We start from the raw sequence: 72,089 nt of genomic DNA on the forward strand, positions 1-72,089 counted from the left end.
TAAACCACTGAGACATTGGCTGACTTGTTAGAGGAGAAAAGGTCCTGACCCCACCTCTTCAAAAGCATGTTAGGAGATCCTGACTGAAAAAACAAAGATACCCAGAAGAATAATAACGAAACTTGCAAGGAAGGAAGACCAGTCAATCAGAGGAGAAGTTAGGAGTTTCATTCGCAAGTCCACAGACTCAAGGCAAGCCTGATGCCTATGTCTGGCTATGTGCAGAGTTGTGTAGGACGAGGACACATGGTTCTAGGGCTCCTGGAAAGCAAATTCTCCTCTGCATGGGTGGCTGACTCAGAGTTCAAGCACAGAAATGTGCAACAGGATGCAGTTACAGTAAAAAAAAAAAAAAAAAAAAAAAAAGTCCAGATTAAGCCCAGGGAAGAGGGATTGTTTAAAAGTAACTCAGAGAACAAAGTTCCCAGTTTACCTGGCTGGAGCTTACGACGGAATTCAGATCCAGTGAGGGGGTGGAGTAAAATCTGAAATTCAAAGGGTGGCTTGACCAGGCCACATTGGCTGGAATGAGGAAGAGAGAGGTCAGGATGCTGCACATGGAGGTCCTCAGGGCTGTTAGCTTTGTGCACTGGCCTTGGGAAGGTGGTGGAGACCATGTCCAGACCTCACCATTCACATCCTTACCATGGAGCTCTTACTGGCCACAGACTGGGAAGAGCAGAGTGGACAAGTGTTGGACTTTGGAACCTCAAATGCCCAAGTCAAGCCAGGCGGGAACTGACATTTTCAAAGCACACAGGTGGAATTTTACCCATCAAACTATGAACTATCCACTGCTTTGCTATTGATGGACCTTATATTATTTGTGAGACACCAGTAAGTGAATCTTACAAAGATGGCTTGTCTTATAAGATGTATTTGAAAATACTCAAAACCATCACATAGTAAGGTCATACAGGGGGCCGTTCTGTTAATCACAGATTACAAGGTAATTATTTTTAGAACATTGGCAATAATTAGAGCAAAGGGAGAGAAACGGGTGATAAAGTGAAAGTCAGAGCCAAAGTAAAGGTTTGGAAACACAGTGTCAGGGCTGTTAAATGAAGCTGAGACAAAGGAGACTAACGATTAAACAAGCTTCCTGTTTGTTAGAAGTGAAGGGGCAACATAGGTAAGTCATATCCTCATGTGAGGGGGGAGGGAGACTGACACAACCCCTTCTGAATACCTATAAGTTTTCTCCTTAACATTACTGAACTGAGTGCTGTAACATGGTACATGCATCCCTAAATAGCCTTGTCTTCTGAAAAAAAATGATAACAGAACAATAGGGAAAATAGAATTTTGAACAAACTACTTAAAACCAAGACATCTTTATGAAAAATACAGTATGACACCAATACAATATCAACAGTAGCACAGTAAAAAAAAAATTAAACTGTACAAAATGAAAAAAAATGCTAGAAAATATCTTAAAATTTTCCATTAAAATAAAGGTTAATGCTCTCAATGCCAGAAGGGTGTAAACAAGTTTGAAGCTGCTAAACTATAGAGACAAGGATAAAACACACACAGATTAAGGAGAACTATGTGGAAAGAACTTGCAAGATGGGATAGGACTTGTGTCCAAACTGACCCATGACAAAAAAAAAAAAAAAAAAATGAGGTGAATAAACATCATGTACAATAATCTATTCCTCTATGGTTTGTGTTCAGCTGTCTTTGTGTATGTTGCATTTAGCTGCTCTAAATTGGAGCATAATAATATTAATGGAAAAAATTGTGAATAAATCAGCTTGACTTCTAGATTTTATTGGCGTCAATATTCTATATACTAATTGGATATGAGCCAATTTGCATTACGACACATGCATTGGAGCAGAAACAGACTTTAAGCCCATTAATAAATGCTTTCCTATTGCAAGTATCCAACTTTTTACAGTTTCAGATATTAGCCCACGTGTGTGCGCATGCATATACACACACGCACATGAAATGTTTTAATAAGTTGAAATCTACAAGATACAACTAGGTGTAAGACTAGTCGAGGCTTATGGAATAGCACATGTGATCACATGAGACCTGGGGCATAGTTGAGTCTACTGAGAGTGTAAATTACAACGAGGGATGTAACAGAATGTAAAATGAAAAGAATTAAGTCCAGAAGTAGTTGGTATAGGTGCATTCTATGGACAAAATCTTGGGAAATTTCTGCAGAATGAAGTATTGCGACGGTCCCAGTGACCTTGAAAGCCAATTCTGGTGGCAGAGTAGATCAAAGAACAGTCAGGTGGCTACTGCCATTGTTCAGAGATGAAGTCATGGTGAGTGTGAAGCAGACGAGTCTCAGTAGAGACTGAAACTCAATAACAGTCAGAAGAGATATTGTAGAAACTAGAAATTACAATTAGGTTGTAGTCCTTTGGGTTTTCCTGCTCTATTCATGATGACATACAAATTCTATGTTTACAAGCAGAAAGCTGGCTGGAGAAAGGAAGGAAAAACAGATCCACTGTGCTGATATGTTTAAACAGGAACAACAAGCTCCTAGGAAATGCTCTACATTCAGAGCTCAGGTGCAGGTTCCTCCATTATTAACACCATAAACCTAGAATGTAAACTATTGATATGCAGAAAGTTCTTAAGTTTCTCCGGAATGTTCTGGAAGTTAGCAGCCATTGACGATCATTGCCTAGATCCATTGTGGCGCACTGCAGGGTTGAAAACTGGTGATATGCTCTCGTCTATTCTTCACTATCAGCTGTAATACTTCCATAAATAAGAAATTTTCTGTAATCAATTATTCGGTTACCCTGCTGGCAAAGGCATTACTTATATTTTATACTTTTTAAAATAACAAGTTACTTGTCTATCATGCTTCTAGCATGCTTAAAAGGTGACCAACTTTTTTTTCTTTTTTATACTAAATATGGAATGATCTATATTAAAACACCATGTTTTCTATTTCATTTTGTTTGTTCCTCACTGCTTTTTTTTTTTTGGTTGGGGGTTGACAGGAAGTTTCTTTGAATTGGTCCTAAGTCCTTTTGACATGACCTTCCTACTCTGATAGCTTCTGGAATGATGGGACGTTGTAGGTTTATCCTGTCACAAACAGGGGTCCTGGTCCCATTAAGAGGGAAATGATATTTTAGAGTCTGAAATCTAAGCAATAGTAGACCAACTCCATTTAAAATATAAGTAATTGAAAACTTCATTCGAGTTGATATTCTAGCTCTGTTGCTGAGTTTCCTGACTAAGACACATTTATTTTCAGGATCTTTTTTTAAAAAATTTATTTATTTATTTTTGGCTGCACTGGGTCTTCGCTGCTGCGCGCAGGGTTTCTCTAGTTGTGCTGAGTGGCGGTTGCTCTTCGCTGTGCTGTGCAGGCTTCTCATTGCAGTGGCTTCTCTTGTTGCGGAGCATGGGTGCTAGGCTCACGGGCCCAGTAGTTGTGGCATGAGGACTCAGTAGTTGTGGCTTGGGGGCTCTAGAGCACAGGCTCAGTAGTTGTGGTGCACGTGCCCAGTTGCTCTGTGGCATGTGGGATCCTACCAGACCAGGGCTCCAACCCGTGTCTCCAACCCCTGCCTGCATTGGCAGGCAGATTCCCAACCACTGCGCCACCAGGGAAGTCCCTATTTTCAGGATCTTTTATTTGATCAAGATGCAAGAGTAATTTGTAAGACATTACTTCTTGGATGGAAAAGTGAATTGTGTTTTGGAAATATGCCTGAAAGAGAGAAAGACAAATCCTGTATGTTATCACTTATATGTGGAATCTTAAAAACAAACAAACAAAAAACAAAGATAACAGAACAGAAACAGAGTTACAGACACAAATAAAAAACAGTTGGTTGCCAGAGGGGAAGAGAGTAGGGGGAGGCAAGAAATAGGTGATGGAGATTAAGAGGTACAAACTCCCACCTGCAAAATAAGTTTGGTGAGTTATAAGTGTGAAATGTACAGTGTGAAGCACATAATCAATAACTATGTAATATCTTTGTACGATGACATATTGTAACTAGATTTATTGTGGTGTTCGTTTTTAAATGTATAGAAACATCAAATCACTATGTTGTGTACCAGGAACTAACATAATATTGTAGGTCAACTATACTTCAAAAACAAACAAACAAACAAACAAACATAGAAAAAGAGATCAGCAGCTCAGTGCTTTGTGACCACCTAGAGGGGTGGGATAGGGAGGGTGGGAGGGAGGTACAAGAGGGAGGGGATATGGGGATATGTGTATACGTATAGCTGATTCACTTTGTTATACAGCAGAAACTAACAAAACAATGTAAAGCAATTATACTTCAGTAAAGATATCAAAAAAGAAAAGAAAAAGAGGTCAGATTTGTGGTAACCAGAGGTGGAGGGTTGGGGAACTGAATGAAAGCAGTCAAAAGGTACAAACTCCCAGGTGTAAGATAAGTAAGTACAAAGGATATAATGGACAACATTATAAATATAATTAAAACTGCTGTATGTTATATTTGAAAGTTGTTAAGAAAGTAAATCCTAAGATTTCTCATCATAAAGAAAAATTTTTTTCTTTAATTTTGTATCTATATGAGTGTTCACTGTACTTAGTGTGATAATAATTTCATAATGTATGTAAGTCAAGTTATTATGCTATACACCTTAAACTTATACAGTACTGTATGTCGATTTTATCTCAATAAAGCTGGAAGAAAAATTCAATTTGGGTTTGGGGACTAATGTTGAATTTGGATTCTGGAAGATTTAGGTAATACTAAAATTGTCAGATTCTGAGAATAAAATACCTTAGATACAAAGAAAAAAAGGATTATTTAAAAGCTAAAAGACTTGTTGGTAGCACATTCAACTTGTAACTGGGTAGAAGTCTGGGGTAAAAGAATCTCTGGGGAAAAAGCATACACGTGCTGGGTCAGAATGTTGTAGAGTGGGCAGTATGGAGTCATTGTTTTTGAATTTGCTGTTAATGGTAAAACAGATGATAATAAAATACTGATATGCCTATAGTTCAAAATTCACTGAAGTAAGAAATCGTCAAGTTTCTTTTAAATTGTACAGATGCAATGCAGATAGATTTTTGTGAAATTACATGTGTGTTCTGTTATGAAACCAAATTATAGATATGGACATGTGAATACATAATTACGCTCTCTTGTTATGGAGAAGAGTACTTTAACATGGAACTGGTTATTCCTCCAGGTATTTTCAGAGTAATTTCCAGGTGATGAAACAGTATAATAATAAACAAAAGTGAAAATTAACCTCAAATAACGCCCTCCAGAAAAAGCAATTCAAGGTCTTTCCTAACTAAGGTGCACGGCCAGAGGTTAACATACACAAATAATGGACAGTAACTAATTAGATTTTTCCAAAGCAAGTATTTTTCTGAGCTGGCCTGGTAGATAGGCATGTTTTATGCTTGAGGCATGCATAGAATAGGCTGAAAATCAAGCTGATGGATTGTTACATTGAGACACTGCAGATGGCCGCAGGATATGAATGTGAAACTTTAAGATAAGGAAGAAAAATTGGGGAATGTTTAAAATTCAATTATCATGAACTCAGAATCTCACTGTTTACCCCTTTTCTAAAATGGCATAATACGACTTTTTAACATCACCAAATTTGCATGTAACTCAGCACTAAAAGGGAAAACCCACACAAGAGTGTCAGACCATCAATAATTCAAAGTGTGCTTTCTATTGGGTAGAAATTTTCATTTTATTGCAATCCCTAAACACATATTGAGAGAAGTGACTGTATTCTAGTTTTGCTCCTTGGAGCCTGACAGTGTTCTCAAAAAGAATTCAAGATTAAAATTGTCTAGTTACACTGGTCAAAAGACAAAATTCTTCCCCCAACCTAACTCACTCTAACATTCCTTTAAAATAAAATTGAAATGAATACGTTTCCCTTTCTCTTCCACTACCAGTTGTAAAGACTGTGCCATCAGAACAAAAGGCATTTTAGATGAGTGGGCAGAGAAGAGCTCAGATTCTGCTTTAACAGTGCACTGCCTTAACAGTCCTAGTGACTCACATCTTATTATGAGTAAACGGGCAGGAAGCAGGCATCCCTATGTAGAGTAATAGGTGCACAATGTGAAATCAGAACTGTAACATTTGATTTCCATCTTTGCTTCTTACTGGACAATACTTCCGAGAAACTTTCTTAACTTCTTTGGGCCGGTTTCCACATCTGTAAAAGTGTGCATCAAGGGACTTCCCTGGTGGCGCAGTGGTTGGGAGTCTGCCTGCCAATGCAGGGGGCACGGGTTCGAGCCCTGGTCCGGGAGGATCCCACATGCCGCGGAGCGGCTGAGCCTGTGCGCCACGGCTGCTGAGCCTGCGCTCTAGAGCCCGTGAGCCACAAGTAGAGAAAGGCTGCACACAGAAACAAAGACCCAACACAGCCAAATATAAATAAAATAAATAAATTTATAAAAAAAAATGTGCATCAAAATAACCACCACATAGAATTTTGATGGGTTTTGATATTGGGCTGAACCTAATGGCTAGCAATGTAATTTATAAAATTATTCCCTTAGCTCTTCTTTCTTCATCCTTCTAAGGATTCATAAGAAGCATACATCTCCTTTAAAAAAATTTCCCTGACCATTAATAACAATACTAATAGTAGTTATTATTCTTTGAGCACTTATTCTGTGACTGTTCTAAGGGTTTTGCATGGATCACCTCACTCTATGTGGAAGGTTCTTTTATTACCCTCACTTTTTTTTAATAGATTTATTATTTTATTTATTTAGTTTTTGCTGCGTTGGGTCTTCGTTGCTGTGCGCGGGCTTTCTCTAGTTGCGGTGAGCGGGGGCTGCTCTTCATTGCGGTGCGCGGGCTTCTCATTGCGGTGGCCTCTCTTGTTGCGGAGCACGGGCTCTAGGCATGTGGACTCAGTAGTTGTGGCTCGCGGGCTCTAGAGCTCGCGAGCCAGAGAAGTCTTTGGAAAGGATGTAGCAGTTGAGTTTGATCTTGAAGGATAGTTAAAGTTTGGACTGTAAAGAAAAAGTATCTTGGACACTGGAAGAAGACAGAGAACCATGAAATTAGATTAAGCATTTTGAGAATGGCAAGTTCTATGGAAGATGAACCGAGGAATTTGAACTATTCTCTAATCTCCAGGGTACCACCGAGGTGATTTAAGCAAGTGACTGCTGTAGACTAATTATGGAAAGAATGTGCTGATAGCCAATTAGAAGATACATTTAAAGGGAGAACCACTGGAAATGACTCCGTTGATATAAAGCAGAGGTTATGCATAGTCTAAGAAATACAGATATCAAAATATACTCAAGGTAAAGATAAGCATGGCAGGAGAACACCCACCAAACTTTAAAATTTTCTAGAGTTCTAGGTCCTTGATAAGCATTTGAATCAGAATCTATTTAAATGATGTATATTTCCCTGTAATTCTATATTATGTGATGCTCCCTGGTCCACCAATCAAAGAATGATTATTAAGTTCCTTTTCTTTGTCAGATGTTTGAAAATATGGCATACCCCAAGGGTTTGTTATCTAGATGGAAAGAAGATGCATGAACAAAACATAATCAAAGCTAAGAAGCAATATTTGGATAAGGGCTAAATCCTATTTTCTAGTGTTTTTTCAGAGACCCAAGAAAGCACTGTGAACTAGAGCTGTTGTGGTGGGCATCCTGAAGGAGAGGAGATCAAACAGAACCTTAAAAACTAAGTAGAATCCAGCAGAACAGAATTTGTAATCTAGTGTTATACTCTATGAGATTTTGTTTCTCTTTTTATAAAGAAGATAATATTTACCTTTCTTACGATACCTACTACATAGCATTCCTCCACAGCTAAAAATTAAATCTGCTAATTTATATACAAAGTGTTTTAAAAACATCTGCTTAAACAGGTGCTATTTCTTGGACATCTCTGATATGACAAGCAGATTTGAAAGGGGGCATTTGGGGGAATACAATAGATGGTGACTTAAGACAATTAAGTTAAAGTGTCTCCTTCCTAAATGTCTTTCTTCCTCTTCCCCTTTTCTCCGTTTTTTTCCTCTTATGCTCTCTCATCACTCTCCCTGTACATTCTTTCTTCTGTCCACATTCACTGTGTACTATTTCATGCCAGGCCCAGAATTAAATTGGTCCCCGCCTTTCAGGAAACCACGGAATATGTGCTAGAGAAGAAAACCAGGTGAACACATGCAAGCACTAGAAGAGAGTAGGTTGGAGGAGGATTTACTTTCCTAGGGAAACATGTTTGATATTTTCCATCTTCATCTTCAGTAACTCTCCCCACGGCCAAGCCACTTCTGCAGGTAAGTTTTTTTTTTTTTTAATTTTTTAAAAATTAATTAATTAATTTATGGCTGTGTTGGGTCTTCGTTTCTGTGCGAGGGCTTTCTCTAGTTGTGGCAAGCGGGGTCCACTCTTCATCACCGTGCGCGGGCCTCTCACTATCGCTGCCTCTCTTGTTCTCTGTGGAGCACAGGCTCCAGACGTGCAGGCTCAGTAACTGTGGCTCATGGGCCCAGTTGCTCCGCGGCATGTGGGATCTTCCCAGACCAGGGCTCGAACCCATGTCCCCTGCATTGGCAGGCAGATTCTCAACCACTGCGCCACTAGGGAAGCCCTGTTTTTTTTTTTTTAAAGGATGAAAACACAGATTACACTTTATTTTTAAAATTGAAATCAATTTTAATACAGAAAATAAAGACAGCATTTTGCAAATTTATCGTTCAGAGGGGTATCTCTATTTAAGGAAATCAGCCAGTTACACTTCGAGAGATGAAATATTACAGCTTGTACACCAAAATGAAAAAATGAAATTAAATTTAAAAATGAAATGGTTACCAAGGTAATGCATGTCAGGGGATCAGAGGTGAAGGGTCACACATTATGAAAAAGAAATCCAAAAGGACTGCTACATCATAATCTCTCATTAGTGTTCCAACGGTGCCTCTCTTTGGGTAAACTTGAACATTTCGGCAGACACTCAAGCAGCTTTTTCGGTGAAAAGATTTTTACATGACTATTGCTATTCCCATGATCATCTATAGGTGGCACGGTGTTGAGAACACTGCAGGTGCTAATTCCGCAGGATACACTTTGGGAAACGTTCTTCCGGCTTGTTTTCGGCAGCCATTTCCCCTCCGCGCATCACAACCTCCTCCTTCTCGTGACAGGGACCTGGGCGCGCGCTTCGTCCCGCCGACGCCACGCTGTAATTCTGCGGCTCTCTCAGTCAGCTTGGCATCTTGAGGATGGGCGAACTGGCAGAGGAGGGAGACGGTCCTGTTAGTGGAGGATGCCCTGATACTGATGTGGATTTAGCACAGAGTTATAAGGCTATGGATGCCATTTAGACTTTAAAATTGCATTATCCCCTCTTCCTACCTATTGTTCCTGAGGTCCAAATTCCCCAGGTATAACAACCCAGTTACAGTGCAGGGGCTTCATCCTCTGATCTGACCATAGAAGACATAGAAAAAATGGTAAATTTACTGTGATCTAGCCCACTTATGATAAGAGTCATGAGGTCACAGGTGATAAAAATCACATCTGTCACCCACTCCTCTCCTGGTCTACATCCCTTTTAGCCAAGCTGTCTAGTTAGCAAATGGCCTTACACAACCCTCTGCCTCATTTATACATTCAATTTTCATACAAGCTTGCAATAAAGATTTTAAAATATATTTTCTGTTTATATCTCGTGTATAAACTGGGAACTCTGGATGTTAATTAAGTCTTACAGAGCATATTTTTAGTACAAATTATTTTTAAATGTGTTATTGGTACAAACTCATCACACTTCTATCAGTGCCATCTGATTGAAACACTGGCAATCACTGCATCTTGAATGCAGGCAGGTTTTGTGTGGTAACACCTCTAAAATTAGCAGGAAGGAAAAAACAAGCAATATTCAGGAGGAATTTTCTCTTCACAAGACACTGTACATTTTTAGAGGTACACGTTTCCTCCTTAACACAAACCCGAGATTATGTTTCTTTATGATTCACACCACATTGTGAATGATTTAACTTGTTCTTAAAAGATAAAAGAACGTTCATATTTTTTTTTGGAGAAGAACACATTCATATTATCCTATTTTGGGTGCAGGAGAGGACAGGTCTAAGGATCCATTTCTAATGACAACAGTAAACCCACACACAGCTTTAACCTCTCAATGAGCAATTCACTCTCTCAATTTCTGACCTCCAGAGGATTTTTTTTTTTTTTGCGGTACGCGGGCCTCTCACTGTTGCGGCCTCTCCCGTTGCAGAGCACAGGCTCCGGACGCGCAGGCTCAGCGGCCATGGCTCACGGGCCCAGCCGCTCCGCGGCATGTGGGATCTTCCCGGACCGGGGCACGAACCCGTGTCCCCTGCATCGGCAGGCGGACTCTCAACCACTGCGCCACCAGGGAAGCCCTCCAGAGGCTTTTTTAATTTCTAGTTTTTGAATATAAGAATAATAAAATTTCAATGATAGCCTTTGAGAAAGGGAAGTAATCTTTGGAGTAGCATATTGAACCTCAGAAAACGAATGACAGCTTAAGGTCATACCATTGGTGCTTGAAATGAACATCACTCAATGCACAGACGTTCCTGTCAGATACCAGGGACAATTCTACAGTGTCTATCACAAAAGCTTTAAATAATAACTTGGAAGCATCAAGCCCCTAAATGTTTCATCATCCACAAACCAGGATATTCCTGTAGAGGTGTAGAGGTCACTAGGTCCAGGCCTTCACAGGTCACTGAGGCTCAAAGAGTGAGTGTGGAGTGACCTGCTTTATTTAAGTTCCTTATGCTGAATAATGATGCTTGAGGAGGGTCAGCATCAGCTACCTGGAAGAGCAGCATTGGTGCTGTCCGTACCTTTTCATTCATTTGCTCTTTTTACAGGACTAGACCTAGGTTTGTCTTAAGCCCAATTTGATTCAGGCAGATCACCATCCCTGGTGTGTATGTTATTTTTCAACAGCAGATTTAAGACCTCTAAATGATGGGGCAGTTCTTTGGAGTAAAGATTACAGCCTCCAGTAGTAAATAAATAATGAGTTTGGGACCTGAAGCTTGCAAGGATTTTCTCACCAAATCAAATTGTTTTCCATTCTGTGATTTTTATACTTTGCTGTATAGAAAACCCTAGATAACAATCCTCCAAGAAAAAGTAGTTAGTGATAGAGCACAAATTTACCCAGGTTCAAGTTCAGTTGGGAACATATTACTTTAAATAAATGAGAAAAACATTTAAAACCTTACCTAAATGCTTCCCCATTTGTATTTGTAGCTGCAGTGTCAAGCTCACAGATCCACACTGCATAAGCATTCAATGAAGCTTTGTAACATTTTCTGCTCTTGTTACTCATTTTTACATGTATGCATTCATTTATTTACCATATATTGAGTGTTTACTGTGTATCAGAGCCCTTGCTAATCTGAGGAACTGAGGAACAAAGAAACCCTTGCCTTTCTAGCACTCAGATATTGTGGAAAGAAATACATACTTACAGAGACACATCCCAGTATAATTTGTCAAATACCATTACTAGATTATCCACAGAATATTTTTAAAGTGCAAGCCTAGAAGATGCTATATCTTGGAGTCAAGGAAAACTTGAAAGAGGAGGTCATCTATATGAAGATCTTGAAGAATGAGAGAATTTATTTTATTAGAGTGTGGAGAATTGATTGAGGATAGCTATTCAGGCCAAATGCTATTCAAAGAGTGATGATAAAATAAGTACAAGAGGATAAAAGGCAAAATAAGAAGCTGAAAAGTAAGGTAGCTATATACTCGTGAAAGGATATCTGTGCTAAGCTAAGGAGTATGATTGTGTGTGTGCATGCACACATGTGTGTGTTTAATTTGCAGCAGTGCGTGAAAAATCAAATTTTTGATTAGAAAGGCAAACATGGTTTTTTGCTTTTTTTTTTTTTTTTACGGTACGCGGGCCTCTTACCACTGTGGCCTCTCCCATTGCAGAGCACAGGCTCCGGACGCGCAGGCTCAGCAGCCATGGCTCATGGGCCCAGCTGCTCTGCGGCATGTGGGATCTTCCCGGACCGGGGCACGAACCTGCGTCCCCTGCATCAGGCAGGTGGACTCTCAACCACTGAGCCACCGGGGAAGCCCCAAATATGGTATTATTTTGGAGCATATCTAGGAAGTGACAATACTGGTGGCAGGGAAGCCAGTCTGAAACTATCTTAAGATTCTAGGTGATATTGTGATAAGAGTGTGGGCCAGGCACCAGTGAATTTCAGTCTAACTAGTTCTTCTCATGTTTTTCCCTGTGTTCATGATCTTATGCTGTGAAGATGATGGGTGAGAGGACCAGAAGGAGCTAGAGAAAAGGATGTAGTGAAAAGCTGTGACCTTAAATAAGCAGTTTTAATTAAAAGATTAACAAAACTCATAAGATTACAGAAAACAGTCAATTAGATAATAATGATGATATACAGCATTTTCTGTGCACTTACTATGTGCCAGGTAACACAGATTCTCTCCTCAGTCAAACTCTAGCCAAGTTCCTCTGAGCCCTCTATTTGAGTAGACCTCAACCTTGGCCTATAAAAACTCCAGATGCTCAGCAAAAAAATGCTTTCACCTAGTCTCCCTTTTTTTATTCACATTAAAAGGCTTAAATGCTAACATGGGTTCTAACAGCTCAAGGCTGCATATCTAGGATGATGGCACTTCCCCTTAAAGTGCCTGCTTGAGGAAGCTCAAGGTTGCCAAAAGAATTTACTGTTTGTTTTAGCCAACCCTTGACCAGAGGCTACTAACCTTACTTTCTTAAAACATTTGCTGAAAAGGGCTTAAAATTGTGAATCTCTCCTCTGTCTCTTTGAGATGTATATGTATCTCCTATAACTCAAGAGTGACCTAAGAAGGCTTTCCTTTGAAATGTGATCATCAGGAAAGATAGGGCCTCTGTCTCAGTGTCCATGGGAGAAAAGAATCCTAGCTTCCATAATCTCCAGTGAACTGACACGTTTGTTCGAATAGCATTTACATTAGCTCTCTGTAAGTTTTCACTTAGTGAGCCCCCCAGCCCCCACTATTCCTTCATTCGTCTTTAAAAATGCCCAGTCACCTCATTGCACATCCCAACGCAACTCAATTCAATTCAATTCATACTGGACTCTTTTCCCTATTGCAACATTGTATTACTGATTAAAATCTGTCCTTAACACTTAGCTAGCTTTGTTCATCTTCAACACAGGCGTGGTGACAGGCTTGTACAATCGTTTTCACCTTAGCGCCTCATAGCCACACCCTACAAAACAGTTGTTGGCTTCATTTTCTACTACTATTACCTGCTGTATGTGAGCCCAGTTCTCTAGGCAATTAAAGTACATGGAAAACATTTTAAGCAGCAAAGAGCTAAAATATTTCAAGTCTCAACCCAATTTATTCTAGCAACTGGAAGAATATGTTTCTGTGAATTCCTTGTTCAAGACAGCAGTTCCCAAGTGTGAAAAAAGCAAAACAATGTAAATATATGACTTCATTACTTATAATCACCCAGCTTCAGTGAGAGGAAGAGCGTCAGCTGTGCAGAGAAGCTCTTGGGAACACAGCCTCAATTTAACTCTTTGGCACATGATTCAAATTATTTTATTTATAACCTGATCTTTTGTCTGTAACACAAATTGCTCCCAAATACCTTCTCAGATCTCACACCAGGAAAGAGATAATAAAAGTGCAATTCTTCCCCCAATTACTATTTTTACCTCTTCTGATGTTTTCTTTCTCATTATAATATTACTAGAATAGGGTTGGTGATTTTTGCCAAGCAACTAGGAGTGAGTGAGTGAAGTTCAGGTTCCGGTGGACCCTCTGCTCCACTTGGTTAGATCTCAACTCTACTCTTGGCTCAACTCACCTTTTTGATCATGAACCCCAAATCATAGTTTCACTCCATTATTTTATCTATTGCTCCATAATTTTTATGATCTATACAGTCTTCTCTAAATTTACTATTTGACTCAATTTAATTTCTACTTACTTTGTTCTTTAACTTTCCTTCTGTAACATATGAGTTTTCCATACTAATAAATACATCCTTTTATCCCTAAGCACTAGTATCAATTTATAGGTCAGAAAACCAAGGCTTGAAAATAAAAGAAGACAAAAGAGAAGGGAAAACAGAAATGAGAGGGCTTCTCTGGTGGCGCAGTGGTTGAGAGTCTGCCTGCCGATGCAGGGGACATGGGTTCGTGCCCCAGTCGGGGAAGATCCCACATGCCCCGGAGTGGCTGGGCCCGTGAACCATGGCCGCTGAGCCTGCGCGTCCGGAGCCTGTGCTCTGCAGCGGGAGAGGTCGCAACAGTGAGAGGCCCACGTACCGCAAAAAAAAAAAAATGAGAGAAAAAATGAAGGAAAGAAAAGAGAAGAAAAAAAATGAAAGAAAAAGAAAAAGAGAGAACATAGGCTTAGGTAGAGAGGCAACTTGTACTGGGGAACTAAGCTGGTTAATACTGGAGTTGAATCCATGAATTTGACTCTAAATCCTGTCTCCTTTTTTTTTTTTTTTTTTTTTTTTGCGGTATGCGGGCCTCTCACTGCTGTGGCCTCTCCCGTTGCGGAGCACAGGCTCCGGACGCACAGGCTCAGCGGCCATGGCTCACGGGCCCAGCCATTCCGTGGCATGTGGGATCCTCCCGGACCGGGGCATGAACCCGTGTCCCCTGCATCGGCAGGTGGGCTCTCACCACTGCACCACCAGGGAAGCCCTAAATCCTGTCTTCTTAATAACTCTGCAATATATTATTTGCACTGTATTATATATATGTACAGGACAATAAAATATTATTTTAATGAGTGGTACACCACATTTACTATTATGAGAAAATTATCTTTGATTGCAAAAATACTACTTGTGAAAGAAGAGATCTGAGGGACGTTTGATTAGCAATATCATCCACTATTTTACATAAGCAAAATAATAATAATAGTAATAATAATAAAATTTTAATCAGAAAGGATAAGTCATTTGTAAAAGATTGCATAATTTGTAAGTGCAGGAACTGGTAGTCAAACTAATACCTCACAGGCTCGCACTTCACTTGATTTTTACTCCATGCATTCTGTCCTAACTATAATGCACATACACATTCTTATCCAAGCGGTCTTCATGTCCATGATTTCTCAAGAGTTCTAAATTGAAGGTGCTTCATCCTCCTGATGTCACAAGTCTTCTTTGTGCAATTTAAAATAACTGCATAACTAAGTTTTCACTGTTGTACATCTCAGCTGTTTGCCAGGGCACTTTTTTCTGAATAAGTGCATTTCTTTCCAGTATGATCGTAATTTTTGCTAAGCCTGCAGTCTTCTCTTCTTCCTAATCACATCTGTAGTTCACCTGAGATAATGACTTGGCTTTTCAGAAATTAAAAACCTTCAGGGGCTAGGAATTGGCCTGATTAGATACCCCGCCATGCCAACTCCTGCTGCCAGGGCTGCCTAAGGCATACACTAAGTCAATGTCAGGTCCATTTTGTCCTTAGAAAGCCCTCTCAAGGTCAGCCATTCTCATTTGTTAACCGTGTCTTACCCCTTTCCTCTCAGTATTCTAGGAGAGGATCCAGGTGCTCCCATCAGGCATTAGGAGGAATCTGACAGAGACAACGGCCCTGAAGTCTGTGGGTGTGAGGAGAGGTCTCCTGATGGACCCCCTGCAGCTGGGGCTGCCCTGCAGCAGCCTGGCTATGCGAGCTCAGCCGAGCAACATGCCCTTTTATGCCCTCTATTTCCACATCCATTAATGGTCATGATAAATCTGTGAAAGACCCAACTTAGCATTGCTTTCACTCAGTTTTTATCATCAATAAAATAAAAACAATGTTTTCAGTGTTGTTGTGAAGTTCGGAGGTCCTACAATAAAAGTTTAAGCACAGCACATGGCATAGGACAGCCATCTTAATTAAAGGCTGATGAAGTTCAACACAAGCTGTCCCCAAATATGCCACTTTGACATATCGATGACTTTGAATTAAAGTTACTTAAGAAACAGCTAGTGCAAAAGAACACTCTGACCCCCTTTTTCCCCCCTGAAAGCAGGAAATAAATCTCCAATGTAAAAGATACCCTTTCTGTACCAGCAGGTAGAGAGACGCCCTTCATATCACAGACAGGGAATTGTATCTCCCTCCTCCAAATCCTTTGCCTTTGTGACTTCTCATCACCTCTCTCAGTTACACCATGCCCTCTTCCCCAGTTCTGGATATTTTTTCTGCCCTTAAATTCAGGAAACTGAATATAAATTAAAGATAGCAAAAAGAAAACCTTAAACTAGGTTATCAATTAAAATCTCTAGGGCGATTCTTTCAAAGAGGAATTTATCTAATGCCACGTGCTTATGCTCTCATGATTATTACTCTGACTTCCCCAGCGTCTCATCTTGGCACTGGTCCTCCTCCTGAAGTTATATTTTTGTCTTAATCTTAGGAACTGAAATGTGGGTCCCCAAACGCTTTCACCTTTTCTCCCAGTAGAGTTATAGGCCAAGAGGAGATCTGATGGCCTGCCAGATCGTCCTCAACTCTTAGCGTGAAAATGTATGTTAGTGTTCCCATGACATCGCTGTAACTTCCACTTGTGTAATCTCATTATCTTTTAATTTCCTGCCCTCTGCCCAGTACCTGGTGTCCCAGAATAGCCATCCTTCAGTAATACATGCCAACTTCCCAAACTTCTAACTATGTTTTTATGAGAACACATTTCCATATTGTACATTCAGAAAAAAAAAATTAATTTGTATTAGTCCGTCAGAAAAACGAAGCATTGAATTTCTTCTGTTAATGCTCTACTAGAAAGGGTGCCCTGAGAATGACAACTGACTGTTCCAGACGACTTAACAATGTCTTGCATTACAAAAACCTTTGGTCTGGGTGAATTCAAGTGGGAGCATGGTTAAAAATCATTTTAAGAGAATAAATTTCTTATTTCGATACGGCACTCATGTTTTAAAATGTTGGTGGTTTCATCCATGAACAGTTTTAAAAAATTCTCCAACTTTCATGAGAGAGACTAGAAGAGGAAGTTGATGATGTTTAATTTTCTTAACATTATTGATTTTGCTTTCATGGGCATGATTTATGAGAGATTCCTCAAAATTGCAAGTAAAAGAATCTAGGAAACACAGATATATAGAATACAATATAAAATTCGAGAAAATTGTATGCATTCCAAACATATAGTATTGCAGGAAAAATAAAATGTTACTTCAAGGACACATTTATTTATTTTCAGAAAATAAGAAGAGTATGAGAACTTCAGTCATATTATGTTAAACTTATGAAGACTATTATGTAGGTGTAGGTGGCATTCTGCTGGGTTAGATCTTACTTAATTCATATTCTTTGTAATCTCATCACACAGTATTGTAGACAATAAATTCTGAAATATGAAATTTATAAGAGATTCATCAAAATTGAATTGTATAGTATGATTATACATTTGAGGAAGGTATTTTGGTTACTAAGTACCCTGTTGATTTTTATCTAAATGTACGATTAAATATTATAAATTAGAAAATATTCTTAAAACTAAGAAACTAAGTCTAGGACGTAGATGTACACTAGAGAGAAATATGATGACGTTACTGCATCCAGAATACTTATAAAAGGATTGAAATTTGCAGTAAAAATGGCTTACATTTCAATATATTTAATATGAATGAAGCATACATATGCTATTTAACAGAAAATAAAGAAAACTATCCTTTTTTTAAAATAAGGCAGATATAGTAACCATGCAATGTCCCCTACTTGTATATATAAACAAGAGCCATGAATTAGATTACTTGAAATACAGAAAATACACATCCTCAAGGGCACTGGAGTAATTCAATACTGTATGGGATTAGCTTTTTAAGAATGTATTGCAAAGGCCCTAAGGGTCTCACACCTCACTAAATTCAAACTTTTAATGCTCTCATTTCAATTTTGTCAGACATAATAATAGACCCTAAGGTGGGAATATGCTATTTGGAGCAAAATAGAAAAGCGTATCAATGGGCTGTAAATTATAGATGCACTGTATGGGCAGAAAATATTTTAACCTTTAATATAGAATATAATTTAAAAGCAGTAATCCAAAGAGGAAGAATAAGTTACTTTATGGAAAGGAACAGAGTTGTTTCCTAAACAAAGGTCAAATATGACTTTATTCTTCTTTGGCTAGAAAATCAATATACACGTTACCCCCTTGCCTTTGAAAAGCAGTTCTATGTTTAGGTTAGTTTTAGGCATTTTCTTCTCATTTCCTCTTCTTAGCTGGCAGACTTTTCAAGAAAGAGAAATCAAAGCTTTGGAATGGATGTCCAACATTTTTTTTTACCAACAAATCCCTTTACCATGATTTCCTTTCACTCTGCTTCCCCCAATATATACCACATTTGGTAAGGTTTGCTATATAGTAACCATCTATGAAAAAATAATAATATGCTATTATGGAAGTAGTTTGGCTCTTGGAGTGTATTAGAACTGAATTTTTAAAAATCTATTGTTTTTTTATTGAAGTAGAGTTGATTTACAATGTCATGTTAGTTTCAAGTATACAGCATGGTGATTCAGATATACATAAGTGTGTGTGTATATATATCTGTATATATACATTTTCAGATTCTTTTTTCCTTACAGGTTCTTACAAAATATTGAGTATAGTTCCCATACTATAGAGTAGGTCCTTGTTGGTTATATATTTTACACATATTAGTGTGTATATGCTAATCCCATACTCCTAATTTACCGTTCCCGCCCCCTGAACTTGAATTCTAACTTGGCCCTTTGATGCCTTAGTAACTTTTGGCAAGTTAATTAACCTGATGGATCTTCAGCTCCATCCACTGATGGAGGTTTACAACTGTGGCTGTGAGAAATAAATATAGTATGGATAACGGTGGTCCCAGAATTAGATACAAGATGGCTGTTATTGTTTCTGCTAGCTTTTGTTATTTGTTTTTCATCTTTTAAATTCATACCTTTATTCAAAACTGAAATTCCAGTAATATTTTTCCAATAATATTCCAATAATATTTTTCATTCCTGAAACAGCAGAGAAATTGTATCTATTATTTACCTCTAGTGGTCTTCCCATAAAATCTTTCCTATTTCGGTTATTTATAAAATATTGTTTAAAATATTCCAAATCAATTTTTTATAACAGTGTTGGTATTAGCTCACAAATTCATATCACTACATAATGTTCACTCTCAGGGTGGGTCCAGAGTAAGCATTCAGGGAATGCATGGTCCTTTCACTGCCTCTTTCCAACAACTTGGTGAACTCCAAACTGGGGACCCATGTTCTAGACCAAAGACTTTTTTCCAGTGCATCACTGGAGTTTGAGAAGTATTTAGATGTGTTCCTCTGGAATCTCCTGCCCTGGTTTCCTGACCTAAGTATTTTCCACAAAGTGTAAGTATAAGAAGAGTTCTGACCACCTCCACTGTCACTCTGCTCTCTTGAGCAAAGAAGTAAAAGAAAAGAAAAAAGAAAAAAATTGTGACAATTCTCTTAATGAACACCAAGAAGCTCAGAAAGTAGAAGTATAAACAAAACTCATCCCAAAACTGAGAGTGTATGTTAAATACTGCTTTCAGTTCCAAAAGAGACATTCACACTGCTTTAAAACATGCTTATTTCACCCACAGGTATTGATGCAAAAGTTATAGCTGCAAAAATTATTAAAACTTACTGAATTCTGTATAAAATCCTACTAAATTATATTGTTATAATAATCAAAAATACAACAATGCCCACTGTAACTTAATATTCTTCCCTACATAATACCAAGGTATTCATATGATTCTATACTACTACAGAGTATAACATCTAGGTAAATGCATGAGCTATTCCTTAGTTTAAATTATTCAATATCATATTTGAAATAGAAGCCAACATTTATTTCATGCATTCAAAAACACATACTTAAGTAAAAACCTAATGCTATATGTATGTATATATATATATATATATATAGAATCCGTGTTCTGAAAACTACAAAACACTAATGGAAGAAATAAAAGAAGACTGAAGTAAATGAAGAGACATATGGTGCTCGTGGATTGGAAGGTTCAACACAGTAAAAGTGTAATTTCTCCCCAAATTGATCTATAGATATAATGCAAAAACAACCAATCAAGACTTTTTTGTAGATATAGGTGAACTGATTATAAAATGCATAAGTGTCGTAGGCTGAAAAATGGTATCCCCAAAATATCCACATTCTAATTTCTGGCACCTAAGAATGATACCTTATATGGTGGGGGGAGATCCTTGCAAATGTGATTAAGAATCTTGAGATGGAGAGGTTACCCTGGATTATCCAGGTGGTCGCAAATGTAATCACAAGTGTCCTTATAAGTGGAACAGATGGAGATTTGACACAGACACATAGAGGACAAGGCAGTGTGAAGACAGATCAGAGATATTCGGCGATGCTGGCCTTGAAGATGGAAATGATGGAGCCACAAGCAAAAGGAGCCAGTAGAAGCAGGAAGAGGCAAGGAATGGATTCTCCTCTAGAGCCTCTGCAGGGAGTACAGCTCTGTGAACACCTTGATTTTGGCCAGTGATACTGATTTCAGACTTCTGGCCTCCAGAACTGTAAGGGAATAAATTTCTGTTGTTTTAAGCCACCACATTCATGGTATATTGTTATGGCAGCTCCAGGAAACTAATAGAATAAGGAAATGAAAGAGAACTAGAAAAGACAACACAATTTGAAAAAGAAGAAACAAGGTTGCATATAGCTTCTCTTCTTCAAAAAACAGTGTGAAAAATAAGAAGAGCTATAGGAGCTCGAGGCTTTTCAGGGCATGAGCTGCCTTTCTTCTTGCATGGCCTTGCAATAAACCTTTTTCTGCTCCAAACTCCGACGTTTCAGTTTGGCCTCATTGTGCATCGGGCACATGGACTTGCATTAACAAAACGAAGACTCCTAAGATTTCAAGTCCAGGGCCAGGTTGAAAATAACACCTGCGCTGTGATAACAAAGAAGGGTGTTTTTTTTCTGAAAAGTGTCTCATTTAGAGTTACTGGATTTGTCAAGATGTAATTTCTTCATCCACATATGATGACCTATGAATTGATCACTGGGAAGCTTCCAGGAGAATGGTGTGTATGGATTGTAACTTAGATCTCTGCATGATGAGAAAGGCTCTGAGCCCCAGGTTTAGGTGTGTCATTTATATACTCAGGACTTAACAACCACTGTATATGGTTCCAACTATCTTCTCCCAAGTCTGCCCTGGTTTTCGCCTCAGTCCAATCCAATATTGAGAATGGTCAGAATATCACTTCAGGAAATTCTTTAATAAAGAATATTTACAGAAAGAAAAAAGAGAGAAAAGTTATAGACTGAAAAATACTTACAAAATATATTGTATTTGACAAAGCAGTTGTATACAAAAATACATGAATAACTGTCAAAACTAAATAATAATAAGATAACCCCCTAAAAATGGAAATATAGACAGGCAGATGACCAAATAAAGATACAGATTTTGTATAAGCACAGAAAAAGGTGTTTAAGATCATTAGTCGGGGAAAGGTAAATTTAATCATGGGTGATAGAAGACCACAGCTATAGAGTAGGTAGAATACTGACAATACTGTGGGCTGACAGGATGCAGAGCATCTGGAAATCTCATACATCAGTGCTTAGAATGCCAAGTAATACAACCATTTTGGAAACATGTTTGGATTTTCTTATAAAGTTAAATATATACCATGAAACGCAGTACTCCCACTCACTGATTTTTACCAAGAGAAATAAAATTATATGTTCATACAAAGATGTGTACTCAAATATGAGAGCAGCTTTAGTCATAAACACACATACACACACACATGGACAACCCCTATATCTATCATAGTTTGAATGGATTAACACATTGTGTCCATACTACTCAGTCATGAAAAGGGATTAACTACTGATCTATGCACAACATTGATTCTAAGAACGTATATGCTAAGTGAAATAATCCAGAAACAAAGGCAGATGAGCTATATGATTGAATGTTATGAAATTCTGGAAAAAGGCATAACTATTGGGACAAACCTGTTTAGTTATGCTCACAGGTTGGGGATTGATGGGACAGCTGACAAAAGTGACATAAGGAAAGTTTTGGGGGTAGTGGTGGAAATATTCTATTTCTTGTTTGTGGTGGTAGTTTCATAACAATATACATTTGTCACCGTTTAGAGGACTACATACAAAGGAATGGCTTTTTATTTACAAAATCTTACAAACCTGACAAAAATAACTACTTGAAATTCAAACAAATATTTACAGGACAAGTGGCAAGTATTAGGTTTTAAAGGATGTGTATATGTGCTTGTGTATGCGTGTGTCTATTTGACTGACAGTAATTAATTTTATTTGCAAACACAAACAAGGTGGAGAAAAAGTGCCTTTTTTAGGCAATATGCTAAGTTGGTATTTATTTGGTAGGAGTAGTACATAAAGTTGGCTTGCTTTTCCTGCGCATTTCAGAGCATCAATATTCAGTACATTGGCTGTTTCTGAGAGCTACTTCATGCCTAAATTATTTCATCACACATCTGACAGTACCTTTGTGTGAATAATTCACCCTATAAGAATCCCAGCTTATCTATGGATTCCAAATCACTAGGATTCACTGAGGTTTTTCAGAGAGCTTCAATTGTTGCTACAAGGAACCAAACTAAATTCTCTGCTGTCGAGGCTGAAGCTTTTATCATCATGTCAGGACTTCCCCTCACCTGTATTTTATGGTTTGCTGATGGATTTCTAGAATAGATTGTCAGATTTAGGATGACTGACACTGAAAATTCTCAGGGTTGTGACACAAGTAGTTTTAATTTATGTAAGTGCTGATTCCAATTTATGAGAATTTTTTTCATTGGTTTGTTTTGTACTGTATAGTAATGCTTGTTCAATAAAGAATAATTGGAAGTTATAATTAAGCTCAAAGGAAGAAACCACCCATTTCCCACTATAAAAGATCATTTATTAATATGTTGGAATATATTATTTCATTCTCTTTCAAATGTATATGCGTATAATTTTTATAAAATGAAATCTTATTAAAATGTAGTTTTTTGTTTTTTGTGGTACACGGGCCTCTCACTGTTGTGGCCTCTCCCATTGCGGGGCACAGGCTCCGAGCGCGCAGGCTCAGCGGCCATGGCTCACGGGCGCAGCCGCTCCGCGGCATGTGGGATCTTCCCGGACCGGGGCACGAACCCGTGTCCCCTGCATCGGCAGGCGGACTCTCAACCACTGCGCCACCAGGGAAGCCCCCAAAATGTAGTTTTAATTGAACATTTACCATGACCTACTTTCCATATCAATAAATGTAAGTCTTTGATGGTGGATCCTAGCCAGCTATAGTGGTAGTATATTATTGAATGAATGTGAATAAGGAAATATATAATCCAACAAACATTTTCAGTTGGCAGATAGTTTTTCCCCTGAGATCAGGAATAAGGCAATGAAAAATTGGTTTTTGAAATAATTTTTAAAATATCATTTATAGTAGAACCAAAAATAGAGAAATACTATGTATAGACTCTAGCTGTGAAAAAAATAACTCATATGGAAGAAATCAAAGAAGATCTAAGTAAATGGAGAGGTACTTCACGTTCATAGATTACAAGGCTTAGTATTGTTCAGACTTCATTTTTTTCCCCAACTTGATCGTTTATTGAATACAATCCCAACTAAAATCCAACTTATTATGTGGTTATCAACAAACTGAATCTAACGTTTACATAGAAGGGCAAAAGACTTAAAATATCCAACACAGTATTGAAGAAGAAAAATAACGCTGGGGGATTCACACTACTCTATTTCAAGGCTTGCTGTAAAACCACCGTAATCTTATTTTCTAAAGCTATTCTCCAATAAAAAGAATCAGGGTTCCCTGAAGAAATAACTGATCTATGACTAGGGCAGGACATTAAAAAAGATGGCCCTGGAGTATTCTGTAGTGTCAAAATACTACAAAAACTGTCAAGGTTATCGAAAACAAGGAAATCTGGGGAACTGTTACCAACAAGAAGAGCCTAAGGAGGTGATGACTAAATATAATGTGGTATTTTGGATGGAATCCTATAAGAGAAGAAAAAAGGACATTAGGCAAAGACTAAGGAAATCAGAATAAAGTATGGATTTTAGTTAATAATAATGTGTCAACATTGGCTTCTTAATTGAGACAAATATACTAATGCAAAATGTTTGATAATAGGGGAAAATGCATGTGAGGGATATTGGAACTTTGTAAAATCTTCACTCTGCAAATCTAATACTATCCTAAAGTAAAAATAATTAATACAAAACAAGACAGGGCTCAAAGAGTACAGGAACGAAGTACACATGGTATAAACAAAACAAATATCAAGATGGTAGACTTAAAAACAAGTCAATCATGAATTGCATTAAATTTAAATTACATCTGACTTTATCCATACCACTCCCCTAAAATTGTTTCTGTCAAGATCAACTAAAACTCCATACTAAAACAGTCCAATAGGAAATTCTCTGTCTTCATACTACTGAATTTGATACAACAAAATTTAAATAAGTTGACCATGTCTGTCCTCAAAAATATGTCTATTGGTTTTTGTGATACTGATTTTTAACTTAGTGACCATTTTATTTCTTGTTACTCTTCCACCTACCTTGCAGTTACTGAATAGCCACAAAGCTCAGCATGAGCCTTCTCTTCTGAGATAACATCGATTCCTATAATTTTCAGTACCATGTTATATGCACTTGAATTTATGCCACAAATCTGATTTTTACCCTGAGCTCCAGGACAGAGCTAAGTGCTTATCTGATGTCTCCACTCGAATATCTTAAAGCTATTTTAAACTTCACATAAATAAAATTAATACGTTTATCTACGCCACTAACACTTAATCTTGTTTCTCCCCCAGAATCTGCCATCTTGGTAAATGGGTCAGTATCCATTTAGCTATGTCAATCAGGAATCTAGGAGTTATACTTGACTCCTCTTTTCATTTACTTTTTCCATCCTATCTGTAGGCAAGACTCCTGAACTTTGCAACAAAAATCTCATATTCATTCACTTTTTCCTTGCTGCACTATTACCATGCTAAATCAAGTCACTATCATCTCTCATGCACAACTGCAGCAACCTTTTAACTGTCCTCCTTTTCTCCATTTTTGGCCACATTACCTTAATTACCTAAAAAGAAGCCAAAGTTCTCTCTTTAAACATAAATCAGATTATGTGAATATCCTGCTTAAATCCCTTCATTGACTTCCTATTCATTAAAATAATATCCAAATTTTGCAAGGCTAATTTTGTATTACCACATGTCCGCCTTTTTTTTTTCTTTCCCTCACTTATTCATTGATTTCTGCTCCCTCCTTCCCCCACAAATATTTTGCCAGGACTACTATAAGGGTCTTAGAATTCATTTGTAAACCAAACAGATGACAATCCCTTTCTTTATGGAGCTTACATTAGAGGAGGAGAGGGACAGCAGCAAGAAAAAAACAAGTACGCAGACAATTTTTGCTGTTCATGGTAGTGTCAAAGCAAAAAATCAAAACAAAAACAAAAGGAAACATGCAAACTAAGACCTTCATAATCAAAGGAAAAATATGATTGTTCCATGACCTTTAAATATTTTGTCAAAACAATACAAATTGTCTTACTCTCAGTTTTAAATATATAAGGAAATTTTTAAAAATTAAAAAATAACATTTATCTAGTGTATTATAATTTAAAATATTAGAAACATTGAGAGCTAAAGTGGGGTTTTTTTGACTTGTAAAAATCTTATCAAAGGTAGTCTGAACTATATTCTTGACTTCAAGTTGCATCATTTATGAAACAGAGTAAGCATGTTTTCTCTGACTTGGCACATTGTCATACCCTTTTCCAAGTTTGTATCAGCTTCCAACACTTTATTCTTTGTGTTTTCTGTATCATGAAGTACAGATCTTCCTTGACTTATGATGGGGTTACGTCCAAATAAGGCCATTGTAAGTTGAGAACATCATATGTCGAAAATGCATTTAATACACCTAACCCACCAAATATCCTAGCTTAGCCTAGCCTACCTAAAATGAGCTCTGAACACTTACATTAGCCCACAGTTGGGCAAAATCAATGAACACAAAGCCTATTTTATAAAAACAATTCTTGAATATCTCATGTAATTTATTGACTTCTGTACTGAATGTGAAAAACAGGTTGGTTGTATGGGTACAGAATGGTTTAAGTGCATCGATTGTTGACCCTTGTGATCTGTGGCTGACTGGGAGCTGCATCTCGCAGCCACTGCCCAGCATCACAAAAATCTACCACGTATTGCATTATTTACATAACAATCCATGCACTGAAGAGATAGCAGTGAGGTCAGTACTTTATATAATTATTTCCAGTGACTATACTTTAGTAATTGTAATGTGAATGATGTAGTTGGGGGGGTCTGGTGTTATCTAACTAAATGACAGTAATTAGAATTCATGCATATCAGAACCATGCAAAGCAAAGACTGTTGATGCTATGAGTCTGTGAGTACTAAGAAGAAAATAAAAGAGCAAAGTAGGGAGAAAGAGAGTGTTTTAGCTCAGGCAGCTATAACAAGCTACCATAGATTGGGGTGCTTAAACAACAAATATTTATTTCTTACAGTTCTGGAAGATGGAGGTCTTAGATTAGGATGCCAGCATTGTTGGGCTCTCACAGGAGCTCTCTTTCCGGTTTGTAGTATGACCATCTTCCTGCTATATCCTCACATGTCAAAGAGAGAAAGCTCTGGTCTCTTCATCCTTTTATAAGGACACTAATCCCATCATGGGGGCTCCACCCTTATGAACTCATCTAAACCTAATTACCTCCCAAAGGCCCCACCTCTAAATACTATCACATTGGAGATTAGGGCTTCAGCCTATGGATTCAGGGTGGGGGACACAATTCAGTCCGTAGCAGAGAGTCCATAGCAGGGAGTGACAGAAGAGGTGCTAATTTGATAGAGGAGCAGGACATTTCTTTTTTAGGAGGTGATATTTGTGTGAAGTGTAGCTATCCTGGAAAAGAGCATTCAGTCAGATCTCACCTTCCTGTGTTCCATTTACTCCCTGGTCCTTTCCATCCTATTTCTGCTGATGAGCCTTTGAGCTTTTGTGTTTATTTTCTTTCACTGCAATTCGCTTTCTTTGGCTGACTCATTCTCACCTGCGATTCTCAGCTGAAATATTACTTCTGCAGAAAGACTATTCTTGACGTGTATCTGACGTTGCCCCAGAGAATTACTATAGAGCCTATCACCCTGTTTTTTCCTTCATGGGTTCTATCACAATTTGTAATTACGTTGTTTGTTTGTTTAGTTTTTCATGTCTATCTTTCTCATTAGAATGTAATTTGTATGAGGACAAAGCATTTGTCTGCCTTATTTGAGAAGGTATCTCCAGCTGCTTTTGAAGTGTGTGTTGTATAAGGTAGGGGATACTCAATAAATGTCTTTTGAGTAAAGGAATAAAGTTACTTCTTATGCTATTGTACTACAAGGAGGAAGTTATGCATATTTTTATCTCTAGTCCATAATGAAGAGCCATCCTGTGTTAGATACTCAGTGTTGGTTGACTGACTGATTAATAATATCTATCTTCTCTAGATTCCCCTTCTTTTTAAATGAATGTCCACATTTAATTATTTAAAATGTTTATCAAATACTTGCAATTTGTTTGGCATTTAAAAAATAAAATATTCTTGGGACTTCCCTGGTAGTCCAGTGGCTAAGACTCTGCACTTCCACTGCCAGGGGACATGGGTTCGATCCCTGGTCAGGGAACTAAGACCGCACATGCTGCGTGGCATGGCCAAAAATAAAAATAAAATAAAATATTCTATTTGTAATACTTTCTATACTGCCTAATATTACTCTCAATTCAAATAATTTGAGTTGTCCTGAAATTAGTGATATTTATTCTCTTAACATGACTTTTCAGTTCTTATGTTACAACACACCCCCTTATAAACATATTCTCTAGAAGAAACTTTTTCTTTACCCTCAAAGTTCTAAAAACATCCTTTCCTTTATCTTGAAAGAAACAATTCAAATGATTTTCTAAAGACATCATTTATCAGCAGACTTCCTTGTACTGGAATACAAAGTTCCATCCACACATATCCTGCTTTTAAGAAATAAAGGGAAATCTTTATAAGATGTGATGAGAAAATGAAATATCTATGTATGTGTGTTTGTGTATGTATGCGTGTGTTTACAAAATAATACATGTATATATGTATATCTATGGCTGCCTATATCTACCCTATGATATAAATAATAGTATTGGAGATAGAGTGTTGTATTTTATCTATTTGTTTATCTGTAGATTCTTATAGTTTTCTTAATATGGAATAAGGTAGGGGTTATTTACCTTAAAGATATAAAATACAGATCATTCAACAAAAATATGATTAATATTGAATCTAGTTATTTTTTAGTCTATGTATATGTGCCTATAATATTATTTTAACATAGCTTACTAGAAATTTAGAGATACGTTGAAATTCTTGCTCTCATGTTATCTAAACCCAAAGTTTTTTAAATATGTAAAACTTAGTCATTGTGTGTGTGTGTGTGAGGGAATGACTTGCCCAAGGCTACACAATGAATAGTAATAAAATTGACACTAAAATTATATTACCAGTACTACCAAAAATTTAAGGGCCATATGCTAATGAAAACTGAAAATATGAAAGCTGTAGTGGAATACATAAGGTTCAAATATTGCTTTAAGAAACACGTAAACAATGAAAATAATAGAAATAGCACAAAACCACAGCAACAAATATCATTTATTAAGCGCTTTTTAGATGATAAATAGCATTCTAACCACTTCATATATGTTATCATACTATGTAATTTTCTCAACAAAACTGTGAGATTCATAGCATCATCATATCCTTATATGTAGAATAAAAATGAGTCAGAGAGTTAAGTAAAATTGCCTGAGTTCACATAGATAGTAATATTTAAGTCCAAATAACGTGATTCTAGTACTATTAAAGTCTTGCACATTATATTTTTTGTTAAAAATTTTTACTAATGTAACATATTCATGAATTATAAATACACATAAAGTCAGCAAGCTCATATAACAATCACAAGTGAAGTAGAAAATTACCAGCACTCCAGAGCATGTCCTCAGCCCCTTTATAAACTACCCTTTCTCTCAAAAGATAACAACTATCCTGACTTCTAAGAACACAGGTTAGTTTTGACTTTTTAAAAACTTTATATGTTGAATCACACACTTTCTTTCTGGCTGACTTCTTTCATTCTTTCTATATTGCACATATCACTAGTTTGTTCTTATTGCTGTATCATATTCCACCATGTATATATTCCACAGTTTATTTATTCTCTCCAATCACTACTGATGGATATTAGGGTTGTGGTTATTATCATTAGTATTGCTATGAATATTCTGTAATATTATTTCTGGATATCCCAATGTTCCACCACCATCTACTGAAAAGATTGTCTTTTCACTGCTACTTGGATTGCCACCCACTATACAAGCATGTTAATATACTCTCACACCCACATCCCCGCCATAAGTCCATTTGTTTATACTTGTACCAGTATCAAACTGGCTTGATTCTTTAACTGTGAAGTCGATAGCCTGTAATGTATGTCCTCCAACTGCATTCTTATTCAAAATTGTCTTGACTATTCCTTGCATTTTCATATACACTTTAGAATCAGATTGTCAATTTCCATACACATATAAAACTTGTATTTGATCAAGAATGTATTGAATCCATACAGTAATGATTCTCCAAACCCATACGCTTATCATATCCCACTACTTATTTGGATATTCTTTATGTTTTTTTTTGCAGTACGCGGGCCTCTCACTGTTGTGGCCTCTCCCGTTGCGGAGCACAGGCTCCGGACGTGCAGGCTCAGCGGCCATGGTTCACAGGCCCAGCCGCTCCGTGGCATGTGGGATCTTCCCGGACCGGGGCATGAACCCGTGTCCCCTGCATTGGCAGGCAGACTCTCAACCACTGCGCCACTAGGGAAGCCCTCTTTATGTTTCTTAATTACATTTTGTAGTTTTCAGTGTACATGTCTTGCATATCTTTTGTTAGATATATTATAAGGGTTTCTTTTTGTGCAATTTATGGTTATTGCAATTATGATCCCCAAATTCTTTGACACGCCTTTCATTGATGGGTGGGGTTTATGTTCTTCCCTTTAAATCTGCGTGGACTTGTGACTCACTCATAATCAACTGAGTGAGGTGGAAAAGACAGAGTGACTTTCTAGGCTATGTCAATAAGAGTTTCAGCTTCCACTTGTTTACTGGGAAATTTATTTGTAAAGTCTAGAGCTACACTGAGAACAACACAGAGAGAGGAAGCCCAGGCCACATGAAAATGTCACAGTAGGTAGCACAGTCTCAAATCCCAGCTGAGGTTCCAGCCACCAGCCAGTATCACTGCCAGTCCTGTGAGTCCAATGCCACATATTATTCCAGTATACAATCCTAAAGTAGCTGTGCCTAGTCCAAATTCTTTACTTACTGAACCCATGAGCATACTAAAATAGTTGTTTTAAGTTTGTAAATTTAGTGATAATTTGTTACACAGCATTAGTAACTGGAACACTGTTATAAATCACCACTTTAAAAATTATGTATTTTTTTATCATTTTAGAGAAATGGAACAGATTTTTGTATATTAACCTTGTATCCAGACATCTGGCTAAATTAACTTCTTAATACCTCTTATAGTCTGTTTGGGCTGCTATAACAAAATACCACAAACTGAGAAGCATATGAAAACAGAAAGCTGTTGTTCACAGTTCTGGAGGCTGAGAAGTCCAAAATCAAGGTGCCAACGTGGTGACATTTTGGTGACCGCCCTTGTCCTGGTTCGTAGCCTTGACTTCTTGCTCTGTCCTCACATGGTGGGAGAGGCTAGAGAGTAATGTGGGGTCTCTATTATAAGGCACTAATCCCATTCATGAAGGTGCCACCTCATGACCTAATCACCTCCCCAAAAGCCTACCAACGAACACCATCACCCTTGGAGTTAGGATTTCAACATTTGAATTTGGGGGAGGGATACAAACATTCAGGTCATGGCACTATTCTTCATTTATTTATAAAATTTGGGGAGTTTTCTATACACATATTTATGTTGTCTGTGAATAATGAGCATTTTATTTGCTCTTATCCAAACAGAGATGTTTTATTTATTTATTTTTTGCCTACTTGATGATAGCCATCTAAGAGGTGTGATGGGGTACCTAATGGTAGTTTTGATTTGCATCTCCCTGAGTATTAGTGATGCTGATCATCTACTCATGTACCTGTTAGTCATTTGTATATTTTCTTTGGAAAGATGCCTGTTCAAATCCTCTGCCCATTTTTTAATTGAATTGTGTGTTTTTATATTGATTTGTATGAGTTCTTTATATATTTTGGATATTAATTCCTTTTCAGATATACAACTCACAAATATTTTCTCCCATTCTATGATTACCTTCTTACTTTGTTGATTGTTTCTTTTGCTGTGCAGAAGCATTTCAGTTTGATGTAGTACCACTTATTAATTTTTGCTTTTGTTCCTTGTGCTTTTGGTGCTGTATCCAGAAAACATCATTATCAAGACCAATGTTAAGGAGCTTTTCCTCTGTGTTTTCTTCTAGGAATTTTAGGGACTTGGGTCTTATGTTTAAGCCTTTAATCAATTTAATTTTTGTAAGTGGTGTAAGATAGGGGTCTAATTCCATTCTTCTGCATATAGTTATCCCTTTTTCCCAAACCACTTATTGGCAAAACTATGGTTTCCTCATTGATTATTCTTGACCCCCTTGTCATATTTTGGTTGGCTGTGTATGTGAAGTTTCTTTCTAGGCTCTCAATTCTGTTCCATTGGTCAGTGTGTCTATTTTTATGCCATAATTATACCATTTGATTATTAAATCTTTGCAGTATAGTTTGAGTGTGACGCCTGCAGCTTTGCTCTTCTGTCTCAGGATTGCTTTGACTATTCAGGGTCTTCTGTGGTTCCATACAAATTTTAAGATTTATTTTTAAAAATTCTGTGAGAAATGTCATTGGAATTTTGATAGGGATGACATTAAACCTATACGTGGCTTTAGGTAGTATGGACATTTTAACGATATTAATTCCTCTGATCTCTGAACACTATAATTATTCAATGTATTCGTGTCTCTTCAATTTCTTTCAACAAAGTCATAGTTTTCAGCCTCCAAATCTTTCACCTCCATGTTTAAATTTATGCCTAAGTACTTTTTATGTTTTTGAAGGTATTTGTGAATGGGATTGTTTTCTTTATTTTCTCTTAGATATTTTGTTGTTAGTGTATAAAAATGCAACGATATCTGTATGTTGATTTTGTATTCTGCAACTTTACAGAATTCATTGATTAGTTTTCAGTTTGTTTGGTGAAGTCTTTAGGATTTTCTATATATATTATCATACCATCTGTAAAAAAAGACTTTTCTTTAACTTCTTTTTTTCCAATTTGGATGCCTTTCATTTCTTTTTTTATGCCTGCTTAGGACTTCCAGTACTATGTTGAATAACAGTGATGAAAGTGGGCACCCTTTTCTTGTTCCTGATCTCAGGGGAAAAGCTTTCAATCTTCCACCATTGAGTACAATGTTAGCATGAGGCTTGTCATATATGGCCCTATTATGTTGAGGTATGTTTCTTTTATACTCAATTTCTTTAAAGTTTTTATCATGAAAAGATGTTGCAGTTTGTCAAATGCTTTTTCTGCACCTATTGAAATGATCATATGAATTTTATCTTTCATTCTATTCATGTGGCGTATCACGTTCATTGATTTAGGTATGTCAAATGTTCTTTACATCCCAGGAATGAATCCCACTTGATTATAGAGTATGATTGTTAATATGCCGTTGAGTCAAGTTCACTAGTATTTTTTGAGAATTTTTGCATCTATATTCATCAGAGATATTGGTCTGCAGTTTTCTTTTCTCGTAGTGCCCTTATCTGGCTTTGTCATCAGGGTAATGCTGGTTTCATAAAACAAGTTTGGGAGGGTTCCCTTCTCTTCAATTGTTTGAAAGAGTTTGAAAGGGATTAACATGGATTCTGTTTTAAATATTTAGTAGAATTAACCAGTAAAATCATGTACTCCTGGCCTTTTCTTTGCTGTGAGAAATCTACTTACTGATTCAATCTCCTTACTCACTGGTCTGTTCAGATTTTCTATATCTTCATAATTCAGTTGGTAAGTTTTATGTTTTCAGAAATTTATCCATTTCTTCTACATTATCCAATTTGTTAGTGTATAACTGTTCATAGACGAGAGATAACAAGTGTTAATGAGAATGTGGAGAAAAGGGAATCCTTTGTGCACTGTTGATGGGAATGTAAGTTGGTACAGCCACTATAGAAAACAGTATAGAAATAGTACAATAAAAGTTCTGATTTGGAAAACAAGTGTATTCCTCCAACTTTTTTCTGAGGAAGATATCTTTCAAATATTAACAGAGGGATATTTAAGCATGTAATAATTCAGGTAATAAAATCTTCTTGAAAAGAAAGTTGAAAACAAAATGTTATGGAAATAAGTAATAAAATAATGTTCAGAGAGATAATTTAAAAAATAAAATTGGTTATGAGTATTAAATATAAAACCAATTAAATGTTTCCTTCAGTGAGAATCAGTAGTCTCCATTCTACCTTAAGATGGGTTTATTGGAGGATGGGTATCTTATCCCCTAGGGTTATTACCCATTTTCACTAAATTAACACTGGTAAACTCTTGTAGGGATAATGTGCTCTAAAATTAGACATGTAACTCCAGAATATGTAAATGGAGCCTAGGAGTTTACTAAGTTGTCTCAAGATACTTTGCATATGTTCGGAGGTAAAGGAAAATCCAAGTAAATCTATCTACCATTTTTAGTTCATGTAAATATAACTCTTGGGTCTAGGTGCTTTGTGTCTATATATCAAGTTTGTGAGACAGGCTATATGGCGGTTACATTTCTAATCATTATGTTTATTTTCGACCATCAAAAAGTCACTAGGGTTGAGATTTCATATTAAATGATTAGCATTGCTGTGCATTTAATTAAATTTCCTGCATTATCATGCAAGTTGCTTAAACAAAAAAGGGTGTCGGCTGATCCTCAAGTCCCACTTCCTTACATAATATATGTTTCCTCTTTGGACCTCAAAACATTGAATACAAAACAAATCTATGATATATTTAAGGTGAAGGTGAAATAGAGACAGGTGGGGGAGAAATGAAGGGATTAGGAGAAATATGAATTGTTCAAGTGACTATTATTTGTAGGTGCTTCGCATAAATCATAAAATTTCTCCAAGTTAGATATGATTGCTTTCATTTCCAAAGATACATATCAATGTACAGAAAAGATATGCAATGTATTCAAAATCACATATCTATTAAGTGAATGAACTAGCATTTTAATACATATCTGTTCAATGTAAATCCTACCTCCTTGTCAGGTATAGTTTCTTAATGTCTTTGACAAGATACATAAAAATAAATACTTATTTGGGGTTAAGCATAAATATAAGAATGATCAGAACAGATATGGAAGATAGAACTGATGTAAAAAAGAGATTGATTTTTGTTATTGCTTTTTTAAAAATTTTTCAACACTGCAATCTTGTTTAGGTTATACATGGTTATCCATACATTATTTTTTTTTTCAAGTGAAAATCAATTTTCCTTTTTCTAAAGTGTATCTTCTCTGGTGGAGAAAGCACTGGTCTATTTCACAGAAATCCAATATTCTAATATTGTATAAATTTAAGTTGGATATTTTATCTCCTTCATGAGCAATTACCTTTTCTTTTTTTTAATGGGGTAGATACTGTTCAGTCTACCTCACTGGTTTGTTATGGGGGACTCATGAGCTAATGCATATGAAAGCACTGTAAAAAATCTAAAGTGTCGAATGCATGCAAGAGATATTTAATACTATTTAATGAATCATTAGACCACAGTCCCTTCAAAGGAAAGGATATAGTATTTTAGTTTATTTATTTATTTTGAGGATTCTTCAGCAAACAAAAATTGACTAGTACAGTGAAGTTATTTCAGAGGAATTTACTGAATGAAACCTGAGGTAACCTTTATACATACTGTATCAATTTAGGAAGAATGTTAGATACAGAATCTTATTAATCTATAATGCCCACAACCACCTTGTAAGGTGGTTAATATTCACTCATTAAAATATAAATGGAGAGAGTGGATGAAAGCATCTGGCAACATTATCATTATTTAAACATCAACCCAAAATACAAGAATATAGCAATTTGCTCCCAAAAGGGAAGAATCAACACTTCTGTATACAATAAAACATCACAGAAAAGAATATCGATTCTCTATCCAACTAGCATGAGACCCACCAGGATGTCTTCTTGCATCTGGTTCTCCGGCTGCAGCAGGAGAACCCAGGTGTGGAGCAATCCCTGGCAAAATCAGAGATTAAATTCTGGGAGTTGCAAGAGCCGATATGATATGACAGGATTCTAAGCCAAGTTTAGGAAATGTCACTTTAGATGGTATCTAAATGATATTAAAACTTAGGGAGAAGTCACTTAAACCATTGAAGTGAAGGGATTTAGAGGGAAGTTTCCTCAGGTGATTTTCATTTCAAATACTTTTGCTTAGCATTTTATATAGTATGGTGTATTTACTGAATCCTTTATAGTGTTGTACCGCAGAGGAAATAAAGATGAGTGAGGCATACTCGGAATCATTTATCTGTTTACATTCTAATTGGTTTATAGCACGACTCAAAACTAGTACCGTGTGCTTAGGCAAATCTGGAGCTCCGGAGAGACACCTACGCTAAAGTTGAAATTTGGAGGTCAACAGCCAATTGCTATTATTTACAGGTATAAAACTGGGTGAGATTATACAGAGAGAGGGTGTATCATTCAACTCAAGGACATTTTCTCATTTGGGGATGAATAGTCAAATCATTTTAGTTTGTAACTTGTAGTTTTGAGGAGGTTTTAATGCAAAATAAACGCCATTGATTCAGAGAAATAAATGTCATGATAAAGATTATGATTTTAAACCACTAAAACTTTCAATATCCTGTAAGTGTATCCTTTAATCATTGTTTAGGAAGTTCCCTAAATACCTGGTAATTGTGATCTCAAAGTTAAATAGATATGTCTTCAGAAGGAAAAGTAAAATGTTGGAAAAAAATCACAGAAATCAAGGAAAGACATTCTCTGCTCCAAATTCCTCATTTAAAAATAACTGCTCACACTTATCAGTGGCTTTTCTTCAGCAATACTTGAGAAAGTATGCAAATATTTATGCTCAAAGCTATTATTCATTGTGATTATAATTGGAAGAGCCTAACTTACTGTATTTTCCTAATAAATATTGTTAAATCATAGGTGTGATGACATGTGTGATTGGTAAACCACATTAACAATAATAACATATAGTTAGTCTTACATGATAAACACTTTGCATTCATTTCCACTAATATTCAAAACAGCTTTGTTGACAGCTGCAAAAAGTGGCCACAACCTCTTTGAAGCTGTCCCTGTGAAGAAGGGGAGTTTATTTCTCATCTTATTTGGATTTGGCCATGTGTCTTAATTGGCCAACGGGATATTAACACCCCTGACTAAGGCATATTGTTAAAAATACTTGCACATTAGGGCTGACCTTGTCTTGCTTCTGGGGACTTTTCCTTCATACGTATATAAACCTAAGTTAACCTCCTGGAAGGTGAAAGGACATAGAAAAGAGGCTCCACCTTCACCGACAGCCCAGTTGAGGGCAGACGTGTGAGATCATTCTAGATCACTCAAGCCCAGAAGAGCCAACTCACACCAGAGGAACCACCCAATTAAGAGCTAATTAAGGACTTCCCTGGTGGCACAGTGGTTAAGAATCTGCCTGCCAATGCAGGGGATACAGGTTCGAGCCCTGGTCCAGGAATATCCCACGTGCCGCAGAGCAACTAAGCCCTGTGAGCCACAACTACTGGGCCTGTGCTCTAGAGCCCGTGAGCCACAACTACTGAGTCCACGTGCCACAACTACTGAAGCCCGCACACCTAGAGCCAGTGCTTCGCAACAGTAGAATCCACCGCAACGAGAAGCCCGTGCACCGCAACAGAGTAGCCCGCGCTCGCCGCAACTAGAGAAAGCCCGCGTGCAGCAACGAAGACACAACGTAGCCAAAAAAAAAAAAAAAAAAAGAGCTCATTAAATAATGTTTTAAGCCATTAGCTTATGGGGTGATGTGCTTTGCAGCAATATTCATTGATAAAAGCCCTATATTTAAATTAAGAACTATGCTAAGTTATCAGATGAAATAGCTGAGTTTCATGCTGCCGAAGTGACATGCTCAGTGTGGAAACAGGAGGTTTAAAACCATTATCTGTTTTAACCCATACATTTTGATTTGTCCTTTACACATCATTGACTGCAATCTGGCCCATAGAGTGGTCCGAACCCCAAAGAGAATTCAGCCTTTGTGACATTTTCCCTCAGTCACATCTGGAGCTCTCCCATTCTACTTGAAGGCCCATAGAACAATGAAAAGAGCAGTGTTGAGAGAGAAAATTACTGCAATTAGTGATGCCCAGTAATACAAGTGCTATGACTGAAATCATACACAATATGCTATTGCTAAAATCTAGTGAATTTCCGCAAATACTTCTAAAGCTCACTAGAATTTGTATTTAGTCTAAAATGCTTTTCTAAAACACTCAAAATTGGTCCTGGAATGATGCATTGTGCAAAATGGAAACTAAAATTGACTTCTAGAGATTTTTAAAAGCAGAATAAAAATAAAGTCCTTTATCATTCTTAAATATTGATGTAAACAGTCAGTGGCTAAATTTCCCTTCTGTCCTGCTGGGCAGTTAAGTGAAGCTCAAACTTAGAACTGACAGACATTTGTTATTCTTATTGACTGTAGTCTAATGCTACATTTATTAATTCACAAGTTCATATCACAGCAGAGATCCAAACTTTGAGTCATTCTGCTAACAACATATGGCTATGGGTAAGCATACTGCCAGCCTTCTAAACAGTTTCATCACTAACTCATACTGTTTGTGTGCTTTTGGACTGTCATTTAGCTTTTCTGAATCTCAGATTTATTATTTGTGTTTAATACATATATCATGGGTCTTTAAAAACTGTAAGTACTAAGACATTTGTACTTTGTTTTATTAAAAATATAAGCCTTATGTCAAGTCTACCAGTAGCATAATAACCCAGAACCAGTTGCCTCAAAATGTTCCTTAAATGTGTCAGATTTTTCAAGCTAATGGATTATGTAGCCACTTTGTTTTGCACCTCCTCCATCACCAGTGTCCTTTTGTGTCCACAGTTCTATCCTACAGATGCTTTTTATTAGATGGCTACTGCTAACATGTCCACACCAAACTCAGAGATGGGAAACTGCTTTCTCTAGTAGTCAGTAGCATGTCTGAAAATATGATATAGACATGCAAATCAAAGAATTGATTCCTAGAAACAATCACTCTTAGGAGCTAAGCTGGATTTCAGGATCACAAAATTTCTTGCTCTTTCTTTATCTTTTGAGCCAAGTTAATGTGAACAATTTGAAAAGCCACACATCCATAAATAGTCCTAGCATCTCCACATTGCTAAGAAGGAGTCTAAGCCCTATAGATATACAGGTTGCAGGAAGAGAAGTCCTACTTCGGTATTGACCTCTTTATAGACAGATTGACAGTTGAAATCCTGTTGCTCAGAAAAATCTCATCATGTTTCAAGGGCACATGCCAGAATCCCAGATGGAAAGGCAGTTTCAACATGTGACAGTACATCTCTCCCAGCTGAGTCTTCTTCACTACTACATGTGCAACAGCAAAACCCAGTACATATAATGCTGAGTCAGCCACAGTGCATTTCCTTTTTACAGTCTATCCTCTGGTACATGCAAAGAAAGTTCCTCCCACCAAATCTAATCTCCTGAGAACAACTGTTTGGCCAAGAACACACACACACACACACACACACACACACACAAACAGCTCCCATAGAAATGTGACACACGCACAGTCTCCCAATGTAAACGATCATCTTTAGTGTTAGGAACATCTTCATCATTTTTAGTTAAAAACAGTGCATCTGCCTCTCTATGGTATTACTCTTTTTATATGTCCTTTTTATATAAAGGTAGTAAGAAAAATTAAGGCCACACTGCTTGGGCCTTGACTCTAACCTTGACTCTATATAATATTAGTTGTATGAACTTGAATGTGCACTTCAATTTTCTATGCCCTCAGCATGTAACCCACAGGTTTGTTGTGGGGACTAAATGAAAAATAATGCACGTAAAACACTAAATATAAATGCCTTGCATACAGCAATCATTAAATTTTGTATAAATTAAGTAAAATAATGACTAATTCACATTTTAAAAATTAATTATAATCCATATGAAAACAGTATTAATTAATTAGTAATTCATTTATGGATATTTCTTCAACACTTAACTATATAAACAGAATTGCTTTTATTATTTTTGATGAAAATTACAATTTGACTGTGAAAATGCCCAATGGTTTCCTCTCATTTTTGTATTTCCTCAAGATGAATTATAGAAACAAAACAAAAGTACTATTTTAAAATTTTATTGCTCTGTAAAATAACTGAGTAGTTTGCCTCCTGGTTTGCCTTGCACTTTAATCCTATCTGATTACTTTCCTTACAAATGTGTTCTTACTATTGCTGGCTGCAGATTCTAGGACAGATGTGGCCAAGTTCCTTGTCAACACAGTTTTAAGGTAGGTTTATATTTCAAATGTTTAATTGCTTATGAAGTTAGAAGGTGCCAAGAGAATACTATTATTTCCAGATTGCAGATTGGAGGTGGTAAATTTGGTGTCTGAAAAAAAAATTGACTCTAAATTATGTAAATGTCATAGGGAAACTGTACGATACAATATGGTTTTTACAAATATCATTATACTCTTCACGGTATTTTCAGAACAAATTTAAAATAAAGCTTTATAAATGAGTTGTGGTAACATGGCCGGACCTCTATTAAATTCAAGGCTTGAGTGCTCACTGTGTGGCCTACATTCTTATGTAATAAATCAATTTGACAATCACACAACAGATATTAGACAGAGTGTTATGGCAATAGGAGTCTCAATGACTCCAGGTGTCATTGCTCCTGAATAATCACTTAAGCTGACTATTTTTACAAGTGTGAATTTTAAAAATAATTTAATCATCAATTACATCTAAAATATTTCATGTGCAATTCGTAATTCATAGTGTGATAAGATAAATCTATTAGGTCTTAGAGAAAAAGGACTTCCTGAAATATATAAACACTTTCTTAGTTTGCATATTATATGATACAATTCATAACTTGTAATTACTTGCTGGCCCCTTAATATAAATGTACAGAATGAAATCTTTGAGAAAAAGTAAACCAGCATTTAATGAACAACTTATTCTTTATGCATCACCTTGTTTAATCTTTACAACTCTCTGTGGTTTATATTATTATCTTCATATTATAGATTAAGAAACTGTGGCTCAAAATGTAAATTTTCCAAGATCTCACACATGTTCACATGTGCGCACGCACACACACAATTTCTTTTTCTGGCAAAGTGATTGACAAAATAACTTGAAAACTCTCCTGCTAAAAATACCTAAGGATGCTAGATAAAATATAACAAACAACTTTTTACAAACATAATCTTTCAACAGGCTATGGGGACACGTCAGGAGTCAATAGAGAAAGAACAAGAATTTTGTAATCCTCTGAAGAGATGCTACAACTTTTTTAAGAGGTGGGATTGACCACAGAGCGTCTCTTAGTCTCAGTAATCTAGGATGTAGAAAAACCATGTGACCTTTGGTTTAACAGTTAGTTCCCAGCTATACCACCAAAAGGATGATCCATGAAAGAAAAAATTGATAAATTGGATTTATCAAAATGAAAAACTAATGCTCTAGGAAAGTCACTCTTGAGAGTATGAAAATACAGGCCACAGACTGGGGGAAAATATTAGCAAATCACATTATCTGATAGAGACCTCGCATCCAGAATATATTTAAAACTCTTAAAATTCAACAATAAAAAAACACCTCAATAAAAACATGGCAAAAGTTCTGAACAGGTATTTCAAAAAATATAATATACAGATGAAAAATAGCACATGGAAAGATGTCATCATTTGTCTTCAGGAAAATGCAAATTACAATAATTGGTTACCATTACACACCTATTATAATGGCATTTTAAAAAAATAACAGTACCAAACACTGAGAAAAATACAGTGTTAACAAAAAATCTCATTCATTGCTGGTGAAAATACAAAAAAATACAGCTAGTTTTGAAGACGTTTGGAAGTTTCTGATAACGTTAAACATAGACTTATCATACGACCTGAAGTTTACACTTCTATGTATTCCATCCCCCCAAGTAAACTCAAAATCTATGTTTATACAAAAACATATATGTAAATTTTTATAGCAGCTTTATACATAGTAACCAAAAATTGGAACAATCTAGATTCCTTCAACAGGTAAGTAAGCAAATTATGGTGCATCCATGAAATTTAGCAATAAAAGGAAATGATCTATTGATTTACACACATGGATGCCTGGAATATATTTTCCTAAGTGTAAGAAGATACAATGTAGCTAGACCCTATGTAGACACAAGACTACATATTGAATAATTCAATTTATTGTAATTCTGAAAAAGGTAAAATTATAGGGATGGGCAACTAATCAGGAGTCATAGGTGGAATGATTAACTATAAAGAGAACCCACAAAGGAATTTTTAGCATGATGGAACTTCTGTACAGTAGTGCTGTGGGAAACATGTCTCTATGAGTTTGGAAAATCCATAGAGTTATATATCACAAGGAGTTAATACTAATTTATGCAAATACGAAAACATCAACCAATGTTTTGGGAGATTCTGGGATGAAGTGCAGACTTCGACAAATCAATCTAATTGTATTACGAATGTATGAAGGGAACTGACCTAAATAACTTTGGAAACTAGTGCCCTGAGTAGAAGCTATAAAGTGAAAGACAAAAAGAACTGAAGTAAACACTGTACTCTAGTTGATAAGCTTGTTTCTCACAATGTGTCAAAAACTCTGAAAATGGTTTACCTCTATGCTTGGACTGAACACAAGTAAATAGATGATAATAGATGATGGGGTCCAGATTTCTCACTGACAGAGAAAAAAGTTACAAATAAGCAAGTAGGGGAGGACTAAAGTGAATCCTGTGGTACTAGATTTGAGTCAGAGATATCAGCATAAATTTATGATGTATAATACTGATAGACACAAAAATAATTACAGTTATAGTGTGCAAATGTAGGTTACTACATTTTCTAGCTTTCTGTGAAGACAGTCTATAAAGAGTGACACCCCAATAACAATGAGCAGCCCAGCATTGTCATTTTGGTTTCTAAATATACTTGTCCAATAAGAGGCAATTTTTCAGTTTTCTAGGGGTCGTTGGAAAAATGATTGATTCTATGGCTTAGGCAGGGAGACTAAATAGGAGCATCTTTTAGTGCCAGCAACAAGGAAGTAATCGAAAGACAATAGGATCAAAGGGACAGGGCAGCCAACCTGAAAGACTTCCCAATTTCCAAAGCAGGAGTAATTTAAAAAACAAAATAAAAAAAAAATTCAAGTTAGATTTTAACCCAAATTATACATTAAATACACATGGGTCCATAGTGATGAAAGAGACAAAGGAAAGAAAGAAAGAGAGAAAGGAGGCAGGAAAGAAAGAAAGAAAGGGAGAAAGACCAATCTTACGTATGAATTCCAAATAATATTTGTAGGCATTCCCTTCCAGAAACCGAGGTTAATCTTCTCTCCTTGAGTGTGGGTTAAATTCAGTAACACACTACCAAAGAATAGAATGTGAAAAAGGAAAAATAGTGACTTTACAGTGCAAAACCCTGGCAAAAACTACCTTAATCAATTGGTCAAGCTCAACATCATCAGTGATAGCTCATGTTGATATCCTGTGCCAGATGGTAAAATGTGATTTGAAGGGTAGTTCATCTCTGTGATCGTCTTCCCCAAACCTATAACCCCAGTCCAATCGTGAGAGAAGTGTCAGACAAAATTGAATAACATGCCAGAAGATACCTGACCAACATGGCTTAAAACTGGTAAGGTCATGAAAAACAAGGTAAAAACTGAGACATCTTCACAGACCACAGAAGATGGAGGAAGCATGATGAATAAATGCAACTGCTATCCTGCATGGAATCCCAAAACATAAAAATGACAGTGTATAAAGACTGGTGACACCTGAATAAAGTCTGAAGCTTTGTTAAAAGTATTGAACAAATGTTAGTTTCTTGGTTTTGTGAAATATACCGTGGTTATAAAAGATGTTAGCATTAGGGGAAGCTGGGCAAAGGGTAATGGGAAAAATCTGTGTTATCTTTGCAACGTTTTTTGTAAGTTTAGAATTATTCCAAAGTATGAGTTGTTTTTTTTTCCTTTTTCTTTTTAAATCCAGACAGAAGGTGATGACCTCTGCTTAGAGCTGTACAGGTCCTGCTTGCTCCCATGAATCAGTCTACCACAGTTCTCCTAATGGTACAACCTGAAGTGAACATATTAACAGCTGATGGCAGTGATGACCTGACACTTTCATTGGTTCTTGATAAAGTTTACGTGAGTATGTTACAAAATTTTTTAAAAATTAGGAAAATTTTGTGTTGATGTGAGTTTTTCAGTTGTGGATTATTGCCCTTCATTTCGTGATTATATTTGTTCTTTTTGGTGCTACAATGTCTTTATCAACATTACAGTGATAGTTTATGGTGGACATTTTTGTTTGGCATTTTTTAGCAACAATAAAAAGTGGCCACCCTATGTAATACATTTCCTGATTTATTTTACTGGCAAAACTGATTACAGAATAAATTTTACATTATAATAATTGTTAGTTTAATTATTTAATATTGTGCTATGTGTTATTACAGCAATTTATATGTACTAAGAAGCCACTGTATGAAAACAAAATAAAACATAAATCAGAATAAAGTATATAGACTAACAATATTGACCAAATAATAACAAGGTGTATTGAGTATATGCCTTTAGTACTCTCTCTCCTAAAGCCCTACAAAATGGAAAGGGAATTTTAATGAGTAAACTGATGGGGATGGGGTGGGGCTGGAAGTAGCTGGATGACAGGTGAGTAGGAACTGGCTTAGAAGGCTGCGGGAAGCTGAATCCCAAGCTAGAAGTAAGAATGTGGAGGAGCAATCCTATGTACATCACAGGAACTCCCAAAGGTTCAAGAGTGTTGGCATCAGCTACCTCTGGAAGTAGAAGCGTGAGGATGCACTAGAAATTCAGGAATTGAAAGCCTGCTAAGATGGAGTAAGACTCACAGATTCCTTCCCCCCACATCATGTAAATGAGCAACTACACTTCCATGGTGACAGAAGACAGAATGTTGATCCTTTGGAGAAATTTTTTTAAAGGTGTAACAATGAGGGAGGTGGTACCATTCAAAAAACCCGGTGATTAAGTGAAAGTTTATATGCTGTGTAAAGAATTTGTGTTCTCCCAGAAGCAGACCCCAAGATAAGGCACTGGCATCAGTTTCTGTGAGGAAACCTTTAAGGAGATCATGTGTTAGTAAAGACCACAGAAGAAAGCCCCTCCTACAGACACAGAACTTCTAATTAGCTTTTAGACGTTCCATCTTAAATATGAGGTGATAGCCACAGATCATCAGGCTCTAATAGGAATGACAGGAAACAAACAAAAAACAAAAAACTACTTGGTAGAAAGAGGGACCATTTGGGAGAAGAATTTTTTTAAAAATGCAGTTTCCATGAAATGAGGGCAGATTGCTTTAAGGAAGGATACTCAGATAACAAGAAAGAATTACTGGAAATTAAGAATATATAACCACCATAGAAAACTCAAGAACCACCAGTCCTTTCTGAAGCCAGTGAGAAGGTTCCAGTCAGAAGATAAAATTTATAGGACATATTATGGGTTTGAATGTATGGATTTACACAACAGGAGGAGAATTTAGAGTAATGATGTCATAAGTGCTAAAGCTAAGTCAATAACAAAAATATCAAAAAGTTATTACAACTGAGAATCACCATAAAATAACGGTTAAATGCACAACTGGATGTGGGTGCTAGAGTCCTTGAATTCCGTTTCTAGCTGTGTGACCTTAGCCAATTTATTGAGCCTTAGTTTCTTCATCTGTAAAGTGGGCATAGTAATACTAGCTCATAGTACCCTTGTGAATATTAAATTAGTATATATACAGTTATTAAAAGCTCTAAGGGGACAACTAACAACTAATACTAATAACATTTTTGAGGAAACACAGTAACCAAAATATAGTAAAATAGACTGTTAACACCATCTTGTTTTAACAAAAATTATAACTATGTTAGAAACATGGAGTGTGTGTGCAAGTGTGTGTGCATGTGTGTGTGTGTGTGTGAGACAGAAAGCGAGAGAGAAAATTATGAGGATGAATGTGTTGAGGTGGTAAAGGAATGTTAAATTCTCATTTAGGAATTCAATAGATAAAGGCTAATACTGAAAAATCAGTATATAAGCATATGATATAAGCATATTATAAGCATATTATTTATCAGTATGGAGGTAAACACTAATTCTGATTAGCTAAAAGAGTTATTTATTTATTTTTAATAGATCTTTATTGGAGTATAATTGCGTCACAATACCATGTTAGCTTCTGTTGTACACCAAAGTGAATCAGCCATATGCATACACATGCCCCCATATCCCCTCCCTCTTGAGCCTCCCTCCCACCCTCCCTATCCCACCCCTCTAGGTCATCACAAAGCACTGAGCCAATATCCCTGTGCTATGCGGCTGCTTCCCACCAGCCAATTATTTTACATTCGGTAGTGTGTATATGTCGGTGCTCCTCTCACTTCACCCCAGCTTCGCCCTCTATGGTACTGATGAACCTAGTTGCAGGGCAGGAATAAAGAGGTAGACATAGAGAATGGACTAAAAGAGTTTTAAGTATTTGCCTCTGTAGAGAGTTAAATGGTTGGGACCTGCAGATGTTTTCATAATCAGCCTTATCGAATTCATTGACTAGACTTCCTGCCTGCATTACTTTGATGGAAAGTTTAACTTTAAACTTTTTTTTAAAAAAAATCAATATTGGTATAAATAAATGCCTAAATTCACATGCTCTCTGATATCTCTTACGCCTTTGCACACTGTGTTATTTTCACCTGTTATGTCCAATTTCTTGAACTTTTTATTTTCTGGCTTTTTTTCAGCAGTAAATCGGAGTCCCATTCTGGTCTAGGAAATCATTACTGAACTACCCATGCAGATCTGATGGCTCTTTTATTTGCTTCTGACTGCACTTTGAGCTCCCCTCCCTAGTGCACTGCATTGAAATGTCAATTATGTGCCTGCCTCCATTTCTAGGCTGGATGCTCATGGAAAGAGCCATTTCTTAATTATCTCTATATTTTAGACCTCAACATAGAGTAGAGCAAGTACCTAATAATTGTTTTTTAAGTCAACTCAAGTAAGTAAACCCTATGGATTGAAGTTCTCAGAGATGTATAGTGCCCAATAAAAGATATGTCCTTAGTATTTTCTGGCTCGTTTCTTATGAGAAAAGAGGCCAAAACTGAGTTAAGAGCCTATATGTCATGAGTTCGTTATAGGGATTGTTTGTACTCAGCATCCCAGTATCAGGACTACTAATCATAGAATCTCTGAAAACTGGTCGACATTAAACTTCCTCCTCACCCCCACCTGCCTCTACAAGTGCACACACACACACACACATACACACACACACACACACACATAATCTACATGGTTACTGTGAATGTTAACATAACGTGCCAAGTTGAATGGTTCATAGATGGGAATGTAACTAATTCTGGGGCAATTGGTATTCATCCTTTGGAATTTTGGAACTGAAACTGAAGAAAGGAATTAGTCTCTAGGAGTCTCTGAAGCTACATCACATAAAATTCAGAAGTTTCCATCAGCCATGTTTTTCACTGCCTGAGCTAAAGAACTGGAGAAAATCAACCTTCAGATAGAAAGTAAAGAACAAAGCAAATGCATAAAGCAGGAAAATCCAGAGACCTGAGGGTGCTGAGTTTCTGTTTCCATTTATTCTTAAGGCTTTGCTCTTCTTACCATATTTCTTCAGACACCTTGGTGTGATTCCTTTTTGGATGTGAGTTATTTTGAATTTGGTTTCTGTGATTTAAAAATACTATTTACCAACACAAAATTAATTTTGAAAAAAGAATTACACATGGAAGTTGGGGAAAACAACACAATATGAATTGGGCTAGCAGTTTAGAGAATTGGAAGCTGGCTTATTAAAATAATTAATTATATGTTGAGTCCGGACAGTATTTGTATGCTATTTTCTGGTCTTTCTCTTCCATTTTCTAAAATTTCAGTAGAATATTTTTAACATATATAACTTTGTCCAGGTTGTAATAGAAGCAGTGATGGATGGACCAGCTCTAAAATTTGAATTGAGTTGCAAAATGTGGATTGGACCTTCTTTCCCCAAGTCCATAGGGACATTGACAGTGGTGGCAACTAGTAGGAGAAAGTATGATTCATTGTGGAAAAAAATCACAAATGGTTCGGCAGCATTGGAGGCATACTGTGGTGGCCTGATGAGGAAGATGGAACAATAGGTACTTAAGGACCTGAGAACTCGGAGGGCTGTTCAAAAATGTCTTAGGGAAAATGTGAGATGAGCAAGTCTTTGACAGTCTAGTAAGTATAGGGATTATAGCTATTAAAATGTGGTTATTTTCATCTTAGGATAGTGAGAACTAGTTTGCCTCAATCCAACAAGTATTAGAAAAAAAATATTTGAAAAGTATGTAAGGCAGAGAAGATATTCAGGAAACAGTAGTTAGAAGTAATGAAGTGAGATCCGTAGTAGCCACAGCAAAAATACTGATGAAAGATAATCAGAATATTTAAGACAAAAAACTGAGAAAAGCCAGCAGGCTTGTTTAGCTTTCTGTTGCCATGCAACAAATGACCACAAAGTTATCGGCATAAAACAACACTAATTTATGATTTCACAGTCTCGGTGGATCAGGAGTCTGGGTGCGGTTTAGCTGGGTCCTCGGCACACGTCTCATAAAGGTGGAAACAAAATGCCAGCCAGGCTATGGTTCTCACTGGGAGCTTGAGGTCTTCTTCCAACTTCACTCAGATTGTTGGCAGAATTCAATTCCTTGTGATGGTAGGACTGAGTTTGTTGTTGTGTTTGTTGATATAGTGCTGCTAGCTTTCTGCTCCTAGCAGCCCCGTAGTCACTTCACAACATGGTAGTTTGTTTCTTTTTGGAGACAGAGAGAGAGAGAGAGAGAGAGAGACTATTCCATTCACCTATCACAAAATTCACTCCCTTCTACTGGAGCAAAGTAAGCAAGGGGTGGAATGATTGTTCAGAAACATTATACGGCAGAGGAATACATGTAGAAACTTGAAGACTAAAGAAAAATGTGTTTGTGGTCGGGGTGAAGTAATTAAAAAAAGAGTCCCGTTTTTGTTACGTTAAGATTGAGATGGGCATTACATAGCCACAAAGAAATGTCCAACAGATGAGTTATGACGGTGGGTAGATCACACATACAGATAGGAATGCAGATTTCAATGGTGTAGTTATCGTGCTTCAAAATTTGCAGATCATCCAGGGAGAGAGTTTAGAACGAAAAGAAAGAAAGCAGCCAAAGACAGAATCTTGGGGACCTACAGTATTCAGAGGTTTCATAAAAGAGAAGTCTAGAACAAAAGAGACCCAGGAGAAGCAGACATAGAACTAAAACTGATACATTATGGTATTATGGAATCCCAGAGAAGACGTTGCCAAAGAAAAGAGCTGTAAATGTACAGAACAGGATGTACCTGAGAGCTGACTACTGCATTTGATAACATGCAGGCCCTGATATCTTTGAAGAAGCAATTTCAGCAGAGCAATAGGGATGGAACATGCTTGGAGGTGATTAAAGATAAAATTAGAGATGAAGATGTAGAGACAGTCTCTTTGTCTCTGTCTCTGTCTCTGTCTCTCTCTGAAGGATTGCAGGACAACTGAGCTTTAGCTACAGAGGGATATGGGTAATGAAGATTTGTTTTATTATTAGTTTTAATTTTCTGCAGAAGGATTGAATGTAGTTATGATATTCTGCAACATCATTTATTAATTGGGTAAACACAGACAAGTTTTTCTAATGCTTTGTGACCAGTTTTTTCAAACATCTTGGGTTGTTGTGAGAAGTAAAATTATTAACACAGGTAACACACTTAGAAAGGTGTCTGAGACATAGGGAGAACTCATTTGTTGTTAACTATTGTTATTTTTGTTGATTACTATATCTTTGCATCTGCATATGCATCTCAGTATCTTCATATAAAATATGTCAGATATAAATTTTTATGAATTCATAAGTAAATGATTGATTGAATAATTGTTTTGCCTTAGTTCACAAAAGATTTGAGGAACCAGTCTAATCTGTATTCAAGGCTGTAGTAATTGTTGTACTGAAAATTTACTGAAAAATCATTGAATTTTACATATAAAAGTACATATAAAACATACCTCAATAAAACTGTTAAAATCAACTTAAATGAACACGTTACATCCTTGCAGATGCAACTTTAATTGTATACTTATTAAAGCAGGGTGAAGAGGAATCCTCTTGCCCAAAGTCCAGGAAAATAATTCTGATGAAAATGAGTTATATTCTCAATGCATTGATTTGCCTTGCATACAACTGAGTATTCATTTAAAATTTCAAAGGGACCTCATTTTAATATATATTTATGTAGACCCTTTAATGATCAGTAATTCTTACAGATTACTAATTTTTGCATTTTAACAAGTGTTTTCATGAATTTATGTAACATAAAATATTATTTTAAGATATGGTAGGATCATCTTCCCAAGATAAACCCATCCATTATTTTAAAAGAAAATCTAATGGAAAATGCTTAAAATTACATGTAGAAATTGTAATTGTAATTGGGATATTTTAAACTCAGATCTATTACCTACTATGCAACTCTGGAAAAGTTGTATAACTTAATCAGAATCCAGTTTCCTTGCATGGAAAATCAATAAAATTATGGTAAGCTAATGGCGTTGACGTAAGGATAAAATAGGAAAATATAAATGATTGCCAAGCCCAGTATTATATACATAAGGCAACTTAATAAAAGTTAATTTGCCAATATACACATAGGAATAAGTATATACTAAGAGATATTTGTCTTAGTATTTCATGAGTCTGGGTATGGGTGGAAATAACCAGAACAGGCTCCAGTTATTGAGTAAATAGTGTAGGCTAATAATTCTAATAGATTATTTATCTATCTGCATTAATTCAATTAAGCTTCACAAGGGCCTTACTGAAGTAAATATTATTACTCCCATTTTATTACTTCTTCAGATTATGAATTTATATTAAATGTCAGTACCAGGAAAAGAACCCAAAGCTGTCTGACTCAAGACCAAATCTGATAATGTCTTCCCTCAAAAGTAAGGTTCTGACATGTGTATCCTGAATGTCAATACAGAAAAGGGAAGAAGCAGCAGTACTGTGTAAAACACCCTGGAAATTGCAAACGCCCAAAAACCATGGCCTCATGTTATTAATGTCACTCTGTTTCTGAAATCACTGGCTATAAATGACATCTAAAAACAAATAAATCAAAACAAACAATAAAAAAAAACCCCACAAAACTCTCCTTTTCTCACATTATGGAAAAGACTTAAAATTGACATTATTCATGGATATCTTTTTGAATTTTATGAAATGTCCTTTTTTCCCCCTCTCCACTATTTCCCATTTTTCATTATCAGCATTTTTTCAAAGATATTTATTATATGTGCCTTTTCTGTTTAGTCTTGCCCCCATTCTTCATTCCACCATGTAATCACCATTAATACCATACAGAAGCCATTAAAAGGATGAAGGAAAAAAAGAATTTAAAAACGAATTCCAGGATATTCTCAGTGGTGCCACGCTAGGCAGATAAAACCAAAGGAATGAATAGATTTCACAGAAACATACATAAGCATAGGAAAGATAAGAAACATCTGTTTCTAGATCAAAATGTTTAAAGATAACAGCTGTCTCAGTATCAGCAGTGTGGGACTGTTTAAAAGACACTGAGTTTGGTGCTCTATTTATGCTACGTACTGGTGTGTTATTTTGTATCAGTTACCTAGTCGTTTTGAGCGTTAGCTTCCTCACCCATAAAACAAACAGAGCAAAATGAAAAAAAAAATTAATAACTTCTTACACAATTATGGTGACTATGTGTAACATACACATATGTAAAACCTTGGACGTGTATAGTCAGTTTTTTTCAATTGCAAATTAATTACTTTTTTAATAAAAAGTAAAATAATTCCTGTAAGTGCTGATTTAAACAAATAACATGTGATTGTTTCCATGAAGTAATTAAAATACACTGAGATGGTGACAAAATTTAAATTGTACCATAGGTTCACAGGCTGTATCACAATAAGGTATCAATAAGCAATTGAAAAATGATAATTTGGTTCAATTGATCTATACAAAATTTGCCTATTATGTTTAATTCATATCACAATAAGGTATCAATAAGCAACTGAAAAATGATAATTTGGTTCAATTGATCTATACAAAATTTGCCTATTATGTTTAATTCACTTGGTTTGGGTTTAGAGTCTGTTTCTAGATCAGTATTAACAAACTGTCAATCAATAAAGCTAATCTATCCCTCATCTTGGAAATAAATTGTCCAAGACTATGCACCCAGTTCAGTTAGGCTACATTTATCCAGGTACAAAAGGTTGGGATCCTTCACTGGCTCTCGGAAGGCCAGTACCCTAATGCCTTATAACGTTAAAAGCCGTCTGCAGCCTGGCTTCTGCCTGCCTATCCAGAGTGATAAGCCGAGGCTCCCCCTCCAACCACCGTCCTCAGATGCCCAGTGTCCTAGTCACACTAAAATGATCCTTTCCCTTTTCCTTCCTCTCCTGGCCCAAATCCTATCTGTGGTCTCTCAAGACCAAACATAGGCAATTGCAAGGCATTGCCCAGCAGGACTCAGGGGGAAAGCTGTCCTCCCTGCACCAGACTTGCTGCAGAGCCAGCCGACAGCAGGCTCTGGAGGCAGAATCAGTCAAGGACTCACCCCCTCCCCAGGCCGGCACATACACACACACACACATGCCTAGCTATATTCCTAGCCCGCCTGCTCCACTGGGAGCCATCTGAGGAGGAGAGGGGCCTCAGCTGAAGCACTTTTTAGGAACCTCCGCTAAAATCTTATTAGGGGGCCTTGACTAAAGTACTCTTTTCAGCTCTGACTCAGTACTTTTCCACTCTGAGTCCTTCCACCTCCCCCACCTCCACCGCAGCAGGTCCATAGAAAGGCTGGAACTTCTGTTCAGCCTCCTCAGCAGGTCACTCCCACCTGTGCCGCATATCCTGTGATGGACCCTCACCCAGAGGCTTTCTGTGGGGAAAATGGAGCACTAGGGAATCAGAACCACTTTTTCCTCTTGTAAAAGCAGTCACAGAAGAATAAAGGCTTGATTGTAACTTCCAGCTCAGTTCCTTGTCCTAATTGACTACCTAGATGCCCTGCAGCTCTGACTAGTTCCGTAGATGCCTGGAAAAGTCCTTTATACGCTGTGAGGCACAATAAAATGTTCTCTTAGAGTCTTCTCTCCTCTGACTCATAGGAAATTGACCTACTCCCTACATTATAAATGTGTTTTTGTCCCACATATACCTCTACATGTATGATATCATTTCTCATATGGCTTTAAAATTGTATACTCGTTTGGCTTTTTTGCCTAAAAGACCATAAGGCTTTTTTTTCTTTTTTTGCGGTACGCGGGCCTCTCACTGTTGTGGCCTCTCCCGTTGCGGAGCACAGGCTCCGGACTCGCAGGCTCAGCGGCCATGGCTCACGGGCCCAGCCGCTCCGCGGCATGTGGGATCTTCCCAGACAGGGGCACGAACCCGTGTCCCCTGCATCGACAGGTGGGCTCTCAACCACTGCGCCACCAGGGAAGCCCCATAAGGCTTTTGAAGAAACAGACTGTCATAAGTCATTTTCCCATATAAACTATGACATGTGACATATGTAAGTGAATAATACAAATGTTCAATGAGCCAATTTATCAAAATCTAGTAAATGTTTTAATATCTGCTTCTTATAAAGATGTATCTGTTTTGCATTGCTTTATATAGTTTTAAAATGTTTAGAATATGAAAACAATATAGTGTAACACCCACTATTATATATTACCAGAAAATGAGATTTTAAAAAAAGAATTTCCTAAATAACTAAGGTTTGCATCATTAAATGCCATTCGCTTTTATTAGTTTTAAGTATTTGTTCAGTGGATGCCATTCTAAGTTTATTGCTTAATACCTCTTTTTTAATAACTCATTGATATGTATTTAGATCATTATCAATTTATATTCACATTTACCTTCTTATATAAATATGGCAAAAAATGTTCTGTGTGTTTAAATATCTCCAGTTCTACACTGTTCATAAATACTCCAATTGCTGCTGTTTCTATACTGGACTGATTATCCAAATTAAAATACAATATTTAGGCTATGTAGACACAAAATGAAATGGAAAAAATTTACTCATAAAAGTCATATATAAATACTACTCACAAAACATTCTCCCAAGTATTAAAGTATCATTACACTTAAATTTTGCAAAAATATATAGTCACTTAAATAACAGCATTATCTTAAACTGATAAAGGTATTTAGTAAAACATATATTAAGAGATACAAAACATGGCTCAAAATCCTTGGTATGATAGGATATTTGGTGAAATTCTCACTTAACTATTAAGAGACTCTTCTACTTTTAAGATGCGGCAATGTGGGTAATAATCCAGCTTCAGAAGAATAATAGTAAGAAAACCCGTTAGTAAATAGGAAATTCTCATTGCTATTGGAAAAAGTGGACAGGCCAGAAACTCCCTGATGAAATTTCTGAGGAACTTGTGTCCAATCAGCTTCCTGAAAAGAGTTCCTCTGCTCACAAACAGTCCCTCTGGCTCCCTTGCTAATGAAGACCTCAGATTGGAGGAAAAAAAGGAGAAATAAATCCTTTAGCACTGTTTAAAATAAAATAAGAAAAGCCCCTTTTTTAGATACAGGGTCACACACTGGCAAGGGAATATAAATGGAAAAAACAAGGCCAACTATTTTACTTGAAACACCATCTTGTAATTTGATAGATTTACTTATGCTCCTAAGACTGTATCAGATATTGTTACCCATCAGGTCATCTTATTCTGGGCATTTAGGTCCTTCTGTAGTTCATTTTCAATTGCCTTGTATTTTTAAAATAGAGCTTACAGATTACGGTTTTTTTGTTTTTCTTTCTTTTGGGAGATTTAAAATGAGTATAATGATATTAACAATATTCTAGTGTAGTATAAAAATGCCTGGATTCAGGCATTTGCTTCCAAGTAGGATATAATAGATACCTGGAAACCACTGCATTCAATAACTACAAACAGAAAAGCAACAAGTTAAAAAGAAAAGAAAAGAATGAATTACATGATACAATTGGTTAAAATATTTAACAGCTATGGATGCCAAGAAACCTTGAGGAACTAAAATTCTAGACAGGGAAGAGTATTTTCTAGCTGACCTGAGGTGGTTGGCCATTATCTTCCCTGGGAACTTGGTCTTCAAGTCTGATATAGGCAGAGGATCTGGTTCCCTGACAATGGCAGAATTATTTCACTAGAGAAAATGGAAAACAATGGAACTTGCTTCATAGCTTGAGAGGCTTGTAACCTGGAGAACACAAAACTCACAGTTTGCTTTCCTCACTGTGTTTTGCCAAATGGTAGGGCCGTGCATGAATGTGGGAGCCTGGAAAGGCAGAACTAAATCTATTTTTTTGTTACTTGAGATAAAACTTTCCCAAGAACAAGTTGCCCCCATGCAGCACCTGCCAGATTTTTAACCTGAATAGGAAAGCAGGCTAAAGAGCTAAATTCAAAACATCTAAAGGGACAAACTTTCAAGCCAGATTAGAGAGAGACATGGCATGTCAGGAGGGAGACCTGTGAAAAAACAAAACAAAACAACAAAATAAAAAGTCAAAAGAAGAACAGAGAAAAATCCCAGAGTCTCATAGAGCAAGAAACTGTATTTTTTGGCTCCCTATGTTTCCATTAACTTTGAAAATTTTTCAGTCATTATTTATTCAAATATTCCATCAACCTCCTTTGTAGGATTCCAATTAGAGATGGTAGACAGATTTTTTTTCCACATGTCACTATGTCTGTTTTATTTTGTCTTTGACTTTTCTGTGTTCAAGTTTGCATCATTTACACCATTAGGAAATCAAGCTCACTATTTGTTGTTGTTTTCTGTAGTGTCAACTTAGTCCTTAAGCCTAGCCAGGGAATTTTTAATTTCAGTAACTGTATTTTTCAACTTCAAGTGTTCCATTTGGTTCCTATTTTCTGTTGCTTTGCCTATATATACTTATATGAGTATATTTATCATGTTAATGTTATTTAATATATTTACCATTGTTGCACTTAAATCCTTATCTGCTAATTCCATCATCTCTTTTGCTTATGAACCTACTTCTTTTGTCTGATTTTTCCCACCTGCTTTTGAGTCATAAATTCTTGCTTCTCCGTGTTTCTAGCATTTTTTAAAAAAAATTTTATTGGAGTATAGTTGACTTACAGTGTTGTGTTAGTTTCAGGTGTACAGCAAAGTGAATGATACAAATGAACTTACCAAACAGAAACAGACTCACAGATCTCAAAATCAAATGTATGATTACCAAAGGGGAAACACAGGGGGAAGTGATAAATTAGGAGACTGGGATTAACATATACACACTACTATACATAAAATCCATGTTTCTAACTTTTGATTGAATGCTTGACTTTGTGAACTTTGAGTTGTTCAGTGGTAGATTTTGTTTTCTTTCTTGAAATATTGCCATACTTTGTTTTGGTCAGTAGTTAATTATTTGTAGGTAGCTTAATTATTGCTGTTTTAAATCTTTTTTAGGGCTCTTATTCTAGGGCCACTTTAGCCCTACTACTAAGACACGGTCCTTATGGGTAACCTCCTGAATGACCAGGATGTTTAACAAGATCTCTTTATCCTTGTTACTCGGAACTCAAATATTTTTCAGCAGTGCAAGGTCTGAGAATTGTTCAGCTTAGAGCTCACTACTAGTTCCTTGCCTGGCCTTGTGGAGTTTCACCTTTTGCATAGCAGTTTAGTATTCAACAGTAGCATCAAGGGACTTGCATGGCGTATCTGGGGCTCTTTTCTGTAGAGTTCCACGGTCTCTTTTGTTCTACTCCACGAAGTTGTCACCTCATTCTCCTTAAACTCCAGCCTCTTTCTCCTGAACTCAGGGAGATGGCTATCTTCAGCTTATGTTCCTCATCCCATGCTTCATTCCAGAAGTGCACATTATGGGGCTCACTGCCTTTATTTCCCTGCTCTTTGCATCTGTACTCTTTACTGCCTGTTGATAAAGTCTGAAAATTATTGTCTCATATACTATGTCCATCTTACATCTGTTTATAGTGTAAGTGCAAACCCAGTAATGCCAGAAGAAAAATTCTGATTTAAAAAAAAAATGTTCATCATCAACTTTCTTACAAAATAGTTGTGGTTCATCTATTCTTTGTAAATAAAAAAAAATTTTTTTCTGGTTTTGATGCTTAGACTTTGTATTTAAATTGCTGAAATATGTTAGCTTTTTGTACTCTAAGTCCATTTGTGCTCCATAAGTTTCTTAATTTAACAGGAGTAATTTTTTTTACGCTGATGCTGTGTGCTACCAAAATTCATTCCCATTATATCAATACAAAAGTAAATATGTACGCTTTTTAACTGACTTCAAAGTAACATTTACAATAAAGTCAATTATCTGCTTTGGAAGACTACAATTCTAAAAGTGTTAATTTGATTCCTTGAGCCATTCGAAAAGAAAATCAAGCCATTATCAGAATTAACGTAATTATTTAATTTGCAGTATCCAATGACACTATATCAGTTAACTCCATATGAAGTCTCTCTTCTGCTAATGTAGCTAAAAAATGACATTTAAAAAAAAATCATATGTGGGACAACTTGGAATCCAAAATGAATAAAATTGTTTAGAAATGTATTCATTTGATTTAATCATGTTTCATAGAATAAAATGTAAATACACTTCTGAAACTCTACCTGTTAAATTGTCGTTTTCTATGACATCTTGTTAAGTATCTACTAATTTTGAAGTACATGCTGACGTTGTTTCAGCAGGGCTGGCTGATGATGGTTTTCACGTCACTGGTAATATCGCTATAACTCCATGGTCGAAAGTAAATTCAGTGAACATTTTGTGCAAGCTATAGATTCATTATCTGCTTTCTTGAAGAACAAAAATTTAATTCTTATGTTTTTATTAAACATTTACTTTTTGATCATTGCTGCTGGAAGACTTGGCAAAAATATATAGGTAATTAATGTGTAAAAATACACTGACAAGGTAAATCAATAAATACATATTTTCACTGTACATTACATGAGCTACAGACTGCTCTGTAGGTCTCTGATTGTACTTCTCAGCCTCTGTTTGCTGCATGTTTCTTATATTCTTAATCTCTAATTTTCCACATTTTTCACTGACAACACTGACATTTTGAAAGCTTAGTTTTGCTTGAAGCCTAAGGCATCAGCTCTGGCAAAGTTGGCTGGTACATTTAATATGTGGCAGGCAGTAGTACTGAATACTTTTGCTATTAATATCCAAGACTAGAAAGAGTTTGCTGTCCATAATCATTAGTCTCTGAATATGCTTGTACTATTTTTTTTTTTTACATGAAAGCCCATTTGCTGTCTAGAAGGGAAGGTATAGGTTAGGTTGCATATGAAAGTTTCATGGAAACAGAGTTGAATTACTATGATTATTTTTCATATTAATCTGTGTTACTAAGAGTAAGCCCTACTTAATGAAAATGGGTCTCATGAATGAATTGATGGCAGAAGCCACAAGTACAAATCGAAGTTCTCCAAATCCACCTGAATTTACTTTAATGAAACTTTTAATTATAATATTTTATATTAAAATTAAAATATGGAATAACTTATAACAGACAGAATGCTGGTCCAAGAGGACTATACCAGACCTTTCCTAGGCAAAGAAGACATATAGCCTCCCTGTCTTAGAAGAGTCCACCATCCCCATTGTGTCTTAGTCAATTGTTTGAATTATTTTACTGATTTCTGCTATTTAAGTTTTGTATACATTGTCCACTAGACAATGAAAGCAGAGACTCTGTCCATTATTTTTGATGCGTCACCAACAACTGACCGTATATGCTTAGATCACCGTAAATTTATTAAATGAGGGGAAAATACAACAAAACTTAGTCTCAAACTTTAAGAGAACTATATAAGTTCTGGAAAATATTTTGATTAGCAGTATTGACTGTAGAGTTCAATTTGCATTTCATATAAATATTGAAAAAACGTAAATGCGAATTAAATGCTTTTAGAAGAGTTTTTTGTGTACATAGAATTGTTTCGGGTGAAATGGAGGAAAATAACGACAGAATGTACACAGTCCTTGATATTGTGATTGTATGTGTGAAATGGAATTTGACAAATATCATGTACATATGTTAGTGCCATGTAGGAAAAGAAAAGATTCACTGTGGATTAAAGACACTAGAGAGATGTTCACTGAAGGAGGCTTGAGCTGGAATTTAAGAGAGAAGACTCTTAATAGAAAGATATTCTCTGTACCAGAGGAAGATCATGTGCAAAGTGTTGAGATGGGGCTGTGCCTGGCATGTGTAGGAGATGTTGATAGAACAGTTAAGCTGAGGAAAAGCTTTTGTATAAAAGAGCAGTTGGTGGAAAGTAACTAGAGTCAGGTTGTAAAAGTTCTTGAAGGGCAAGTTTACAAGTCTAGACTCCAACTTGTTGAAAGCCATGGAAATCATGTGAAGAAAGAATAAAAATTCTAAAAGCAGTTTAAGAATAAATTTGAGGGAACGGTTATTAAATTTGAGCTGGATTGCACTTGCAATTCTTTCAATTGCAAGTGTCGGAAAACCAGGCTCAAACTGGCTTAAAGAGTAAGTGGATTTATTAGGTTACTGCAAATGGAAAATCTAAAGATGGCTATCTTCGGGCATGTTTCAATGAAGGAATTAACTCCAATTCTCTAATATTCTACTTCCTATTATGTTGGCTTGACTTCTTAATTGTATGGCTCCATTCAGGTTACAACACAGCTACCATTAACTACTGGAGCTATAAGGTTTCTTGTCCTTTCTAAGCCATGTTATGTCCTAAAAGTAAACCTGAGTACCTTGGGAAGGAACTAGAAATAGTGAATATAGCCATCCAACTATTCTATAAGTAGCGGGAAGCAGGATAAATTATGATTATTTTTCTATATGGTCTTATTGTGCTAGTGATTACAGGCTAGCAGTTATATATTTATGTAAGTTATTAAAATTCATCAGAATAAACATATGCATGGCAAACTTTCAGTTTTGGAACTATATAATTTTATTATAAAGATAAGTAAAGATAAAATTAATCTTAATAGTTTCTGTGCCTTTATGCATATGAAAAAATTAGCAATTTGCTGATCCATGACACAAATTATAATTAAATTGCCGTAAAATAAAACAAATGAAATATTTGGCATATTCACTAAAACACTAAAGTATGACTTTCCCATATGACCAAGAATACACTAGCAGGGAATTTCTTTTAATTCCCTGAGCTACTCTTTTAAAACTTCTTTCCTCATCTGCTTCATGTTTAAATATAAACTCGGTTAAAAGATGGAATGGGAAGAAAATGGGTGAATTAGTATACAGTATATGACAGACATGCTTACGTATGACCTCATTTAAGTCAACTAGCAGCCTTATGAGTTACTGTGAAAAAGGTAACGATGGCAAAGAGAGAGGATACCTAATTTGCCACAGTTCACGCAAATTATCAAGTGGTAGAGCGAGGGTATTAAACCAAGTAGGCTATCTGAGAAGGCAATTCCTGCCCTTGTTTTTTGCTTTAATTTACTAACTTCTTAGTATTTTCAGTGGATGCATTCGAAGTCAGTCTAGTTAATTTCCTAATGTGGGATGCCTTGGCGGTCGCCTTTTGGATCTACTTCTTGGTACTTGGTACCAACTGGTATGTCTTCCAGTAAGCACAGCTGACACTTATCTCTTGCCTCCTCTTCACAGAAGCATGGTCAAATCTCTGTTATCGGTAAAGAAGTCAGTCGAGATCTGTATTTTACGTGGACAGGTTTGATCTTGCACGTGGTTAACAAAACAGTGTTAGAATTGTTGTTTCTAGGTATTGGTATTTCTATGCCTTTCACCACCACTCTTTTAATGGGTCCCAGAATTCAACTGACTTCCTTGTTCCACAATCAGAAAGATTTAAATGCTAACATTTGCTAAGATTAATAAGAGCCTGGTTTACATTCACAACAAAAATTAAATGACTGATACATAGTTTCCTGAAAGCACATTTAGACAGGCTACATAGGTCAGAACGTGATAGTAAATCGAGGAGAACAAGGGGAAGGCTAAAGTTTACTAATAGGTTGGAAATCCTCAGAGGAGAAACATTGGGAATAGTAAAATGTTCCCTTTTGCCTCTGAATATCTCTTACGTGGGAACACAAGTGGGAAGGAATGCCAGTTATCTATCTGTCTCTAACTATCAAAGCCGTACTATAGGAATTATTTTCTAAATCTGGGGTTTTGTCTTCCTTTCTGTTATGCCTATATTGCTTAGAACTACAAAATCTGTCTTTTACATCTCTAAAAAAAAAAACCTTGCATACAGTGTGACATCACAATAATTATGTCTTGAAATTACTGGCTGTGGCATGTTTAAAGAAATTATAAAAGGTTTAACAAATTTTTTTTCACTTAAACACTTCTTCTGAGGAATGTGGAGGTATGTATGTGTCCCACCTCTATTTCACTTTGTGTTTCTCTAGAGAGAATGTACAACCCATCGTTGTTTTGCTTCCAGTTGCTAAGAAGAAACACAAAAAGTTTCTCGGACTAACAAGGTCACCTAATCATCCCTAGCAATCAAGGGATTTGTAAATGTCACTGTACTTGTTCACATATTTCCAGCTGCTAAGACAAGTATGATGAGTTGGCCTGAGTGCTAAATTTTTCTTTTCTCTGACCTCTAAACTCTAAGTGTTTGAAGACCATCAGGGAACTGAAAGCTGGAATTTCCTGCAGGGAAGTTGCTTAATCAAACGCATTCAATATGTTTATATCTATGTTAGTTGAACCACTTGCTATGTTACCTTTAAATCCCATCTCTGTTAAAGTGCTTTCTTTGCCTTTTTAGTTGGTTAAATTCTTGGGTAGGAAACTGCAGCCCCTATTTTCTAATTAAACGACACAATTCCATTTTCTTCAGCAAATACATACTAAATTCAACAATATCTATATATACGTTGGCCTAAGATATGTACTCGTGCAGGTATATTGAGGCATCCTTTTCTGGGTTAATCAGGTTTCTATTGTCATAAGAGCCTAATGAGCCTCTTGGAAGATACCATACTGACTACTCCAGTCTGAGAGCCTGTGTCCAAGCTGACAATCAGGTAGCTTGCATACAATAGACAAGTATTCTAAACTCTGGGGGAGAATACAGAAAGCAAGCAGAAGCTGGAAGGAAATAAATATTTGTAAGAATAGAAAAGCGCTGGGTGATTTTATAGATTTAAAGGCCTTTAGCCTGAGAACAAGCCAAATTCAGCACCACATGAAATGGCTAGAATTTGAAAGAAAACATAATGTTTCTGGCATGAAGAAACAGTACAGAGTTTAAGGCAACCACAGCTGGAGGAAAGTAAGAGGGCATTTCGTAAAGGAGAGATCCAGTGAAGAGAGCCTGGATTCTGTGTATATACACTGCCCACATCTCTGGCTGGCCCCTGCATGGTGCAGATTCCACGAACTGCAGTGAAAGTTGAACTTCTCCCCAAGAAACAGAATTGACAGCTTGAGTTCATCCAAGTTAACTGACTACTAAAACAAACAAAGCTAATACTCTTTAGAGGAATATGACATAATTTGGATCTTCAAAACAAAACATTCACAGTCCAGAAGGTAGAATTCAAAATTATCCAACATATTAAAAAACGCAGAAACAAAAGGAAAACATGAACTATTCTTGAGTGAAAATAAATGGAGGGTTGGTGACTGTGACTGTTGGAGGCTTAAAATGATATTTAAAGTCTCAATATTCTACAGGGATGAGAAGGCCAAGAAAGTTGCTCTGACATCAAGACAGACATATTCTCCAATAGCCATTACTTATGTGACCAAGGAGAATAATGAGAAGGAAAAACCTCACAAAGATACAGCATTTTGTGCTTGACACAGGGACAGCCTAGGAAAATGGAGTGCTCACCATTGTGGGGCATCAGGGAGCCTGCTTTTATTCAGAAAGAAAAATTAGTTAAATATGTAGCAACCCAAAAGGTAGAAAGTGAGTTGCCAAATATTTCCAGCTCTGAGTTCTGGAGGCATGAATAGAATTTCACCTCCTGGAATTTATTGCGTTTGCATGGGACCAAACGTTTAATTAGTAAATGATTAGTAGGCAAATTAATAACAAATTACTTATGGGACATGTTCATTATCTGTGCCAATAATAGGTCAGAGTATTTTAGTGCAATGTAAGATCATTCATCCATATTTTTACTTTTTTCTCTAGCAAAGGAAGTGTTAACATTCAAAATGGCGGTTGCTGCTCTATTAGATTCCTAAGTAATTCCAAGGAGCATTATGGATAAGAATTTATAGTGAGAAACGAGTCTTTGTTATTTAAAATGTAAAGTATTTATCAAATATCAAGTATTAAGTTTCTGACATTGCTGGTTTACTTTAGTGAAGCATAGCATAGGCTGACCGTTAAGTAGACTTAGCCAGCTGTTTCTGTTTTCCCTGTTGGCTATGATGAGTCACCCATGAGGTCTCTGCTGCTTGTGATGTCTTTGATCTCCCAGACTTTTTGCTGAAACTTTGAACACCCAGCTGTTCTGCTTCATCTGTTGTTGGTAACCCTATCTCTTTCATGGCCAGCTATTAGAAATGTCTTTACAGTGAGTCTTATTATAAATTCAAAGATTCTACTGTTTCAAAGGTTTTCTCTTAATCTCCCTCTGATGAAATTTCTTTATCTGTAAATAAGGATAATAAAAGTTTACTCTCTAGAGAGTGGTTAGAGGGATTAAAAAGTAGATACTAAGGATTTAGATATGCCTGGAGATGTTACCATAATAATCATTTATCACATGACTTCCGGCATTATCCTTATCTCTGCAGTCTGATGGCAGATGTGGAAAAGGTTAAGACGATTTTCTGTACTGTGTTTGGAACTACTGGATCACCTAGGCATTATCTCCTACGCATTTCAATCAGATATTGTGATTATTCCACCCTATTTAACCCAATTTGCATTCTCTCTAGGTCTTACATTATAAACAAGACACAAACCTTATCTGTTGAAGGATATTTCCAAATTCATCTGTGAATTTTCATGCATGTTTGGCCATCTCTCTTTGGATTTAACTAACTGAATCAAAGCAGGAAATAGTAATTCTTAGAGAGACTCACTGTCTAAATTCTTGTCAAAATCGCTTTGACTCTCACTCTGCCAGCAAACCTGGAAGTTAAACGCCTCTTTTCCTTTTAGTGAGAAAATTATATTTCATCTTATAAGGGATTCTTCACAACTTTATGGTTTGAGAATCATACAGTCTGAGACTTTCTGACTTTTATCTCAATATGCATGCTCTGCTTTTTGAATTAAAAATAAATGCACTGGTTTAATGTGTGAGAGACAATGGAAAAGGAAGGAAAAATATGAAAAAGTAAAACTTTGAAATTTTCAGATTATATCTGACAATAGTAAGAAGGGTATTTTTTGACTAGGGACAATATTTAATGATCTATATCAACAAACTAAATTTGGCATTGCTAATTGGGAAAACTGCATGCTGACACAAGTATCTGTCTACTACTCTTTGTTTCCAATGCACGGTGGGTCTATAACTTCAGCTCCATACATGCAAGCTACAGGCTAAAGCTTTTTTTTTTTTTTTTTTTTTTTTGCGGTACGCGGGCCTCTCACTGCTGTGGCCTCTCCCGTTGCGGAGCACAGCCTCCGGACGCGCAGGCTCGGCGGCCATGGCTCACGGGCCCAGCCGCTCCGCGGCATGTGGGATCCTCCCGGACCGGGGCACGAACCCGTGTCCCCTGCATCGGCAGGAGGACTCCCAACCACTGCGCCACCAGGAAAGCCCAGGCTAAAGCATTTTTGACCACTCATGGAGTTCCCTTCCCGTGCTCCACCTCCTTCCCTGAAAGAGAAAGGAAATCTAGTCCTAAAGCTTCAGCGGTTCTTGCTTTAATTTTCCTTATTTGTCAAATGACTGATTATACCCTATTTGACCACGGCCAACAATATACCTCACCTCTGTATTGTCTTCCTACACAGATGAATGATTATTCCTTTTCTAGTTATTACCTCTACTCTGCATATTATTAAAGTTATGTATCTTAAATCTTGTAACTCAGTAAATAGGTATTTATGGAGCTCTTGGATTTTGCTTCCTTGAATGCTGAGACAATGCTGTGTATGTTGGCAGCCCAGAAAGTACCCAAATCCCTACACTGACATTAAAGATGCTCAAAAATATTTGTCATCAGAATATTCCAAGCAAGTCTAGTGAAAGCATTTAAGATACATTATATACTCATAGAAAGCTATCACTGAGAAGACTTTCTCCTTTTATTTATTTATTTTTTTGCTGAGCAGTATAATATGGATATATATTCAAAAATGAACCCAAAATATTCATACTTTTGTGATTATCCTTTTGATAACTTACAATCCTCAAATTATGGGTTTTCAAATGTCTGGATTCTTTTCTATATAAATGGAAGATTTCCATAGATAACTCCTGTTGCAGCTAACGACAGCCATACAAATTAATCCAAAAAGTGCTTCTGTTGGCACATCTATTATAAGCCTGCATTTCTGATGATAATTCACCTAAATTTTTGTCCCATAATTGGAAATATGATGATGAAATGGCTTTGACAATATAACTACAAATTTCTCCCTCCAATAGCTCCGCAAGGTTTTAAGATAATAAGCAAGAAGCAAGGGAACAAGCTAGGATGCCCATGTTTCAGTGGCTTTTTCTTTCATAAAAATGAATTGGGTGTGCTTCAGTGTACATTAAAATAATAGCCAAGCTGTAATTTGCATACATTCAAAAATGGTGACAGAACTTTTAAAAATGTGAAATTACCTGAGAGTTAAAAACAATCCTGTGAATGATGATAACTGGAAAAAAGCTTTTGGGCAGCATATCTATGGTTTGCCGCATCCATTCAACCATTCAACCAAGATGGGAAATTCAGAACTGCTATGGAACAAGTACAAGTTGATGAAAGAAGCGTGTGGTTTTTCTGCTAATAAAGTAAGTGTTGCTCATAGGAAGGAATGATCTAGTTCTTTCTTTTGATGTAGATATTCCGGAAGAGGGGGGGTCATTCCCTTTGATTGGCCTAGTAACAAGAACTCTTGCCCAACAGGCCATGCTTGTGGTTCAGAAGAATCCCTGACTCCGGTAACATATTTTTGTGTTTCTCCATCTGAATAGAGAAGGTGTCTTTATACAGAATATAGTTTATTTAAAGATCACTATGAACCCTGAATTGCCACAAACACTGAATTAATTCTCCCTAATATCTGCTTCTTTGCATCACTGTTTCACAATTCCAGATTGGGACAATTGAGTCTGAGTGGACTATCTGGCCCTATGCTTATTCCCCACTGAAGGGGTTACCAGAAAACCAAGAGCAAGGTGCTTCATCTTCTATGGGAGGGAGGAAGGAGTCACTGCTACCAAAGTTCATAATACAGAAAATTCTCCATACATTGGAAGGAGTTCAGATGCTCGGCAGCCACCTTCCTACCTGTGACAAATGGCAAGTATCGAGGTTGCGAAAATAAGCTCTGAAATTAATCAAACTTGGGTTCAAATCCCAGCTCTGGTGCCACCTAAGTGTGTTTTTTGAGGAAAATGATGTGTCCTCTCTGAACCTCAGTTCTTCAGTTAGGAAAATAGGGAACACATCTTCCCTAACTTAGGAAAGTATTGTTTAAATTAAAAGAATGTAAGTAAAGACAATAACACAGTATCTGACATACAGTAGTCAGTAAATATTAGTGGTAATTGCTACAATGACACATGGGTTCTACTTTATTCTTAAGATTTGGGTGGGGGGTGATATTGGTGATTGTGATAAAAGTAACAGAGTTCCTGATGGCCAACATGCTGAAAGTTCTACTAATCATTTGGGGAAATTTCTCCTTAAACTAGTTCACCTCTGCGAGAATCATATTCAAATGAAACAAAAAGGCTACTGTGCAAAAGCAGGGTAGAAAATGCCTTAAAATTAAGAATCATTTTATCACTTAACCAAAGTACAAGTAGCAGCGTTTGAACTGAGAGTAAAACCAAAGTCCTTGTCTTTGGCATGGTTTGCTTTATACTTTAGACAACATATTAATTGACTGATTTCTAAAAGAATTAGAAGGGAAAGGGAATATGAAAATGTTATTAAGTTACACTGTGAGTGCAGAGGTACATTTTCTAAATCCAAAATGGGTTTGATTTTTAATTGATGATTTATTTTCTAACTTTATACTAATTTGCAAATTATTAGAAATTATTAAAATTTAAGTCATCCACAATTTGATATTTATGAAATGCATTTTATTACAAAGAGATATTTTCTTAAATTGTCACTGTTTTAAAGAACTGGCTCTGATGTGTACATCTATCATAGCTAAACTAATAGAACTGTGATGAATAACACTCAACGTGTAGCTGCTAAGATGTTCTCAATAGGGACTGCCATCTAACTTGCATTTGAAGTCCAAGAAACCTGTCTACATGTTGCTCCTTCTCAAATATGTTGGATATGAACATTTTAGGGGGACGAAATGCAGTATCAGTTATCTCACTGACATTAGTCTACATAGATCATTGTGATTATTATATTTACAAAACTATGTACTCTTAAGATGTATTGATAAAATATATGCATTTTATTTGTTTGAATTAAGATTTTAGTAATTTAAAAACATTTATATATATTTATATATTTTAAAAAATATATGCCAATTTATATTGGATTTGATTCAGAAAAGTTTGCTTTGAACCGGCAAAAACAAATTTTGACAGCATCTTCAAATACTCCATAAACTTTGTGATTTCTAAGTAGCTGTCACTCTGATTATTATAACCCATTCTTTTTCAGTAGGGAATTAAGACTATCACTCAATTCACTAATAATTAGATTCAAAAAATTTTGCTTTGCTTCATTGTTCTCAGGGTCTTTATTTGCACTTTCCACATTTGTTTTTTGTTTCTCTTCTCTACCTATGTACAATACAAATGTATCTGTAACCATATCTGTGCAGGCATGCCATACATATGTATATACCTAAACTTACACAACACTAAGTACTTACAAATTTTGTATATAAAATGATACAAGCACACACAAATACACATCTTCATCAAATGGGGCTTGCAAATTGTTCAATACGTAAGATTTTGATACCTTAAATGAAACATACTCTCTTAAACATATTTTCTGCTGTTTTTAGTCTCTGTGCTACATACAATGCACTTCAGCATTGTGTTATTTAGACATTTCTTAGCCTCTCATCGACTTAGTTTGATCACCTGCAAAAAAATGAAGTAAGATTTATGCCTCCTATGCTTGTACAAATTAAGGTAATTATCCTACACGAACCATTTATTCCCTCTCTAGCCTCTTGCTTGGAAAAATAGTATGTGCTCAATAAAAGGTATTGGTCATTTCTAAATTCTAAAATTTTATGAATTTGATGATAACAGATCCTTCATTCACTCTCTGATGTCTGCAGTGATTCTTTTCTTTATTGAAGTATATTTGACCTATAATATTATATTAATTTCTGGTATACAACATAGTGATTTGATATTTTTATAGATTACACACCATGCAAAGTTATTATAAAACATTGGCTATAGTCTCTGTGCTGTACATTACATCCCCATGACTTATTTATTTTATAACTGGTAGTTTGTACCTCTTAATCCCCTTCACCTATTTTTCCCCTCCCCAGATCCCCTCCCCTCTAGCGACTACTAGTTTTTGTTTGTCTCATTTTTTAGATTTCACATATAAGTGAAAACATGCAGTGTTGGTCTTTTTACGTCCGACTTATTTCACTCAACATAGTACCCTCCAGGTCCATCCATGTTGTCACAAATGGCAGGATAAGATTTCATTCGTTTTTTTATGGCTGAGTAACATTACATTAAATGACTATATATCCATATGATCTTCTTATCCATTAATCCTCCATTGGTTACTTAGGTTGCTTCCATATCTTGACTATTGTAAATAATTCTATGAACATTGGGAGGCATATATCTTTTCAATTTAGTGTTGTTGCTTTCTTTGGATAAATACCCAGAAGTGGAATTGCTGGACTGTATGGAAGTACTATTTTTAATTTTTTGAGGAAGCTCCACACTGTTTTCCACAGTGGCTGCACCAATTTACATTCCCACCGACAGTGTACTAGGGTTCCCTTTTCTCCACATCTTGGCCAACAATTGTAATTTCTTGTCTTTTTGATGATAACAATTCTGACAGGTGTGAGGTGGCGATTTGCATTTCCCTGATAATTAGTGACGGTGAGCATCTTTTCATGTGCCTGTTGGCCATCTGTATGTCTTCTCTGCAAAAATGATTATTCAGGTCTTCAGTCCATTTTTTAAAAAATCAAATTGTTTGTTTTTTGATATTGAGTTGTATGAGTCTTTATATTTTAGCTATTAACCCCTTACTGGACATATCATTTGTAAATATCTTCTTCCATTCAGTAGATTGTCTTCTCATTTTGTTGATGGTTTCCTTCACTGTGCAAAAACTTCTTAGCTTGATTTGGTCCCATTTGTTTATTTTTACCTTTTCTTCCTTGCCTGAGGAGACAGATCCAAAAAATGTTGCTAAGATGGATGTCAAAGAGTGTACTGCTTACGTTTTCTTCTAGAAGTCTGCGGTTTCAGGTCTTATATTTAAGTCTTTAATCCATTTTGAGTTCTTAATTATATTATCCACATGGGTATAAAAACAGTCTCCTGCCACTGTATCCACTCAGGCAGTGGTTATCATAATTTTGGATTTTATGAATTATAACTTTAAAAATGAGAACTGTTGTAGATTTTCCATATTTATAATTTTTCCAACTAATGTATTTTCCACATGCACATATTCTAACTCCCACTTTAATCTTTGATGTTCAAAAGAGAATCAAGGAATAAATGACAGTCAATTTAATTTCTGTCAATGTAAGCAGCACAGGCAGTAGGCATACATAAAATTTTTCATGAGTACAAGTCTCTGGAATTAAACTATTACATGTATAAATACAATGATGGGTTCAGGGCAAAACAAATAATGAACATTCTATCATGGACTACTGTGTGCTCAAATTGAATTGGAAAGAATAATAAATTAGTGGTGGACAGTATAGTGCTGGAGATGGTCTTCCAAAGTCAAGATCAGTCAAATGTCATCTAAAAAAATGACATTGTAACCCAGATGATAGGAGTTGTGTGAGGCTATGGAAGGGGTGGTACAGGGGAAGTACACAAATACAGTATATTTGCTTTTAAGTTTTTGTAACAAAATTAAATTTAAATCTCTAATTAGTAAACCCCATAATGGGTTTTTTTTTTCCTTTGACTTTGTTCAAAATGATTTTAGGCCTTCTTTCTCTCTGCAGGGCAGTGAGCTGGACATTATTGCTTTATTATTTCAGCTGCTTAGGGAGGAGATAAGTTAAATGTCTGACAGGCTTAGCTGCTTTCTCTACAAGAAGCCTGCTTACTCATTCTTGGTGGGGAGTCTGTTTCCTGGGTCAATAATGGATTCTGTTCCCCTAGGTTTAGTCAATTGCCACAGGTCTGAGGCGAATGGGCCTTGATGTTAGCAGTTCAATTTAGTGCTTTCATGGTCTGATTCCAGGTGGTGAGTGTGCCTACTTTTTAATGTGTAACCTGAGATTGTGGAGTCAGGGAATATATACACATCTAGGAGGGTTTTAAACATACTTAAACTCACCGGTGTGCAGTTGGTAATATATGACAGACATTTCTCCATCTCCTACAACTGTGAGAGCAGTCGGAAGCTTCAGGGGTCCTTGCAGACCCTCCTAACTATTCCCGAAAACATGTTGCCCACTTGGCTTGCAAGTCTACATCTTCTGCTAAAACCTTTAGGTAGCCGATGTTTCCTGGGATCCTGAGGCAGCATGTGTCTGTGCCCAAGGACTCTGAGAGTCCACAAGCAATTCTATTAGTCCACTCCTAGGCAAGTTATTATCTTTCATCTTTCTACTTCCATCTCAAGGAAACACGCACATGTTGTCCTTCATGTAGAGCTTTATTGAAGGACACTGGAATCACTCACTCATTGGTAGAAAATCATTTGAAAATATTCTGGGTCAAAATATGAAGAATAGTATAGTGTGTAGTTTGCTGCATCTAAGTTAATTAAGCCTTCATTGTTAATTGAGATCAAATTGGCTTAAATTTGAGAGGCAGTATGGACACAGGATATGAATAGACTGTGGAGCAGATTGCTTCCCTAGAATTCCTGTACTTCCATGTAATAGCTATTTGACAAATACTGGATGTCTCCATGTCTCTGTCACTTGATTTCCACATTTATTTAGAGAAAATCATATGAGTAGCTATAACATAGTGTTGTTTTTTTTTGCAGATACAATGACTTACTGCACATAAAGTGCATAAAATACTGACTGGCACCTAGTAGAGGTTCAATAAATGTTAGATATAATTTAGCAAAAAAAATTGATACTACAGAATTCATTTACAATAGGAATATAGCCCAATTCATTGATATTGGTCATTTAAATATGATTCATTGTAAAATATTTTTAGATTTTTTCAAATTGATATAATGAGAAAGGGAAATAAATAAGGGAAGGTGCAGTAAAGATGATGCAATGCGTTATTTTGTGTATCTGAGTATCACAAAATATTGTTAGTAGTAGTATTACTGTGATTTTTATCTATAGCACGTCTCTATCACTTGCGTAATAGAGTCCTTTTTCATTTGAAAATGTGCACCACACAGGTATGTATAATTATATGAATGGCATCTAAACAATTCCTATGGCAAAATGGCATCTAAGCAATTCCTGTGGCCCTTTTTCCTTCAGATATAACTCTGGATCTCTACTATGTGAGGAAATGTTCTGCAGGGCTTAGACATGAGGAATATACCCATCTAAACTCTGATGATATCTATGCTTCTATAACTTTTTAAAACATTCATGTTTGAGTCAACAATGCCAAAGAAGCTGCACCTACTACTGACAGACTTGTCATTACACATTTTATTTCATAATGATCCTCTGATTCATATTCATTTTTATGTGATGATATATTGCTCAGTAACAAAGTTTAATACATGAACTTATGTGTGACTTTGAACTGTTGATAACAATGACATTTATTAAATTTAGGCAATTTTATTAAGCCAAGGTATAGAGTGGATATCTTTCCCCTTAACGTCTTAGATTGTAAGTCTTAAATTTTCCATACTATTTTAACAATTTTAAACATTAAGAAGAAGAAACACTTGTACCTGCATGAAAGAATAATGGAAAAAATGTATGTTGTGTATATGTGGATACATACAAATATTTATCTAAAACATTTATGTATGGATATTTGTGTTTATGTGTGTCTCTATGTATGAAACATGCTTCTTGCATATGTATCTTTAAGTGTGTGTATATATATATGAAACATACTACAGAAACTTGCACAAATAATAGGCATGTAGCTT

At 36.3% G+C, this 72,089-nt stretch overlaps 1 pseudogene; it reads right to left on the reverse strand.

Moving 5' to 3' along the window:
- Positions 1 to 7,480: 7,480 nt before the first annotated feature.
- Positions 7,481 to 25,971, reverse strand: LOC111164481 (calmodulin-binding transcription activator 1 pseudogene; annotated as a pseudogene).
- Positions 25,972 to 72,089: the final 46,118 nt, after the last annotated feature.

The sequence above is a fragment of the Delphinapterus leucas genome, chromosome 13 (genome assembly GCF_059928025.1).
Source record: "Delphinapterus leucas isolate spDelLeu-1000000601 "Yukka" chromosome 13, BTC_Dleu_Yukka2, whole genome shotgun sequence".
Lineage (NCBI taxonomy): Eukaryota > Metazoa > Chordata > Mammalia > Artiodactyla > Monodontidae > Delphinapterus > Delphinapterus leucas.